Source organism: Heloderma suspectum, chromosome 1, assembly GCF_057233095.1.
Source record: "Heloderma suspectum isolate Gila_16-S chromosome 1, 16-S_ref, whole genome shotgun sequence".
Classification (NCBI taxonomy): Eukaryota; Metazoa; Chordata; class Lepidosauria; order Squamata; family Helodermatidae; genus Heloderma; species Heloderma suspectum.
The window spans coordinates 208,844,529-208,914,785 of NC_139458.1; the positions used below are offsets into that span (position 1 = coordinate 208,844,529).

Sequence of the window (70,257 nt, forward strand, 5' to 3'; positions counted from 1 at the left end):
GGACCTTGAAAATACGTAAAGAACTAAAGCATCTTGGCACAAATCTTTTTTCTGCCTCTTCCTTCTCCTTTCTTTTATTCAGTTTGTCTTTCCTAGCTTTATCTTTCACCCTTCTTTTCATGTTTCTGTGCTACCTTTCTTCTCTTTTCAATGTGCTCCCTCTGTTGATCCGGTGGGCCAACTAGAGGAGACGGACTATGACTTTGTCCAGCCCCCGTGGTGCTCTGCTCTCCATCCCTCCAAGAGATTTTTGGAGACGCCATAGCGAGATGGACACTTCTGTCAATGCTTCACTAGCGCTGCACTGGCACTGGGATCCTGCCGGGGGGCTCAGCCCTTCAGAGAGAACCCAGCCCACCCTGCCGATGTCCTTTCCTCCCTTTAGCCGTTTCAAGATTTTCAAGACTGAACAGATTGCCTAGCAGCTATATATCCATTGTGTTTGTTAACCCTCAGTCCTTGACAGCCTTTCTTATCCTTATTCAATTAATGTCTATTGATGATTATTATCTATCGTTGTTGGAGCATTCTTGTTACACAAAGAGGAACACTGTTTTTTAACATCTACTGTATCTTTGCATAGCAAAGCAGCAAGTCCCAGTTCCTTGTTCCGCCCACTAGGGATTTCTTCACACGGAGCTTTTATCCGGCGATTGAGATGGCTGCTTCGCGGAAGTTTGCGGGCTCTTTACATGACGCCGTGAACCTCCAAGGCGTCTCCTGCACTAAATGCCCTTTGTTCCGTTTTAAAATAGATCGCAGATAATGAACTATCAAATTACCCTATTGTGTTCCACTTGAGTTCTCTCTGTGAAAGGAGGAAAAGCTGCAAGAAGAGGAGCGAGATCAATGGAAAATAATGAAAGACTCCGATATGGGGGAAAGGAGGGGGGAGGGGGGGAACGAAACACGTGAAAAAGGGAGTCATCGTGATCCTGCATTTAAAACAGAAGCAGAAAGCCCCATTTTAAATGCAGAATTTTAGGCTGGTGTAGAGATGCCCGAGGCTTCCTCCCTGCTTATGCTCCTTCCTCCCTTTAGCCTTTGAGTGGAATGCCCTCCATGAGGCTCTGAGAACAGAAATTCCCAGGAAGACTGATTCCCGTTTTCTCCAGAGCTTCACCGAGGGCCTTCCTTCACTTTGGGGATATGCTTGGGCAATAACCAGGAGGGTAGGATCGAAGGAGCAGGACGTCGAGGCACCACCCCGTCTGCAAAGCGTTTTGCCCAAATGCTACATCAGCTGAGGCTACAGCGTCCATTTTTTAGCATTTTATTTATTTATTTATTTATTGCATTTATACCCCGCCTTTCTCCCTCTCGCAAGGAACTCAAGGCGGCTTACATTATCCTCCTCCTCACCATTGTATCCTCACAACAACAACCCTGTGAGGTAGGTTGGGCTGAGAGTCTGTGACTGGCCCAAAGTCACCCAGTGAGCTTCCATGGCCAAGTGGGGACTAGAACCCGGATCTCCCGGCTCCCAGTCCGTCACTCTCACCACTACACTACACTGGCTCTCACTCTCACTTTCCTAGAAGTGTGGACCGAGGCCCACGTGGCAGCCTTGCAAACGTCCAGAACTGGCAACTCCTCTTTAAAGGCTGCCTAAGTGGCCACTCCTCTGAAGGAGTGAGCCGTGATCCCAATGGGAGGCTCTTTCCCTGGAGCCTGACAGGCCAAAGTTATGACCTGTTTCAGCCACCGTGTAATGGAGGCTTTGGACACCCTGTTCCCCAGGTCTTCAGATGAAAGGAAACAGACAGAGCTGAGAAAGCCCTGTGAGCCAAGGTACTGGTTCTGTGGCTCTGATGTTTGGCAGGTGATCATAGAATCATAGAATAGTAGGGTTGGAAGGGGCCTACAAGACCATCAAGTCCAACCCCCTGCTCAACGCAGGAAGCCTACAGCACTTGGTATTCCCAAGCGGTCTCCCATCCAAGTACTAACCAGGTCTGACACTGCTTAGCTTCCGAGATCAAACGAGATCAGTCGCATCCGACCCTCTGCTGTTAAGCTTTGTTATAATAAGATGGACATTTTTCAAATGTACATGGCTCTTTAGAAATCACATGATTATAAATTTAATTGAAATCAGGCTTCATCTGGAGTGATGTGTCTGGTTTGGATGCCAGATTTTAACGAAGATACTGACAAACTGGTAAGTGTCCATTGGAGGAATTTAAGGAGAGGCTGGATGCCATCTGTCAAGAGATGTTGGAGTTGCATGCTGCGTTGCAGGTCCTACATTCAGGAGGGGGTTGGACCAGATGACCTCCAAGATTCCTTCCAATTCTCTGATTCCATTATTTTCTCAGCTTTCCCCCCTGTTTCCAAATTATTAGCTTTACCACTTCCATTAAGTGGTAATGGAAGAGGGGAGGCTCGGAAGGTGGCACCAAGAGAGAGGGTCTTCTCAGTACTGGCCCCCCGATTTTGGAATGATCTATGGCTTCCCAGAACTTTCTATGGTTTCCCTGTGTTTCTCCAAATTCCAGGATCTCGGAGAAGCTATACACTTGTCTCTGGGTGTGGAACCCAGTTACAGGGCACATCCCTTGGAAACTGCCTCGCTTACCCAGAAGTCTGACTGACAGCCGTCTCTCCGAGAAATGCATTAGCTGACCCCAATCTGATGTTTGGGGGGGGGTGGCCATGGATTCAGGAGGACTGATATCTCTTCCCATCATTCATTTCTGAGGTGGAAGAATAAGTAGAGGTGCGATTGGAGCATTTTCCTGGTGGCTTCGAAGACCGATGCCACCTAGGTTTGAACCCTCCTGAAGGCTGCTAAAAAAAGAAGGAACTCATGGCAGAGGCATGGGATGCAGCCGCAGGCGTGTCAACATCCTTGCAATGCTCTTCTTCCCGACGATTGTCACGGGGATCGTTTGGGCCCCTTCCCCGGCTGCTGGGATGGCAGTAGGCAAGGTGAGGGTGACCACCAGTGCGGCCACAGTGGGTGCTTTCAGGACATCCAGGGCCTCACTGGGAAGTGAACAGAGCCTATGGCCAGCTCGTGCACAGCTCCTGGCTTAGCCCATTCTGCTCTTCAAAATTCCTCCGGAGATTCTGGTGAGGAATCGCCAGGGGCTTGGCGGGCTTTGGAGGGGAGCTGCCTCCTCTCTTTTCTGGTGAATCTTGCGGATTGGGGCCTCCCCTGACAGCTGGAGTCTGTGGGGAGCTTTCGGCAGAGGCGCAGGGAAGCGGTCCGGTGAGAAGCGCCGGGCCTGGGGGGCTTCTGTTTCCACGTCCTCCTCAGGAAGCGCCCCTCCGCCTTCGCACTAGGCTCCGAGTGGGAATCCAGGCTGCAGGGAACCCCTTTGGCTCTCCTTCCCTTTGTCTTGACAAAAGCTCAGCCCCCCCTCCCCCCGCTGGACATGGAAGGCTAGGTTGAAGAGGAAAGGCCCAAGTTTCCAGGGAGGGGCCCTGTGGAGATGGAACCTTCTGGGCTCCTGGAGCGTGAGGAAGGTATGGCGGAAGATCTGGGCCTATGAGCTTATGTTTGCGAGTAGACCTGTCTCTTGATTTATGGGCTCTCTTCCGTTTCCCCTTCTTTGTCTTTGGAACTGGGGAAAAATGAGATTGGGACATCCCTTCCCTCCCCCTGTAGGATACTGCCATGGCCACCCTCTGGGTTGCCAGGTCCTGACCTTATGAGGGAAATTGCGAAATTGCTCTCTGACCTGATAAAACTGGTATAGGTGCACAGGGTGGGGGGCCGGGAGACCTACCTCAGAGCCCATGCACCAGTCTTTCTGAGGTGCTGTGGCTGCACCCCGATCTGTGGTTGCTTCTCTTGTTAAAGAGCCCGCCTCTGGGGCCTCTCAGCCCATCTGGGCCTCCTTATGTCTATCTGCCATTATGGGCCTTTCTTCCCCGGCAGTTTTGGCGGGAATTGGCTGGCAGCCAAGATCAGCGGTGTTGTGTCAGCCCTATGGCAAGGGGAGGGAGATCAGAGCAGAGGTGCAATGTGGCCAGCTCTTGCCAGTTGCCCAAGACTGCCTGGCACCTGTGGGGAAAGGGCCGGGTGTGGAAGAGCCGTTCTAGCCGCAGTAAGCGCAGTATGGTGGCTGTGGTCAAACTGTCTGACCACGGAGGGGGGCGACGATGACACCTCTGACACTAAATCCGCTTCTTGGGACTCCAAGTGGAAGAACTGCCAATCCCTGCCTAGATTCAGAGAAGCGGGGGGAAGTACAGAAGAAAAAGAGGCAGTGGGGATGCGGGGGAAAGAAAGGCAAGGAAGCTAAGTAGCAACAGACGCTGTCTTCTCAGGAGCACCAGGCTTTGTGGCGCACTAAGCAGAGCCGGTCTGGGAGCCCCTCCCTCGGAAGAAACCGCGGTTTGGCCCGGCCTACAGGGTGTTTCCACCAGCGATTCACTCATAGCTGTGCAGCCACCCCGGAGCTTGAAGGGGAAACCCGGATTTCCTGAGGCTGCTTGAAGTCGGATTCCTTCCCTCAAGTCGGGTCCTCCCCAGTATAATTGCTGTGTGCACCAACCCCTGCATTGACCTTGGGTGTGCTGGCCCTGTCCAGGGGTGTGCCATTCACCCTGACCCCGGTCAAGGGGTGTTCCCTGTGTGTTTCCCGTCCCTGCACAAAACAATTGGTGTCTCCTCAGGAGTAACTCCCATTGTGGTCAATGAGGCGTGCCCTTTGAATGCCCACATCAGAACTTAAGAGATCCCCCTTGATTGACATGGCAGTTCAAAGTCCAATTCCCTAAGTGCTATAAAGCATGATCTCGAGAATTCAATGCTCTGTTGTTTGCTTTATTGCCTTAGGAAGTAACTTCATTATAGAGATCCTGCAGGTTAAAATGGGGGCTAGTTTTTGTGTTCACTGCTCTCTTTCCCAGGACAAGCATATGTATGTGTATACAAAATTATTGCCTTAGGAATAACTACTTTGCACCTTCCTTATGGAGCCTGGAGGGAGGGGGATGCCTCTCTTACTGGTTGAGCAGCTCCTGCCACTCGGATGACATTCACTCCACCACCACCACCCCCGAAGTAAGTTATGTGAAGCCACTTAGAATGGTGCGATGCACACCCCCGTGGAGCCCTGCCCCGACCCAAAACGGCTCCTACAAAAATGCGGGTGAGCCCCTCCTGCCTTCTCCTTCTGTTGTCATGGAAACAGGGCCTATGTTTTGGAAGGGAACACATGAGAGAACTTTTGCACCCAAGGCGCCATCCCAAAGTGCAGTAAAGGAATGCCCTCCGTGAGCCTCTGGGGAAAGATGTTCTGAAATGATACAGAATTTATTCATAGTATAATGACTGAACAAGCCATACATCCAGTCAGATATTGGAAATGTTATTGTTTTCATGCTTTTAGATGCTTAAAATCAATTGAAATCACGTTTTTAAAAAGTCTGACTGAGAGCTTTTCTTCGAGAGGCATTTCTTGGGCGTTCCTCATTCCCTGCTCATGGTTGTTTACAGGTTCTTTAGACAATGACCTGACCCTCCAGTTTCGCTTCTGTTTGTAAACACCACTTTGGGCAGTCTTTTTTAGAGGATGGCGGAAAGAAAACGCTATTTCCACAACTGGAGTTGCATTATTCCTCTCTGCCACAGCACCACTTAGGGGGTATGTAGCGGAAAAGCAGGAAAGGAAACGCTCGTGTAGTGCTCTGATCTCAATTCCGTGATGAAACTGAAATTAGATGTAGTGGATTAACAGTCTCTTGTAGAAAAGCACTCAATATGTGGCCAAGAAGGAAAACTAGGAGTACTGAAAAGCAAGGCGGAAAAAGACGAGAGAACAAGATGACTTCAGCGGAAAGCAGGCCACTTTTAAAGTCAGATCTGAGTACAGTGAAGAATGAAATTCATGAGAGGTTAGAAAAGATTGAGCAAAGAAGCGAAATGAGATTGAAGAATCAGCCCAGAAAGTTACCCAATGGGAACTAGGGATGGCAGAGAATTCCGCCATGGATTTCAGTGAGGCTGAATGCACTGGCATTCGGCCCCCCAAAATCCATGGTGGAGTGGCCTGCCACCCCCCCGCCCCCCCACAGATCCCCCCCCCCCCCGGGACGAGACTTACCTGGGGCGGATGTTCCGGACGGCGGTGGCTCCAGCAGTGGCAGCTGGTCTTCCGACCGGCTGCTGCAGCCACCATTTGCAGTCTGGTTTTTGTTTGTTTTTACCCAGATGTGATAGGCTATGTAAGTCTTTATGAAGCCTATCACATCTGGGTAAAAACAAAAACAAAAAACGGCGTACACAAATGGCAGCGGCTATGGCGGCCTCCATTTGCATTCCTTATTTTTCACCTTTTTAGTCTACGTAAATATTTATGTAGACTATTACAGCGAAAATAAAGGGGAACGCAAATAGTGTAGTGGGCGCTATTTGCGTTCCTTTTCAATTCGACGTTTTAGCCTACGTAAATATTTACGTAGCCACATATTTACGTAGCAAATAGCCCACTATGCTGTATTTAACCGTAATAGGCTACGTAAATATTTACGTGCTCTGTGTGGGGCTGCCTATGAAGAGTGTTCAGAAACTGCCATTGGTCCAAAGCGCTGCTGCCAGACCGTTAACTGGGGCTGGCCACAGGTTGCATGCAACTCCCTTGTTCAAACAGCTTAACCGGCCTCTAGCCTGTTTCCGGGCACAATTCAAAGTGCTGGCCAGGCTATGCCCTATGAAGCCCTACATGGCTCCGGTCCAGGTTATCTGCAAGACCGTATCCTCCCTTATGAACACGCCCGTGTCCTGAGCACCTCTGGGGAGGCCCTTCTCTCAGTCCCACCACTGTCACAGGCACGTTTGGTGGGAGCCCGGGAGAGGGCCTTCTCAGGGGCTGCCCCACGGCTGTGGAACACCCTTCCCAGGGAGGCTAGGATGGCTGCCTCCTTGATGTGTTCCCGGAGGCAGGCTGAAACATTCTTATTCCAGCAGGCCCTTGGGACAGAGTTGGCGCCTGGGGGTGAGCTGCTAGAATGCTGTGTGAAAATGCGGTTTTAATGTCTTTAATATAATGTTAAATGTATTGTTGTTTAATTCTATTTTAACTTTTGTATATTTTCATATATTTTAATTGCACATGTTTTAATGTTTGTAAGCCACTTGTGTCTAGGGATGTACGAAAGTGACTTACCTGTTCGCGGATTATGTTTGGGGGGGGGAATCCTCCTGGAATCCTCGACGGTGGGGGAGGCGCTCCATTCCTCCCCCCCAGAATCCTCAAATGGCCGGCTGTGCTCCGCGGCAGCTCTGCGGAGCAGCCGGCTAGGCCCAGCCAGGCCAGAGTCGTCCGCAGCTTTTACCAAGACTGGAAATGGCAGCGGCGGCAGCCGGTCGGAAGACCGGCCGCCGCAGCCACCACCGGCAAAGCCGCCACTGGCAAAGCTGCCTCCCGGAAGATCCGCCCCAGGTAAGTTTCATCCCGGGGGGGAACTGTGGGGGGGCGGGGGGCATGGCAGGCCGTTCCGACACAGATTTCGGGGGGCCGAATGCACTGGCATTTGGCCTCACCGAGATCCGTGGCGGAATTCTCTGCCATCCCTACTTGTGTCCCAGTACTGGGAATAAGGCGGGTATAAAGAAATACAATAATAACAATAACAACAACAACAACAGTAACAATTCTCCCTTCTCTCTTTCAGGCTGAGAGGGCGGTGATCGCTGTGGCGCCGGAGGGGTGCCAGGGCTCACCCAGCCAGGGCCGCAGGGAACACCACCCCAGCAGGCTCTGCCCCTCCCGCATGCGCCTGGAGGCGCTGGAGGTGCTGGTGCCAGGAGTGCAAGGCCCACCCACTCGGCCTGGGGCCTTCGGAGCAGGGGAAGGGCCTCGGCCTTGGCTCCCTGCGCCGCAGGTCGGAAGCCCTGGGGCCGAGCGGGCAGACCGGATCGGAGGGGCTAGATGAGGAGATGCCAGGGCTCAGGGAGGTCTGGGGGCGCCCAGAGTGTCCTGCCGACGGGGGAGGAGGAGGCCTGTCTGGACCACCAGGGCGTCTGAGGCAAGAAGGCAAGAAGAAGCACAGCAGCAGTGTGTCTTTCCAGGATGGGAGGGTGCCCTCCTTCCTCCGGCCGGCCGCCAGGTCCGTTCCTCTTCGGCACCCACAGGCATACCGGATTCTGCGACGTGCATAGCTCCGGTCCAGCCTGAGGCAGGCCTGGCCGCACTGCGGGAAACGGTGGCAGATTTCGTGCAGCTAATCCAAGCTGGAGAACCGGTACAGCCACCCCATCCCCTCCACCCTTGACACTCCTGCCACCTTCCAGGACACCTTCCATGGTCTGGTTTGCTCCAGAGGAGATCCAGACTGGCCTGCTCGGAGTCCACATCCGTTGCTCCCTCCTCTTTGGACCTCAAGTCTGTGGATTAGAAAGCAGGGTGTGCTGCAGTCCCCACAGTGACAGTGGTGTCCGGAACTGACCAGGGCTGATGGGGCAGAAGGTGGGGTCGCCCTAGGCGAGTGGGACAGGGCCAGCCACGTCTCCTCTGTTGCCCCTCCTCCACGAAGGTGGGGAGACCCGCGGGGCGCATTGTGAGGGGTGGGGTAGGGCTGGCATCCCCCCACTAGCAATCGTGTCCTCAGAGAAACACAGCCCACCGCTGGACTCCACAGCAGGCAGCACCCCGTAGCATACCAAGGGGGCACCCTGACCTGGTGGCCCAGAAGTGCCCTTCCTTGCTAACCACCTGCTACTTCCAACGTCCAGGCGCTCGACGGCAAGGCCAAAGTCACCTTCCTCTGGGCCATCGTGACCTATTGCAGAGTTGCCTGGAAGGGCAGCTGTGGGGGCCCTGGGTCTGCCCTGCACCAAGGCCGAACTGACATTGGCTGTAACGGTGAGCAAGATGCAGCCCCTGAAACCCAGGGGAAGTTGGCAGTGACGGGGGGACGAGGAGCCCTGAGGAGCCCTGAGCGTTCCTCCCAGGGCAGGCTGGGGGCCGAGGGGCCCACAGCCCAGGGAATCTCTGCCCCCCGCCGTCGTCTCCTCCACCATGAAGGCTGTTTGCCAACTGAGAGATTGGGGACTTGTGGGACCTGCACCGGCTCACGAAAGGGTCTCCTCCAGCTCACAATGCGTTGCTTCGGGAGGGAGGGAGGGCAGGTTTTTCTTCAGTACTCTCTGCCAGCGTGGCCAGCCGGCCAATGCTGGGCAATGCTGTAGCACCTTCCTGTCTAAACAGGAATAGGATGGGGCCCAACCAGGATGTCCTTTCACTGTCTTTCATGTGAATTCTGAGCCCACTGAGCTTGCTGAGCTGGGCCAGGAATTGAGGGGCCGGAGGACCCTGCAGATCCTGGCCTCTCCACCTGCCCCCCCCGCCCTCCGGGATCCCCCCTTCCACCCTCCCCACTCTCTTCTGAGGCCTCTTGCTTGGGAATTGGAGGCACTGCAGAGACTTCCGTGGGGGCTGGGATGGAGGTGGGGGTGGGCGTATGGAAGGCCCATGGGCGGATCTCCTCCTCTGTGCTCGTCACTCTTTCTGTGGTGACAGAGGAGGACATTTGCCCTCACGGCGCCCACACCTGCCCTCGGGAGCACGGGATTGCTCTCCCTATCCTTCTTTTCCTCCAACTTCTTACGGAAGCTAAGCCAAGGAGCAAGCCCCTCCATCTTATACCCTCCCCGTCCAGCTTAATGGCGGGCTGGAAAGACTTGTGCCCCCAGTTCCAACTGAGGGAAAAGTGCCGAACGTCTCTCCGGCCCTAGGAACGCAGGCCGGCTGAAGAGGGAGAGAAGACAGCCCCTCCCTCTCTGGCTAGGACTGACTCCTTGTCCTCCCTCCTGCCAGCGAATTCAGCCATCGTGTAGCAGGGAGCTGGAGTCCCAGATCCTGCGGTTGGCTCTCCATGAGATTTTTACGGCTGGCAGTGACACAGCACACCCTCACCGTCAGGTGACTCCTGGCCTAAGGCACCCTACATACAAAGGCATGTAAGCCCCCTGCCCCCTGGGTCCAGTCCAGTGTGCCGGTGGAGGCCTGGAGGGTACTGGCATGCGGCACAAACCTTGTCGGCTACAGCCTGACGGTGCCTGGACTGGACGCGAGTGTCCCCAGCTGCTGGCCTGGCGAGGAGCCCTGGACCGGGGCTGTCACGGGCTTCGGGAGGGCCCCCAGCCCACTCTTGGGGCGAAAGGGAGCTGCGTTCTCCATAGAAGGAGCGGGTGTGGGATAGGAGGGAACCCAAAGCAGGGCTGCTATCGGGGAGCCAAGCACTCCAACCGCCGGCCCCCGTCGCCATGGCAGGGCTCACCAGGACAAAGAGGGTCACATCGCAGGGTATTTACAGCAGTGGTGTGGGAAGTTGGAAGATAACTTTGGCAAGTGAATGGTTGCACCTTCTCAGGCAGACATTCCCCTTGAGTCCCCTGGCTGATCCCCATCTAGAGACATGCACTCTTCCGAAGAGCACGAGGAAGATGCGCCTCCTCCCTTGATCCCGAGATGTCAGCCTCCAGCCCTTGGCCCGTGGACGAGGAAGCCAAGCAGAAGCGCGAGAAGAGCAGCGCTTGCAGCTGGGCGGCTGGGGAAGAGACTCCCCCCCCCCCCCCGGGCGCCGCTCAGCCCTTCCCTTTCCCTGCTGCCTCTGGAGGGGAGAGGAGGGAGGCTGCTGGGAAGGGCGGTGAGAGACCCGTCGCCTCTGGACGGGGTCCAAGCCAGGCTGCTGCGGCCAGGTGGAGTGTGGCAAGGTTAGGACGTGTGGGGTGGATTAACTGGTTACTTTTGTTTTCTCGCTTCTGAATGTGGCCTGGCGATTTAGCATTTCCTTTACAGTTGTTATGTACCAAATGCAGATAATTTCAGGGCAATATAAAGTGTATCACACATTCCTTGAATGGTTGATTCCTGTCTTATTTGAATGCACTGATACATTTTGAAGCCTATGACATTCAAGATGAAGAACTCGAAGCTGGACAGGAGAGATTCACCCGCTCCTGCGAATTCCTCTGTGAAAAGTGACAGGGATGAGGTCACGTTGATTCTGACAGTCCGCAGTCTGAGGAGGCCAAACTCTTGCTGCTACACGCGCCCCTCGGCACGGGCAAGCTCTTCAGTCCCGGGCTTCTCACTGCCGAACGAGCCTGCACACCCTTCCGGACCACTTCCGAGTGGAGTCTGACGGCAGAGTATCGATCCCACAGCTGCCCTGGGTCTGGGCCTCAGCACGGCCGTGCTTCTTGTAAGCTGCTAGGGGCACAGATGACTGTGGGAAAGCAACATACCCCTCAACCAAAAAGGGCAGAGCCAGGCAATGTGCAGGGCCAGGAAAAGGCGAGAGGAGTCAGAAAACCAAGTGGGAATCTGTGGGGAGGGGAACTGAAGAGCGTCCCGTGCAATATCTTCTGGTTTAGAAGGTGTGAGACGACTCTACGTGCATCCTTTTGAAGTCATCCCAGCAGGGCTGCCGGACTCCTCAATGCACAATCCAAATGGAGTCACGGCGGTGGTCCTGGTCACCAAAGTGGAGCCACCACGGGTTCACAGGTGGAGAGAGGGACATGCTCGTAACCTGGAGGGAGAGAAAGGAGGCAGCCCCAGTTACAAACCAAAAATCAGCATCAGGAGTGGAGGGATTTCTTCAAAGAAACCAGCTGCAAGGGCAGAGCTTTTCTCCAATGCAAAAAGCAAGTGCAGGAAAGGATTCGGACTTGGGGGGGGGAATAGTTCAAGCCCGCCTGCCGCCCATGCCTGTATCCTGACCTTGACCGGGCCCCTGCAGTTTGCATTCAAACCACCATCCGCACAATTGTACAGCGTCACACGTGCCTAAGGAGTGTGTTCAGCTCAGTGTCTAAGGAGGTGTTGGCTCTGCTGGCTGAAGATGCAGATCTCCCGCAGAAAGTGCAGATCTCCCCCGATGGGTTCACAGGCCCCCCGGAGCAGCCAGCGCGTGAGGTGGGTCCCCTCTGCAGGGCGGGATGCCTTCGCGTGCATGTGCGCCCGTCACCACGCCTGTGCACTGTGGCCAAGATGCTTCTGCAACCCAACAGGGAGATTCCCCTCTCCGAGGGCTCTCTTCCCGGGGTCCCAGTGTCATGGGTGGGGGCAGGGAGATCCCGGTACAAGCTGTTTGGAAGAGGGGCAGGATAGAAACCTCACTGAACATAAAACCCTTTTCATATTTGAACCAAGGGCCCCATGTTAGCGAGGACAGTATGTCAAGCTGCAAAGGAATGTTGCACACCAGCATCTCTCAGCAGGACACAGGATACAACCCCCGTTCCTGGAGTCCGGCGGAGATCAAATCCACATGTTCAGATCTGTCCCTGTCCCTCTCCGAAGTATGCATTCATTGACAGTGTTTTTATCCCGAATGTTAGGCGATTATTGTTTCCCAAAAGGGCTGCCCTCAAGAACAGGAAGGGAGTGAGGCGTGCCCCGCCCTCAGGCTGACACACGGAAATGACAAGACACACCAGGGTCCTCCTCACTCTGCCCAATGGTAGGGCCAGCTGCACACCCCAGCGGAGACGACTCAGACTGCGCTCTCCCACCCTAACTGGGAAAGGCGCCATCCTAGGCAGGTCGAGACAGAAAACAGGCTCCCAACTCCCAGCACACCTGGCTGACTGGGTCATGCTGGCAGTTGTAGGCCTGCTTTCTGCTTAAACATGCATAGGATTGTGCCCTGGGAGGAGGCGGAAAGAATTCCTGCAAGATGAACTCAAGTAGGAGTTGCCTTTGTAATACATCCCAGTGTTTTCCAGGGACGTCAGAGCGGCGCGCGTGAGCAACATGAATGGGGCTCACTGGACGCGCCTGAGGACCCCGTGCTGTAGCTTGGGCTGCGTCAGAGCAGCTTCCGAAGGCTGCCTGGTGTGTTTTCCCGGCTAAGGAGGATTTGGACCCTGCTCTCTCCAATGAAGGTGTGGTGAACAGAAGGGGCATCTGTGGGACCGCCGGCCCCTTGAAGACCTGGCCTGCTGAGGAGCAGAGGGCTTTGGAGGAGCCCTGCCTGACTCGTGAAGCCCTCGGTACTCCTGGCCTTGGGTGAGCCCCGTGTCTCGTAAGCGCCACCTTGGCACCCCAGCCAGTTCCAATCACCTGCTCTGGAAGGCCAATGATGACCCTGCAGCCTGCTGTGGCACACTGGCTGGGGGGCAAGCTCAGGCCTGCGGCCAAATCCAGCTCTCCCGGAGCCCCAGCACGCCCCCTGAGGCTCTCCCGGTGGCCAGGCCCCCTTTTCCTGGCCGCCAAGCGCTTCCCGTTCAACAAAGCTGGCATGCCTCTCCCGAGGCTTCGTTCCTAGGGCTGCGCACGGACACCCCCTCCATTGGGGCTGCTTGACATCTGGGTAACTGGCAGCCTCAATGCAGGGACTGAACCTGCCAAACTTCAGGCAGTTTGGCCCAGTCGTTTCTGTGCTAGGCACGAGTAAAATGGGCTGTTTTCAGAAACTCAAACCAAAGGGCACAAAGGGATAATCAGAGAAAGTCGGTGTGTAGGAGGTGATTAGGAGGATGTGGCGGTCCCTAATCTCTGGTGTAGTGCAAATGGGGTACACATTCCCTGGGACAACAGTGATGGCAGAGGAGGAGGAGAGGCAGCGACGGGCTTGGGTGCTATACGGGCGCTGGCACAAGGCTGGCACGCAGGCGGGCAGAGGCTGGCAAGGAGCACCTTGCGTGGCAGACCGTCCCCTCCGTTCAAGCCGAAGGCAAGCACCACTCTCCAAGGGCAGCTGCCGTCAGACAGCCATGTTCTGACTGAAAGCAGAAAGCCACCCATGCAAACCGGGCCGGAAGCAAACACAGCAGCCCTGCCGGGCGGGCACACTGAAAATGAGCACATTGACGACTGTTGTCTTGACTGAGCACCACCAGCACCTCGCCCACCTCTGCCCCTGCGAAGACCCCGTAGGTGCCTCATAGTGGGCTTGCTTTGCACCACAGGATACAAACAAACTGTGTAGTGCTTTGCCCTTTATATGCGATATATTGTATAGGAAACTTGTATAGGAATATAAAATGTATAGGAAACTTGCAGTGGGTTGCCGGCTATATTGTATGGACTCGTGTGTTGTGCTCTGCACACACACACAGCTCACACACACAAAGGAGCAAAAGAAAATGAGACACAGAAAGAAAAACTCCCTACAAGCTAAGTGGGGTAGTACACTACAAAGCCTAACAGAAGAGAAAAGGGGCTTTGGGAGGGGAGGCTAATATATATATAGAGACAGAGAGATGAGAGTTGAAATGGGAAGGGAAGGAATAAGGGAATTCAGAAGGTGGGGAGCCAAAGAACAAGGCAAGGACAGCACTTTTATGTTTTGGGGTTTTTTTAAATACATAATCTAGGGAAGACAGGAAAGGAAGACTAATGGGAATAGTTCAATTGGGAAGTGCTCTAGGTCTTAACTTTCATTCTTTTTGTTCATTTAAAAAAAACAGAAAACCGTACGTTAGTTGCTTGGCCTCATTCTTTAGCAGCCCCCCTTCTCGATTCTCTCTCAACCATTAGTTTGCCCTTCCTTTCATTCTGTCTGTCTGTCTGTCCGTCTGTCTGTCTTCCCTTTTCTTGTTTTTGGCTCCCAGGTAATGTGTATTCCCAGGAAATATGTATTCCATTCAGCCAAAGAGAGCCTGAGGTCATCTACTGTGAAGCTGAATAGGAAACAGGGCAGAGGGGTTATTTGCACTTCAAAGAAACCTACAGCAGAGACTAGAGATTGTGACCTCCTCCTAATCACTGCTTCAACACCTAACTTCTCTGACTATCCTTTTATTACCTTTGGTTTGAGTTTCTGAGGACAGCACATTTGATTTGTGCCTAGCACAAAACTGTCTGACATTTGGCAGTTACAATCCCCTGGGGGCTGAGAGCTCCCCAAATCTCATGCACTTCTGTGCAACCAGTGAAAAGTTATAGTTCTTTGCTTCGAGAGCCTTTGTGGAAAAAACCAAATTTGAACTCCACCTACCTCCAAAACTACGGTGCAAAATGGTAGGAGTGCACGAAAGCCACTTACCTGGTCTCGCAGCTTGTTCGCGGTGGGGGGGAGGCGCTTCGCTGCTCCCCCTGAAGTTCAGGCCGGGGGGGGAGGCTTCCCGCCTCGCCCGGCTGAAATTCAGGACGGGTGGGAGGCTTCCTGCGTCGCCCGGCTGAAATTCAGGCCGGGGAGGAGGCGCCTCGCCTCGCCCGGACGCGAAATAAAAAGTAAAAAAAACAACAACAACGCCCCCGTGATAGGCTACGTGACGATTAACGTAGCCTATCATGGCTAGATCTGCAAAGTCAGCCGTGATAGGCTACGTCAATCGTCACGTAGTCTATCACGGGTGACTTAAAAAAAAAAAAAGCGTACGGCTAATGGCGGTCCCCATAGGGAGCCGCCATTCGCGTTCCTTATTTGGTCGCTGTAGTCTACGTAAATCTTTAAGTAGACTACGGCGAAAATAAGGGCAACGCAAATAGCGTTGACGAACTGACGAACCGCCGCCGGGACCCGCCGCCGGGAGGGACATTCGGGAAAGGTAAGTCCCGTCCCGGGGGGGGGTGCGGGGGGTGGGGGGGGTGGAGAATTTCTCCCCGAAACTACTTTGGGGGGCCGAACACGTTGGCACTCGGCCCCCCGAAGTTTCGGGGAGAAATTCTCCCCCATCCCTACAAAATGGTCTGCAACGTGGCAGGTGGAATCCCATCCATGAGGGCTGCCAGGCCCCCCAATGTCATGAATTGATCATGAAAACTGAAAATGTTATGGTTGCCTGTGTTTTCCAATGCAATTCAAAGGGAAAAGGTCAAAAACAGGTGATTTCGATACCTGAAACTGGCTTCGGATTCAGATCAGACGCAAAGCAGATGGGGTCTGAATCAGTCTAATGTGAAGTGGGGCTGGTTCAGAAGGTCCAAATCGGCATCCGAAGCAAAGCGGGGGGTCCGTGCACAGCCCTACAGCAAAGAACAAACAAAATACATGAAGAACACGACACAAAAGGAGCTCAGTACATGGCAGCTGTTGGACCTCGACTGGGAGGCACGGAAGTGTGGCTATGAGACTAAGAACCAGGACGGCCATTTCTTTTAACCAGCCTAGGAGGGAAGAAGAACTTTGCCCTGGAGAGAGAGTCTGAGATGCCAAACAGCCATGGCTGTAGATGTTTCCACAGGATGGTCATGCTAGCAAATTCAGGTCAGTGGTGGACATTTTCAATAGCGAAATTTGCTTGAATTATATAGAGTGTGAAGAGACCACGTACCCCGTTTCTCACCTTTCCTCTGCTCTGCTGTAGGCTGAGGAAGCTGCAATCCCACTGGCCTAGGACAGACTCCAACCCCACATGGGTCACATCCCCCCCGAGGTGCTGAAAGGATTCTGAGTGCCGCTTCCTTCCACAGCACATTCATTTCTGGATATGGTCAGGGATGGCCTGAAAATGGAGAGCTATTACCCCTACCATTCAAAGGTGTGGGGCAGGGGGGAGCTCAAATTTGGGCCACCGTAGCAGGGCATTGGTTAAAGCCCCTTCATGCCCCCTCAGCAATGCCAGGGTCCTGTCATGCCGCTTCTCACCCCGCCGGGGAACGGCAGGCTCCAGACCCGGGGAAGCGACCAGCACAGAAGAAACCTGAGCCCCTCACCCCCTTGGGGGAGCCATGCCCAGCTGCAGCCTCTCCGGAGGACTCAGAGGGCAAAGTCCACTGAGCCCAGCACAGCAAAGGCAGCTTCATGTCAAAGAGCAACGGAGGTCCATTTCAGACAGAGAGGCTTCCAGAGCCCAGATTGCCACCAGCTGTTTCAGGATGCTGCCACTGAAAGCAGCAAGCAGGCAGGGACAAGGCTGCTGGGGAACAATGTCGTTTCCACATGCCGGATCTCGCCCGCCCCGCCTCGACCCCGAAGCTGAGCCTCGGCCTTGCTCGCGAACCCGCGTTTAGACCTTGGACTGGAAGAAGGACTTCTCTCTCCAGGCCGTCTTGGATTTGTCGAACGGGCAAAGTCCCCCGCTCTCGCCTCCTCCTTCCCTGGCCTTGGACAGCTTTACGACCCTGCTTGTCAGTCAGGGCGTTATTGCCGCGGTCTGCTGTCCAGCTGCGGTCACTGGCAAGGACTGACCGGTCCCACTCCAGAGCGTGCCCCCTCCACCGCCTGCGCGTGAAGCTTGCACTCAGGGAAAGCCATGTGGTGGGCGGCTTCAGGGTGTGCGTGTGTGCTCTATTCTGAGCCCAGCTCTGCCCTTGGGAAGACATGCGCCTCATCGCCCGAGGTGTGCTTTGAGCTTCCGCTGCAGACAGGCTGCTCCTTGCGCGTCTCTCTCCTGCTCCGACTGTCTCACCCCAACTGTAAAAAGGTCTTTGAATTTGGAACTCCTGGTTCCAAAAAGCTCCGCCTTTTAAAGCTATACCCCTCAAGACACATCAGGGTGGAGGGGTTCCTTTTCCTCCCAGCCGCCCCCCCGAAGTCTCCCCCCGAAGTCTCCCCCCACCTTCCTAAGCCCCACACAGCACCAGACAGCTCCCGTTTCCTGTACTTCTGATGTCCAGATTATTTCATTGCAATCTAGAATGTATTGAATGGTTGATCTTTGTCTTATTTGAATTGACACGTTCTGAAAGAGCTTCTTTTCTCCAAACGGTCATGCATTCGTGTGTATGGTGAGCTGCTTTGGGCATAATTCACTGTGGGAAAACAGCAGATCACTACACTCACCTCAGTCTAAAAGTGCAGAGCCCGGCAAGGGGAAGGGAGAGAAAACTGGGGGAGTGCGTAGAAAAAATAGTGGAAATCTGTGGGGAGGGAGAACTGAAGAGCATCTGACGCCATATTTTCTTCTTGCAAGAGAGGGCAATGTCTATCAACCATGTTAAAATACTACCATTCCTACTGCAAGATTCCTACATCAAGCATTAATATTGATTGATTGACTGATTGATTGGTTACCTTTATCTACTGCCCAGTATGGTTTCTGGAGTAATTTTACTGCGACTGGTTACTGAAGTGAGGCATCACTGTTCCAGAGATGAACACCCGGAATGCCTGTAGTATGGAGGGAAAGGAAAGAGACAGCACCGCTCATGACTCCCAGGCACACACTGAAGCTTAAACAGTCCTGAAAGGATCTTGGGATTTCTCCAAAGAAGCCAAGTGCAATGGCAGACATTTTCCCCATGCAAATACCATGGGCCGGTTCTCCCCACCCCACCCCACCCCATCGTTCTGGGAAAGCAGTACTTTGAGAACTAAATCTCACTTTGGGGTATCGGAGGCATCTGGGCAGTACAGCACATGCATGTCAATGGGCGCACATGCACGCTCAGGCACTGGGCAGCAAATCAGGACCACGTTCCAGATGCCGGCTCCTTGGGAATTCTTGACAACACATCTCGGACATTTGTACTGTGTGAAGTGAATCTATATCTTCAGTCAACAGAGCCAGCAGCCTCTCAGACCTGAAACTAGATGTGACGTGCTTCATAAACACCACCAAAATATCACTTATCATCATGCTCCTTTCATATTTGAGCCCAGTGTTACATGTTGCAGAAGCTTGTGAGTCAGATGAGAAATACTGAAGCTCACGGACATCTCTCGCTAGGACATGGTATGCAAAAGCCCTTTCCTCATTCCCAGCTGGGATTAGATCTGCATGCTAAATTCTGTCACTGTTTAACTTGACATTATTGATTTCCTGCATGCTCATCCCATTGTTCAGGCGATTGCTGATGCCCGCAGTGGCTCATATCATATCATATCAGTGGCTCACAGAAAGTGAGGCTGGCCCTGCCCTCGGGATCACCAGCAAAACGGTCCTGGCACACAAGGGAAGGGGCGTGGAGGGAAAAGGGAGAGGAGGGGGAGCAGTCTTTTCCAGGCCATTCTTTCCTCTCCCTTCTTCTGTCCCGGAGCAACTGTCAGCTGCAGCTGGAGTCCTTTCTGGTAGACAGGGGCAGCGAGCTCCCTGCCATGCTCCTTCTCTGGTGGGTAGGTGGGCCACGTTTGTCTCCCCTTGGCGCTGCTGCCTGTGAAACGCCTGAAAGCTGAGTGAGGAGGTGTTGTTCCCCTTCTGGTTGTTTCAAAGGACCTTTAAGAGCAACAAAACCTGCCCCAGAATGCCTCTGGGACCAGTCTTTACACATTCCGACCAGAAGGGGTCAGGAAAGGAGGAGAGAAAATGCCATTCTATGCTCTGTGCTCTTGGGCTGTGGCCTCTGGATGCTATCTGTGGACAACAGACTATAACGGAAATCCCAACCCAGTAGGGCTGTGCACCACTTTAGTCCAAAGCCTGAATAATGGGTCGAAGCGGGCTGCTTCGGAGGTGCCTCTGTGTGAGACGAGGGAGAGCAGACTAGCAACGAGGCACCCCGAAGCGAAGCCACTTGTATACGAAGCACCTCGTCCGACTTGGCGATTCGTTCTGAGCAACCCAGCCAGCCTGGATCCAAAAGTATCAACTTGAGAAAGTTCAGCGAGGGTTTGAGGAGGAGGAGGAGGGAGGGGGAAGGGAGGGAGGGAGGGCTGGCGAATGGAAACTCTAGTTGCTAAATCAGGGCTGAAAGTAATCCAGCAATCTCCAATCACTGACATTGGTGGAGGAGGGGGGAAGACGGAATAAGTGGAGAAAAACAGCTCTGTTTCAGACAGAGATCATTCTGGTGGTGTTACTTAGGGATTTGACCCAGATTCTCTGGATGCCCCCCCCCCCCCCGCCAGAGTCCCTGCTCTGCTCACTGGTCCCTCCGTCTCCGCTGCGATCGCCATGTTTTTCAAAAATATGGCGATTGGAAGTCTATGTGCACAGAGACTTATATGTAAAAAGCACCGTGAATGTTGAGTATATGCGTGATTGACAGCACTTTTTGCCTATAAGTCTACGTGTGCACATAGACTATACACAAACAGCGCTGCGAATCGCCCAGGCAGGAGGAGGAGGAAGGGCAGCGCGGCCTCCCCCCCGCCGCTCGCTAGCTGTCTCCTCCACATGAGCGGGTGGAGCGAAGTAACCATTCCAGCTGCTGCTAGATGGACCAGCTATAACTGTTGTATGTCACAGCTCCTCCAGGCTCAATCCGATGGCGATGCCCTTCAGTCTCTGAACCCGGGGGCCTCCAGGCATCCGATGCAGAGCGGGAGGAGTGGTGGAGGCGATCTTTGCCTCTGTGCTTCTTCCGCTCTGCATTCTGGCCAGATGGGCTTTTTCGCCCATCTGGCTGGGGGGCATTGGAGCAGCAGGGAAGGAGTCTGGGAAGGCCATGGGATGCGTTATGTCCTGGCTTCCCCAGGCCCCTCCCCCTGGCACTCCCCGTTTACTCCCCTCCGAGGTCGTGCTTCCCTCCATGCCGGAGGGGAAGGGGAGGAGAGTGCAGATTCCTGGATCTGCAGATGGAGCACTGTTGCTGAACTCGGATCCGGGACACCAAATTGTCCTTTGACCCACTGATCTACCCCTGGCTCCATCTAGGGGTCGGAAGATTGCTCCCTAACATAGCTGGCTGAGGGTGACTATCAGTTCCACATTTTCTGCTTCCTTCGAATGTGGATCAGACACTGGTCATATGCCTGTCACCCATATGCCACTGACAGCCTCACCAGAGGCCCTTCTCTGGCTTCTTCTGCCCCCCAGAAACATAGCAGAGGGCTCTTAGTAAAATGGCCTCTTCAGTGGTGGCACCCAAGACTTTGGAAAGTTCTCCCCAGAAGGTCTGCCTGGCACCTTGTTTGATATCGTTCTAGCACCAGACCTCCCAAAGTTGCCCACCCCAGATATAATGAAATGGGGTGATGATGCCACGATGGCATCATCAAGGATCCAGAGGTGGGCACTGAATTTGAGGGCCTATAAATACATCCTTGTTCCTAGAACTGGAAAGGGAACAGGTAATGCAGACACCGCGAGAAGACTACCAATACCGGAGACACAGGTGACAGCGGAACAGGAGGGCCATCTCCCCCTCCTGGATTGAATTGCTCATCCCCTGTCCTGCTCTCCCCCTCCGCCCCCCACGACAGCCATGCAGATAAAATTATGGATTGATGCAGATCCAGTCTTAGCCAATTTTGCTTTGAGAAGATGGGCTGATTTCATAAGAGTCAAGGCGCTTGCCCCCAAAGACTAACATAAATGAGAGCTGGGAGTACAGGATTGGTAAGTACTGCACGAAGACTGTGCGCTTCGTCCGAAACAAGGACGGGAGAGTATCTTGAAGGAACTGCACCAGGCCCACCCCGGAAGTGCCGGAATGAAAGGACTGGCTCAGAGCGACCTGTGGTGGCCTGGACGGGCCCTGGAGAAGGCAGGCGTGGTACAGTCCTGTCTGTGCGTCAAAGAGGCGGAGGCTCCTACCGTCGCTCTGCTCCATTGGTGGGAGAGGCCAGATCAACGCTGGTGGAAATTGCACGTCGGTTGTGCAGGTCCAGTTCTAGGCCAGATGGTCTGTGGGGCCCTCTTATGATCAGAGAATGCAGCTCGGTCGCATTCTGCACTCCCAGCTGGCTGGAGAAAGGTTTTCAGCGCTGTAACCAATTGTTGGCCATCCTGTCTTCGATCTCTCCTGAGCCCAAGGCCCACTCTCCGAGCTCTCCCCACCAGCCACCACCATAGGGGCAGTGACGTGATACAGTCCCCCCGCCCGGGTCACCCAGCTGCTGCTTCAGATCGCTCTGACCAGTCGTCCCGGACTGAGATTTCTCCCCTGGATGACGCAGGATTAAACACCGGCCGAAACACCCTGACTGCACATCATCTCCTGCTCCTGACAGTGCTGTCCCTTCCTTCATATCCCCGTTTCTTTCCCTGTGTCACAGTTACCCACAAGTATGCTGCAGGGAAGATGTACCTTTTGCCTTGGAAATGCACCCCACAAAACGTTGTCAGCTAATCACAGTTACCCAGGATTCCCCCTGGATCCCAACGTTGCCACCAAAGTGAGAGGACCCCAGGTTCTTAGAAATGTAAGCAGATCTGGCAAGATTGACCACACCCGTTTATAAATAACAATAGTAGTAGTAGTAGTAGTAGTAATAATAATAATAATAATAATAATAATAATAATAATAATAATAATAATGATGACAGAAAGGGTAAGTACAGAATGCAGATAATAAAAGCAGGGTGGAGGCATACAAGAATGATGCCAGAATTAGGGATGTGCAATGCTCGGAACTGCATTCAGTTTAAGCCCGACAGGATTTCACAGCATTTCCGTTCTGATAAGTGGCGATGGACTGTAGCAGGTTTTTCTTGTTCCAGTTCCTGAAATATTCATATTATTGGCGCAATATTTCGCAGGTCCCGGGATTTGCACATATTGGATTTGTTCTTTCCATTTTTCCAGTCCTTAAATTTGTGCGAAAGGGGTGTGGGCTTTTTCAGTCAGCAATCCTGGGGAAGCCCGGAAGTGGGGGAGATCCCGCTTTGCAGGTGAGGGCACGCCAGGCCTTTGGGGGGCGGGGGAGGGCTAGGAATCATCTTCGTCATCATGATCGTCATTTAATGCTGATCTGGAGGGGAGGGGGAGAGTGCCAGTGGTTACTTGGTCAAAATGGCAGCACACGTGCAGGAGAGGGAATTCCATGGCTTGCAGAAGTTAGAAAAGCAGGAAGTGCCCGAGGAAGTGCCCATGAGACTTCAACCGCGTTAGCCTCATGTTCGCTTGGGAATCACGGCTTCAAAGCCCGAGGACCGAGCGGCGTTCTCCTTCCAGCCTCTGTGGGCATTCCGCACTGCTGGTCTATGCTGGTCCTGGCGTTGGGGCCTGAAAGCTGGTTCTTCCCCGGGCCCAAGAGGGTCCCCCCGGCATGGAGAGTTTCCAACAGCTCACTGGCGGGCGCACCCGGTCCTTTGTTCTGGGCGGAGGACGTCGGACTGAGAACAGTCGAGGCGCAGAGGGTTTGGATGTCAGCTGGAGACAACATCCCCCTCCCCTCAAGGAGAGGAATGTGGCGGACGGCGGGGGGAGGACTGCTCTGCTCAGACCCCTGTTACGGGGGTTGATCGGGTTGGGGGGATGCAGGCGACGAGGTTGGAAACAATCCTGTCCTCTCTGCACAGTGCAGGGATGCCTGAGAAAGAGAAGACAAAACAGGAACACCACACAAACCCAGAGAGAGCCACGAGCCACTTTGGGGGCTGGCAGCTGTCTAGGGCTATAAGGCATAGCAGGGAAACCTGGAAGGGGAGATAGAATGGGGGTCCTCCAGTGCCCCTCCCTCCCTCCCTCCCTCCTGAAGCTCCCTCCCAGGGCCCCGAGCAGAGTTCGAGGCTCCTGCCACAGCCCGTCTCAAGCCCTGAACAGGGGCGCTCAGCGGAGGGGCTGGCGACGTAGGCCCCACCCATGTGTCCAGTTGGTACAGATGGGGGCACAGCGGTGGAAGGCCTCCTTGAGAAGAACCTGGTGCTGTCCTGGAAGAAGGAAGGGGATATCCCTCTGTCGCCATGGTCTGGGTGTGCCCCGCCCTGATCCAAGATCGAGCAACACGGAGGGTGTCTCCTTGTCATCCCGTGGAGACGCCTCAGCCGCGGATAGCGTCGCACCCTCTTCATCTGACGTCACGCCCTCTTCTACCAGTCAGGCACCTCCGGTGTGGATGGCTTTGTCCCGTCCGCAGTCCGTGCGGATGTCCGTGGCGTGGGTGGCCTCGCACCAGAGCAAGCCTGGGGAGCCCCTTTCAGCCCGCGAGCCGCTTTCCATTCCGAAGACGCTCGCTGTCCTGTCCGGCTCGGCTCAAGGCACCAAAGGTGCCGAAGCCCATGAGGCAGGGTGAGCGCGAGGAAGCAGAGGCGAGGCACGGCAGTCACGTCTTGGCAGCTCAGGTCAAGCTGAGTCGATCAGGCCTGGCCAAGTCTGGCTCGGCTCGGCTGGCCGGGGCCAAGGCAGGGCGCACTCAGGCAGGGCCTTTCAGAGCTTGGCTGACTCCGAGCTAGCGGAGGCTCTGGCAGGAGAAGCGCTGCACTCAGCAACCGCCAAGGGCCTTCTGAAGCCTTCCACAGGCCAGCACATCCTGGCCTGCAGTCAGCTCCGCCCCCTCAGGGGAGCCGCTGGCTTCTGAAAGGGCCGTTGCCCAATTCTGTCCCCGCTGCCTCCTGCTGTATAGCATCACGGATCTGCCACGGAAGGTTGGTGGCACAGTTCTCAATGTGCTGAAGATGGTTGCTGAGAGAGGGACTAGTCACCCCACACGCACACGCACACGCAAAAGCTGCCGTGTCTCAGAGCTGCAAGCCCCAGGCAGTGAGGCTTGTTGCACAGAAGGTCAGTAGGATGACAAAGAATTAAATACATAATAAGCTACCTGGTACCAACAGGGACGATCCGAACGGAGTTCCACTATGGACCTTAGGTACTTCTTTTCATGAAGTAATTGGCAAAGCGGTTTGGATAATGTCCAATGAGAGAAGGCTGAATTATGACTCCTCACCAGAGATGAAAAGGATGCTGTGAGAGAGGAATGTAAAGATCTCGCTTATCAATTAAGGAGAAAAACATATTCTGAGGTATAAACATTAAATCTGGTACATAGACGTCTAGAAAAAATAACTACTTAGGTTCAGTTAAAAATTTTTGAGTAGGAAATCTCGTTGCAGGAGACATCCCAGAACTGATTGACTCTAACGTGAGAAGTGTACATTTAAGTTTTTGTATGTGTGTTTTGCCCCTTCAGGGATCACTGCCCTGTTGTGGCGAAGGGGCTTGCGTAACTCAGTGAAGCCATAAGCTATGCCGTGCAGGGCCACCCAAGACGGACAGGTCATGGCAGAGAGTTCTGACAAAATGTGGTCCACTGGAGAAGGAAATGGCAACCCACTCCAGGATTCTTGCCAAGAAAACCCCATGGAACGTATCACAAGGCTAAAAGATATGAGGCCGGAAGATGAACCCCTCAGGTCGGAAGGTGTCCAATATACTACTGGGGAAGAGCAGAGGGAATTTCCAAGTAGCGCCAGAAAGAGTGAAGCAGCTGGGCCAAAGCCGAAAGGACACTCAGCTGTGGATGTGTCTGGTGGTGAAAAGAAAATCCGATGCTGTAAAGAACAATATTGTTTAGGAACCTGGAATGTCAGATCAATGAATCAAGGTAAGCTGGAGGTGGTCAAACATGAGATGGCAAGACTGAACATCGACATCTTGGGAATCAGCAAACTAAAATGGACAAGCATGGGCGAATTTAATTCAGGTGACCATCGTATCTACTACTGTGGGCAAGAATCCCTTAGAAGAAATGGAGTAGCACTCATAGTCAACAAAAGGGTGGGAAAAGTAGTACTGGGGTACAATCTCAAAAACGATAGAATGATCTCAGTACGAATCCAAGGCAAACCATTCAACATCACAGTAATTCAAGTCTATGCCACAACCACTGAGGCCGAAGAAGCTGAGGTTGATCGGTTCTACGAAGACCTACAACACCTTCTAGAACTAACACCCAAAAAAGATGTCCTCTTCATCATAGGGGATTGGAATGCTAAAGGAGGAAGTGAAGAAATCACCGGGATAACAGGCAAGCATGGCCTTGCTGTACAAAATGAAGCAGGACAAAGGCTAATAGAGTTTTGCCAAGAGAACACGCTGATCATAGCAAACACTCTTTTCCAACAGCACAAGAGGCGACTCTACACATGGACATCACCAGATGGTCAATATCGAAATCAGATAGATTATGTATTTTGCAGCCAAAGATGGAGAAGCGCTATACAGTCAGTAAAAACAAAACTTGGAGCTGACTGTGGCTCACATCATGAGCTCCTTAATGCAAAATTTCGGCTAAAATTGAAGAACGTAGGGAAAACCACTAAACCGTTCAGGTATGACCTAAATCATATCCCTTATGAATATACAGTGGAAGTGAGGAATAGATTTAAGGGATTAGACCTGATAGACAGAGTGCCTGAGGAACTATGGACGGAGATCCGTAACATTGTTCAGGAGGCAGCAACTCAATCCATCCCAAAGAAAAAGAAATGCAAGAAAGCCAAGTGGCGGTCTGATGAGGCCTTACAAGTAGCTGAGGAAAGAAGGGAAGCAAAAAGCAAGGGAGAAAGGGGAAGATATACCCAACTGAATGCAGAGTTCCAGAGAAGAGCAAGGAGAGACAAGAAGGCCTTCTTAAATGAACAATGCCAAGAAATCAAAGAAAACAACAGAATGGGAAAGACTAGAGATCTCTTCAAGAAAATCGGAGATCTCAAGGGAACGTTTTGTGCAAAGACGGGCATGATAAAGGACAAAGAAGGCAGGGACCTAACAGAAGCAGATGAGATTAAGAAGAGGTGGAAAGAATACACAGAAGAACTATACAGGAAAGATCTGAATGTCCCTGATAGCCATGATAGTGCGGTCACTGAACTTGAGCCAGACATTCATTCATTCATTCATTCATTCATTTACTTATTTATTATTAAATTTATTAATCGCCCATCTGGCTGGTCACCCAGCCACCCTGGGCGATGTACAACACACAATAAAAACAGTTTAAAACAATAAAATTCTACAATAAAAACATTTTCTAAAATACCCTAACCCACCCCAAATGCCTGCCTGAACAACGTTTTTAATGCACGACAGAAGCTCATTAAAGAAGGGGCATGACAGAGTTCCCTAGGGAGGGAGTTCCACAGAGTGGGGGCCACCACATAAAAGGCCCTCTCCCTCGTCCCCACCAGTCTAGCTGTCCTGGCTGATGGGACAGAGAGAAGGCCATCCGAGGCTGATCTTGTTAAGCAGCCTGTCTGGTGCTGCTGGAGGCGCTCCTTAAGATAGGCTGGGCCGGGACCATATAGGGTTTTAAAGGTCAAAACCAACACCTTGAATTTGGCCCGGAAACAACTGGTAACCAGTGCAACTCCTTCAGCACTGGAGTGATGTGATCTCGCCGGCGGCTGCCTTTAATCAGGCGAGCCGCCGCGTTCTGTACCAGCTGCAGTTTCCGAACCGTCTTCAAGGGTAACCCCACGGAGAGCGCATTACAGTAGTCTAAACGAGAGGAGACCAGGGCCTGCAGGAGAGGCCACCACCGGGGAAGAGGCGGGCCTGCTGCTGCTGGGCCGGCTGCTACTGCTGCTGACGCCGCCGCTGCCACCACCACCAGGCCTTCCCTGGAGACTTCTGCCTGGCAGACCGCCAGTGCCTGCAGGGCCAGACCCCTAGGTACCGAGCCAGCTGTGCTGCTCCACCTGCCCTCCCTGGAGGGGCTACATAAGCTGGCTGGCTGAGGTGGCCTGGAAGAGCCAGGGCCTGCAGGAGAGGCCACCACCATCACCGGGGAAGAGGCGCGCCTGCTGCTGCTGGGCCTGCGGCGGTGGCTGCTGGTGCTGGTGCTGCCACCGCCACCACCACCTGGCCTTCCCTGTGGACTCCGGCCTGGCATTATTTTTAAAGGGATTTTTAATTGTTTTGTGTGTGTGTGTGTGTTTTCTTTTTTCTGGGGGATTTTGTTGTGGTTTTAGGGGTGGGTAGCCTGCCTGATAGGCGGGAGCGAGGGGGCATGTGTCCACCTGATGGAGGCAGTGGGGGGAGTGTTGGGGGCCAGAAGATACCGAGGCTGGGCGGCAGGCGCTGGTGGAGCTCTAGGGGCAGGCCATGCCAGGTAAGGGGAACAAGGGAGAGATGTGTAGTATCTGTCCCCTGCTCCGGGCCTGTCCAGAGCCAAAGGATGGCTGGGGGAGGCGTGACCTCATCTTCTGGCTTTCGTTTGCTGCTCTGCAATGCCAGGTCTGTTACCCAGAAAACCTCCTTCATCCATGACATGATCCTGGATGAGGGTGCAGACCTGGCATGTACTACGGAGACCTGGCTGGCCGAGGCTGCTGCTCCAACCCTTGCAGCCATGTGTCCATCTGGATTTTCGTATGCACAGCAGCCGAGGGCTGGGGATCGGGGAGGGGGAGTGGCTGTTATCTACCGAGAGTCCTTGGTCTTCACCAGACCCCCTCTCCGGGAGACCAAGGTTGCTGAGTGCATGTACTGGAGGTTGGGCCCGAAGGGCAGTCTGGGGATTCTGCTCGTGTACCGTCCACCCCGCTGCACGACTGACTCCCTCGCCGAGGTGCTTGAGGTGGTCTCTGATGTGCGTGTACAGTCCTCTAACTTACTGGTGTTGGGAGACTTCAATGTACATTCGGAGGCCATCCTCACAGGAGCACCTCGGGACTTCATGGAGACCATGGCCTCCTGGGAGCTGCACCATATTCTAACTGGGCCCACCCATGTAGCCGGTCATGCACTAGACCTTGTGTTTGTTTCTGGAGAAGCGGGGAGTGATCTGGAAGTCAGGGGTATATCCACCACCCCCTTGTCATGGTCAGATCACTATCTGGTGACGTTGGACTTCTCGGTTCCACAACCCCTCCGCAGGGGTGGAAGACCCATTAAAATGGTCCGCCCCAGGCGTCTTATGGATCCAAATGGATTCCTGAACGCGCTTGGGGATTCTCTGGGGCATGCCAACGGCCACTCGGTCGAGACCCTGGTGGGTGGCTGGAATGCCGCAATCACTGGGGCATTAGATCAGGTGGCTCCGAAACGCCCTCTCCCCCTGAACAGGGCTCGGACTGCACCATGGTTCAATCCGCGGTTACGAGCTCTGAAACAGGAGGTGAGACGGCTAGAGCGCCGGTGGCAGAAGTCTCACTCCAAAGACGATCAGACACGGGCTAGAGCTGTATCTTCAGCCTATCACGTGGCGGTGAAGGCAGCAAAAAAGGAATATTATGCTGCCTCCATCGCATCTGCAGAGTGCTGTCCCAGGAGGCTGTTCCAAGTGGTCCGCAGCCTGGTCGGTCCTGTGGCTCTGGAACCACTGGAGCATTCTAAGGCCTCCTGTGAGGCCTTGGCAAGGCACTTTGCAGATAAAATTGATCAGATTAGGTGTGTTACTCTGCACGCTGTGGATACAGTTAGTGAGCAAGAGGCAGCCTGTGGCAAACCGGTTTTGTGGGATCGGTTCCAGCTTCTTCCTCCTGATGAAGTAGACAAGGTGCTTTCATCGGTACGGCCGACCACCTGCTTACTTGATCCTTGCCCATCTTGGCTCATTATGAGCTGCAGAGAGAGACTGGGTGAGGGGATCAAGGCGGTGGTGAACGCCTCCCTTGAGGAGGGAGTGATGCCATCAGCCCTCAAGGAGGCAGTGATAAGACCGCTCTTAAAGAAGCCCTCCTTGGATCCTCAAGTTTTGAACAACTTTTGCCCAGTCTCAAATCTGCCATTTTTGGGCAAGGTGATAGAGCGGGTGGTGGCGGTGCAGTTGAAGGCACACTTGGAAGAAACTGATTATCTAGACCCATTTCAGTTGGGCTTCAGGCCTGGGCATGGGACAGAAACGGCCTTGGTCGCCTTGGTAGATGATATGAGGAGGGCTCTGGATAGGGGTGAATGCTCCTTCCTTGTTCTCCTCGACCTCTCAGCGGCTTTCGATACCGTTGACCACGGTATCCTCCTGGACCGCCTGGAGGGGTTGGGCATTGGGGACACCGTATTGCGGTGGTTCCGGACCTTCCTCTCCGGCAGGTACCAGAGGGTAGCACTGGGAGAGGAGGTTTCGGACCCGTGGCCACTCACTTGTGGGGTGCCACAGGGTTCCATCCTCTCCCCGATGCTATTTAACATCTATGTGAAGCCGCTGGGGGCTATCATCAGGAGGTTTGGGGTGCAGTGTCATCAATATGCAGATGACACGCAGCTCTACCTCTCGTTTAAATCTTCACCAAGGTTGGCCGTAGAATCCCTGTCCAAATGTCTGGAGACGGTGAGTGGCTGGATGGGGAGGAATAGGCTGAAGCTGAACCCTGACAAGACCGAGGTACTTTTGGTGGGAGACAAGAGGAGGCTGGGGGATGTTAACCTGGTGTTGAATGGGGTACGGCTACCCTTGAAAGACCAGGTCCGCAGCCTGGGGGTCATTTTGGACTCCCAGCTGTCCATGGAGGCTCAGGTGTCAGCTGTGAGCCGGACAGCGCTGTATCAACTCCATCTGATACGGTGGCTGCGCCCCTTCCTTCCCGACCGTCTGCTCCCATCGGTAGTACATGCCCTGGTCTCCTAGGCATCCTTGACATCCTAGAGAGTGAAGTCAAATGGGCCTTAGGAAGCATTACTAACAACAAAGCTAGCGGAGATGACAGTATTCCAGCTGAACTATTTAAGATCCTAAAAGACGATGCTGTTAAAGTGCTGCACTCAATATGCCAAAAATTTGGAACACTCAACAGTGGCCACAAGACTGGAAAAGGTCAGTTTACATTCCAGTTCCAAAGAAGGGCAATGCCAAAGAGTGTTCAAACTACCGTACAATTGCTCTCATTTCACATGCCAGCTACAAGCTAGGCTTCTGCAGTATGTGAACCGAGAACTACTGGAAGTACAAGCTGGGTTTCGAAGAGGCAGAGGAACTAGAGATCAAATCGCCAACTTTCGCTGCATCATGGAGAAAGCGAGAGAATTCCAGAAAAACATCTATTTCTGCTTCATTGACTATGCTAAAGCCTTTGATTGTGTGGATCACAACAAACTCTGGCAAATTCTGAAAGAGATGGGGGTACCAGACCACCTTACCTGTCTCCTGAGAAACCTGTACGAGGATCAAGAAGCAACAGTAAGAACCACACATGGAACGACCAATTGGTTCAAAATTGGGAAAGGAGTACAACAAGGCTGCATATTGTCGCCCTGCTTATTTAACTTATATGCAGAGCACATAAAGAGAAATGCCGGGTTGGATGAATCACAGGTCGGAATTAAGATTGCCGGGAGAATTATCAACAACCTCAGATATGCAGATGATACCACCCTAATGGCAGAAAGTGAAGAGGATCTCGAGCCTCTTGTTGAGGGTGAAAGAGGAGAGTGCAAAAGCTGGTTTGAAACTCAACATTAAAAAAACAAAGATCACGGCATCTGGCCCCATCACTTCCTGGCATATGGAAGGGGAAGAAATGGAAGCAGTGACAGATTTTATTTTCTTGGGCTCCAAGATCACCGCAGACGGTGACTGTAGCCATGAAATTAAAAGATGCTTGCTCCTTGGGAGGAAAGCTATGGCAAACCCAGACAGCATAGTAAGAAGCAGAGACATCACCTTGCCGACAAAGGTCCGTCTAATCAAAGCTATGGTTTTCCCAGTAGTAACGTATGGCTGTGAGAGCTGGACTATAAGGAAGGCTGAGCGCCGAAGAATTGATGCTTTCGAACTGTGGTGCTGGAGAAGACTCTTACGAGTCTCCTGGACTGCAAGGAGGTCAAATCAGTCCATCCTAAAGGAAATCAACCCTGAGTGCTCCTTGGAAGGACAGATACTGAAGCTGAAGCTCAAATATTTTGGCCACCTAATGTGAAGAGAAAACTCCCTGGAAAAGACCTTGATGCTGGGAAAGACTGAAGGCAAAAGGAGAAGGGGACGGCAGAGGATGAGATGGCTAGATAGCATCACTGATGCAATGAATACGGACTTGAGCACGCTCCGGGAGAGAGCGCAGGACAGGAAGGCCTGGCGTGCTATGGTCCATAGGGTCACGAAGAGTCGGACACGACTGAACGACTGAACAACAACAATGTGTGTTTTGACCATCAAAGATTCTTTTAGAAGTCAAAATGGTGAACTTAAATTTGTGAAACAGCAGTTTATATTGACATCTTGGCAGTGAAGTAGTATTTTAGAAGCTGTATAAATATGGCCTGATTTGAGGGTCAGGCGGCTTCTTGCCTGCGATACTGCCAGACAACTCCGTAGAGACGTCTCGATAAGCAAAAGGGACTCGGCAATGCTCTCTTCTGCCAACACAAGGAACGCCTAGGAACTGGAGTGTCATTGCTTTTCAATACATTGCTACTTGTATTTCAACTGGGAATGTCTATTTCTTTCCTTAGAAGAAAGAATGGATTCAGATTACTGTGCTGTCATATCAGTATTACTGCTGATTCTAGACCTGGACTGCAACTCGCCAAACAATCTTCAGTGAACATAGAATCATAGAATCATAGAGTAGTAGGGTTGGAAGGGGCCTACAAGGCCATCGAGTCCAACCCCCTGCTCAATGCAGGAATCCAAGTCAGAGCATCCCCGACAGATGGCTGTCCAGCCTCGTCTTGAATGCCTCCAGTGTGGGAGAGCCCACCACCTCCCTAGGTAATTGGTTCCATTGTCGTATTGCTCCAACAGTCAGGACGTTTTTCCTGACGTTCAGCCGGAATCTGGCTTCCTGTAACTTGAGCCCATTATTCCGTGTCCTGCACTCTGGGCTGATCAAGAAGAGATCCTGGCCTTCTTCTCTGTGACAACCTTTCAAGTACTTGAAGAGTGCTATCATATCTCCCCTCAGTCTTCACTTCTCAAGGCTAAACATGCCCAGTTCTTTCAGTTTAGCTTGGCTTGGCTTAGAGGGTGTTTTCCCTGCTTTACGGAGTGAACGGGTTCTCAGGGTGAACCCTGAACAGCTGAACAGCTGAACAGGTGAACAGCTCAAGCGAAGGAAAGCGCAGCGGTGGGGGGGTGAAAAGGGCAATGGGGGGTGTCCTTTGCATCCGAGGAGCCTGCGAGAGCGGCGTCTCCTGGCCTGGGATGCCCCGGAGGCAGAGCGGGGCGGTGAGCGGGGCGAAGCTCCTCTCCCCCCCAGGCCTCATACCTGACCAGCCGGCGAAGCTCCTCTCCCTCCCAGGCCTCATTGGGAGGGCGATCGAGGTTGGGGAGCAGGACGCCCTTGGGGGCGGTATTTAGGGGTGGACGAAAGTCACTTACCTGTCCTCGAAGGACGTTCGCGGTGGGGGGGAGGCGCTTCGCTGGTCCCCCCGCGAAGTTCAGGCCGGGGGGGGAGGCTTCCCGCCTCGGCCCGGCCGAAATTCAGGCCGGGGAGGAGGCGCCTCGCCTCGCCCAGCCGCGAACTGCAATTCTTTCGACCGGCTGCCGCCGCCGCCATTGCAATGAAAGAAAGAAACAAAAATGCCCCCTGATAGGCTACGTGACGATTCACGTAGCCTATCACGGTTAGATCTGCAAAGTCAGCCGTGATAGGCTACGTCAATCGTCACGTAGCCTTAAAAAAAAAACAAAACTGCTGATTCTAGACCTGGAATCGGGGAGAAATTCTCCGCCATCCCTAGCGGTATTCCAGGAGGCGGCGAGGCCGCAGGTAAAAGGGTTGGGGCCAAAAATACGAACAACGCCAGCATGTTCTCGATTCGCGCACCTCCTGCCAGTAACGCAGCTTTAGGAGAGGCATCTCAGCCTGACAGAAAGGAAACTGAGGTCCAGGTGAGGCCTGCTGCACCCAGACCTGACAAGGCGGCGACAAAACATGAAGCAGCAACCTAATCGGCATGCTAAAGGATGACTTTTCACTGAAGGAGACACAGGCTACGGGATCCACCTTTACTGATGGTGACACAGGCTTACGGTAGCGGGTGGATCCCTGCTACTGTAGGAACAGTTACAGCTCCAGTACCCTATTCCATCATTTTGGGGGTGGAAGAAATGCTCGCTGAGGGGCTGAATGTCCTTGCGCCCCCAGTGTTTTGGGAGATACACACAGGGCGCTGCCTACAGGTGCAAGCCTCAGGACCCACTTCCAGCTCTGGAAAGCCCAGCAGAACACCCAGCGGGAAAGAGGGTGGCCAGCCACGAGGACACAGAAGCGGGTACGAAACGATGGGCTGTAACGGACCAGGGCTCCGCCCCATAACAGCCCACAGGAGCCCTCGCCAACGGCGGGAAGCCCACCCAGGTCTTCTACGCCTCAGAGACATCCACCTCGACGCTTGAAAGACTGTGCAACGTAAACGTTTCTGTGCGGTGTGAGTGCAACTGTCAGCTCGTAGGATCCCAGTGCTTTAGTGAACATTCACGTGGGGGGCGGGGGGCGGGAGGGGCGTTGCCATGGGTAGAAGCATTCGCCGGGGGAGTTTCTGCTTTGCAGCTCTCTGGTTTGTCCCTCCTAGGGCTCTGTAGAGTCCTAGGAGGGCGCTGGGCAGTGGGCGCTGGGCCCTCCAGAGCCCCACCGGGGATGTCTTCCTGCCCCGCCTCCGCTGCTGCTCCCAGAGGCCCGGAGATCCGACGATGGGGGTAGCGTGCGCCTTCCGCCAGGGAGGGGCCCTTCGAGGGCAGCCCGCCGGGCAGCAGGGGAGACGAGGGGCCGGACTGAGTTCGGCACTGAGGGAGGCGAAGCCGTGAGGGCCTGTTGGACTGGTCGGCGCGTCGGAATCGTGAGAAGGGGCACGTGTCGTCTTCGTGATTCACACTTCACTGCTCAGCAGGAGGAGGATTCGGAGAGACTGTCTCTTGGCATGTTAGGACTGTGAAAAATAACGTCTGCCAAGGTGGACTATATGAAGTTCCTACTGAGATGAGATGTCAGATGTTTTGAACCTAATAGATACACGTGTGTGCGTGTTTCTGTGTTATGAGGGAGAACATTAGGGAGAGCAGTGAGAGGTCTATTGGGGCTGCGCTGAGATGCACTGATTCTCGGAGCGGTGGGCAAAGTGACAGGAAATGTGCCATCCTGTGGAGCGTGACGAGGACAGCAATTGTATTTCAAAACGGACGTGACATGAGCAGATCCAGCACATGAGCAAATCCGGCCTGAATCGAAAGCACACGCAGATGTGAAGGAAAAGGCTTGGCGTGGGTTCAAGGCCACACCAAGGACCGCGCCATTGAAGAGCAGCAGTGCCCAGGGCTGCTCCGTTGCTAAGGTCATGGTGACAGGCCCTCCTCTGTGATGCGCGACACAGCTGGTTCAGGGGGCAGATGGGCAGAAGTGCTCAGCGAGAGAAGGAGCTGAACGCTTCTCTCTCGCGTTTTCTTAGCAGTTTCTGCATTCCGTTGTTATTGAGGGAGAGGAGAGGGAGGGAAAGGATGTGAGTAGAACGTCTCAACCTGTTCTGCGTTGGGGCCTGAGGGGGTCCCTTCCTCCCCAGCCCAGGCAGGGTTCCCTTTAAAAGGTGACACTCTGGGCTGCTTGAAAATTCCCAGGAAGGAACACATCCAGAGCCTCAAAAGAGAAATGGCTTCTGCACAGTCCAGGCACTGAGGTTAGGCTGAGGAGAACCCTGCAAGACACTCTTCTCATCTTCTCCTAGGCTGTCAAAGCTGCGGAGCATCTTTCCGAAAAGGAAAGCCACCGTAAAAGCGGAAGGCGCTTCAGGGGGCCACCAAAGGTGCTGCTGCCTGCGCAAGTTCTTTTCCCGAAACAAGATCTTCCCTCTTCCGGGAGAGGTGAAATGGTACCACCTCTGCAGGGGAAAAACCTCTGCCCCCGTGGAGGAGAAGGCAGTTGTGGGGAAAGTTCAGCGTCAGCAGTGTCCCAGGGGAGATGCCCTTCCGGCATCTGCGCACCAGGAAGAGGCGAGGAGCAGGACCACCTCTCCTCAGAGAGTCTCCACATGGGAACTCATTGGGGACCTGGGAAATCGGAATGGGGAGACATCCAGATACCGCTGTGCAGGTGAGGAGATGCCCAGGTTGGAGGAGGAGGTCCGGGAATCGTCCTCATCTCACGCCGATCTCCGAGGGGAGGGGGAGAGTGCCAGGGGTTCGGTGGCCAAAATGGCATCGCGCATGCGCGGAAGGGAGTTCCCAGGCTGGGGGGAATTCTGTGGCTTGCAGAAGTCCAAAAGCAAGTCTGTAGGGAGAAAACCCTGAGGGACTCCAGTCAGTGTTGGGGAGAAGTGGAAAACCCAGGGTAGAGGACATGGAATTGTGTGGGTGGAATCCTGAATGCACTCCATGATTTGGGGGCTTCTTTGGTGAGCAAACAAGTGAAACAGGGCCATGCGCCAAGAAGGGACCCATTTCTACTCGTTTGGGGACTCCCTGGATGCCAGTCAGCTTGTAAACTAAGAGAGACTCGCCCTATCCCGTGGTCCCACCCACCTAGCCTCTCTTGATGGTGGGACACACACAAGGCCATCGAAAAGGAAGGAGGAGGTGGCCCCAAGCTCTTCAGGGCTTTGTACGTTCGCCCCACACCATGCGCTGCATGCAGAGAGAGACGGGCAGCCAGCGCAGTGCAACACAGCCAAGAGAGCCACTGAGAAGACCCCGGGTTTGTCTCTGAGAAGGAAGGGGATATTCCTCTCCCAACATGGTCTGTGTGCCTCCCCGCCTCCAGACTCAAGATCCAGCTCGGAGGCCTCCACCTGTTCACGGCACTCAGATGCATCGGGCGTGGACCAATCTGAGGACCCCACCAGCATCATACGACGCTACATGGACGGAGAGAAGGTAAAAGAACAACAGCCACCCTCAGCACAGACGCTTCCCTCACATCTTGCTTCTACATTAGGGGCCTTCAGAGTTGCTGAGCCATTGCTTTTCACCATCAGAGGCAAATTAGTGAAATTAAGACAGGGCCAATGATCACACCATGGTACTCCCCATAAAAATCCAGCAAGGCCTGTCCCCACGGATAAAAGCCTACTCGCTGTTTACTCAGTAGGAACTCCCATTCAGCAACGGCCTCTTGACTTCTTTCTGTTTTTAAAAGTGGCCTCTGCTGGGTGGCTTCTGACGCTTCAATTACGTGCTTCCCGGTCACTCGTGTGTCCCAGAAGTGAAGTAATTGTTTAATTAATGCTTGTCTATTTGCAGCCAATGGAATCCCTCCTTCACTGTTTTTTCTGTATAATCACAATTGTGAATTCTGAGAATAAAAACAGAAAAATAATACTGAACATCTGCTTTGACTGCAAAGAGAAAACTGGTAATAAAAGCCGCATGTTGCAGGGAACATAAGCTGAGAAGGGAACATAAACAAGAGAGCTTCGGCTATTGGGCGGTACAGAAATGAAATAAATAAATAAATAAATAAATGACCATTTTAGAGGTATAAGAGTGAACAGGAGAGAAGTGAACTGAAGGGGCACCTGCTGAGAAACTTTAAAAGGAAGGGGCAAATAAGAAAACGGACGACATGCCTTCTTTCACTGGTTGGCTGTGACGTCTGGATTCCCCGTCAAAACCAGAGCGGACGAACGATGCCCAATCCAGGCTAAATGGCTAGTGGGAAAGCCAACCAGAGCGAGCAGGAAATGGATCCACATCCAAACAAGCAAGAAGCAACGAAACAAGAGGGATAAGTAAAGGGGGACAGCTGAATCCTGTCCAAACAGCCTGGCACTGTAACTCCACCTGCACAGGCTGCAGTGAGTGACGTCCTCAGCCATACTGGATATGATTCCTCCTCACTAGTTCGCTTCTCCCTGTTACTTATGGCCCCTTCTGGGGGAGGCAGCCAGAGATCCCAGGGCGCTTCCCCCCCGACCGACAGCCCGACTCCCTTGCAATTTCCAGGGGAAGCAGGATGCGAGGTTCCTCGCCGCCATCTGCAGGGCCTGCGAGGACGACCTCCTGCACCGGATCCGCCCGCTCACCAAGGCGGAGCTGGCGGAGGTGATAGTGGTGAGTGGATGCAACCCCAGGAGGCCCGTGGAGCGGCCCCTTCCCCTCGCGTTTGCCCGCGTGCCGCGTGCTTTTAAGGCGGCTGGCGCTTCACGGCTTCTCAGCGGCTGAGCGGAGGGTGGGAAACCCGGGGTAGGGTCCGGGGGTGGTTCTGTGCTGTGGGTGTGCAAGAAAGGAGGACTCTGCAGCCCTGGGGACGGGATCGCCAAATGCACCTGCACACGCCCACGATGGGATGGAGTTGCCATCCCCGTTCCCAGGGAGAGGAGAAGGGCTCAGAAGTGAGCGGGAGCTCAGGCCGCGCCCGTTCGATGGTGAGCTTGGGAGGGAAGCGTCGGACGGGGGCTGCGGCGGCCCTCCGGGGTCCACGGGCATCGGCCCTCACCTGCCTTGCCCCTTGGGCTCCCCTAGGAGGTGATGGAGAGGCTTCCAACGACACCAGCGCCCACGTCGGTCCTGACTGGCGCCATGGACGCCGTCCACAAATTGAGGTGCGTTTGGGGGGCAGGGCACGATATTTCTTCCCGGCGATCTGGGATCGGGAGGTGCAATGATACATAAGCAGCAGGAAAGCTCAGATTTTCAGGAAAGCCAACGAAACACGACAGGAAACAAAATGGGGAAAACAGAAAGGAGAAAGGCACTGGGGGGGGTCAGAACAGCGGATCCCTGACGATAAAGAAGAGGTTGTCCCCACAGCCTTCAGCGCTATGAAAGAAGGGAAAAGGATGTGAGCAATGACCTGGGAGGACTCAGGAGGAACTTTGACTCCCCTCCCGAGTGCCCACACGTCTGGGGGGCATTTGCCTGATGTTCCCTTGGGAAAGACGGCCTCTGAGCCTGAGGGTCCAGCCCTCTCCCCCGCCAGCCTGCGTGGGGCATTCCCTCGCTCCTGGCATACGCTCTTCTCGGTGCCCGGGGCGTGAGGGCTGGTTCTTCTCCAGGCCAAGGGGGGCCTCCCTGCGGGGGGGTTGCATGGTCAAGGCAGCCGATCGGGGGTACATCAATTAACTTGTGATGGGGACCCCCTGGATGACGCCCCTCCCTGGGGGCAGCGTCCCAGACTTCCCTCTCCACCCTGGCAGCAAAATCAAGCCTCCCCTTGAAGAAGAGCTGGAGTCCTGCGTCCTGCGCCTCAGCCTGCACGAGGTGCTCAGCATGGACATCGGGAGCCACAGCGTCGCCCAGCAGGTAGATCCCTTCCAGCTCGGTGCAGAGGCGCCTCCAGAGCCCGCGGGACTTGCGGCCTGGCCTGAGCGGGCACTTCCTGGCCTGGGGGCGGTGGGCAGGCCCGCGCAAGCGGGGAGAGGGAAGGGGAGGCCCCTGGCAGAGTGTAGCAGCTCGGCCTCCGTGTCTGGCATCCACACAGCCACCTCCGCAGGGAGTCTGGCTGGCCTGTCCCAGGAGCGTCCGGCACGCCTGACGCGGCTTCCCTTTTGCCCAGGCGCTGTGCAGGGCCTCCTCAGCAGCCCTCGACGCCATGCTGAGGGCGCTGCTGGCGGGGGACCCGACGCCTCGGCATCTGTCCAGGATCCTCCACGTGAGTGCGCGGAAGCAGGGCCCCGCCCTGCCGGCCTCCGGGCGTGGGGGGCCAGGAGCAGCCTGCCCGGCTGGATGGCAGCACCCCTGGGGGCAGGAGCCGTCGCCCACCAAGAGCAGAGCTGCGGGGGGCTCCTTGGAGGGCAGACGGGTCCGTCCCCTCAGCCGAGGAGCAGGATCGCCGGGGGCCATGCTCAGGGGGGCGGTGTGCAGTGCCACGTTTCCAAGGTGCCGCTTCCCCTTACAGCACGTCCACTTCTGGCTCCCCTCCAAGGCCTCCGTGGAGAGAGTCCGGGCCGCCAGGTGCAGCGCCGCCCTGCTGCGCTCTGCTGTGGGCATGCCGGAGCTGGATGTGAGTCGGCCACAAGCTGGTGGGGTTGGCTCTGGAGGGCTGCAGGGCTCTGGCCGGGGGGCGGGCCCAGGCTGCCACTGCTCGTTCCCAGCCTCTGGGGCTCCAGTGCGGCACCAACCTGCCCGCAGACACGTTTTGCTGCGCTATCCCTTGCCGGACGGCTGGCACGCTGCCACACAGAGTGCTGCCCTTCAGCGCCACGTTTGGGTCCCACAGAGGACCGTTCTGTTTCGGAGCTCGGACCCCGCCTCTGCCTCGTGGTCAGGTTCATGCTGCTTTTCTTTTAGTCAACCCAGTTTGCTGCTGGGGAACATGTGCTTTGGGATCAGCCGTGCCACCGTGGTAGCTGTGTTCAGAGCGGGAAGCCAGATGTTCCCCCTGACCACAACAGGCGGAGAACCCGGCTTTCAGCATACGGTGGGCTGTTTACGCATCACCTGTTTTGGTCATGGTCTCTACGGATTTTTTGGAAGGCTCTGATATGTTTTGGAAGTTTCCACGGACATGGTGTGGAACTATTTTGTATTTGGAGTGGGAATGGATCAGAGTACAGGGGGCCCCTGAGGCGCTCCGTGGAGGTGACAGTCCCCTTGTTCTCTTTCCCTGCAGAACACCAGTGAAATCCCGCACGTGGGGCGCCATGTTGCGGAGCTCTCCATATGCATCACGGACCCCAAGGCGCTGACTAGTTGGCATGCCAGGGAGGGCCTTTTCCGGCTCTACCAGTTACTCCTGCACCAGCAAGGTACGTCAGTGGGAGCAGACGCAAGAGGAGCTCTTTGCCGCAGCCAGGGCCGGCCAATCCGCTGCCCTATTTTTCATATCCTGCAGCTTCCAAACTGTCTTGGAGGGGAGCCCCACATACAGCATGTTGCAGTAATCTAACTCACTGTTGCATAGACGACTGAAGCCAGGTTATCCCTGTCCAGATAGGGGCATGTCTGGACCACGAGCCAAAGCTGGTAGAAGGCGCTCCGTACCACTGAGGCCACCTGAGCCTCAACTGCAGTGGTGGCTGCGGGAGAACCCCAAGCTATGAACTCCCCCGCTACATGGCAATTGGCAACCAACCTGCGCCCTCGGGGGGAGAACAAATCATCTGCCGGCCTTCCATCACACTCAGAAAGAGCTGCATGAGGCGGCCGCCTTGCTCTGCCTAATGGGAGGGCCGGCCCTGCCCTTCCTCCAGTAGCCCCACCTTTTGAAATGGCCCCTGTTGCACGGAGTTGCATGCCTGGCTGATGACCGTGGAACTCATGAGTTTGCTTCAGGTGTAGGAACTGACGTGGTCTGCAAAGGGCTGTCGCAGCAGCTACCGATAGAATAGCGATGTTTGCACTCAGCAGAGAAAATCAGAGCAAACTTTGCGGGTAGCGTGGAGGGTCCTGAGGCCTAGGGCCCACACTGCAGGGCACTTATGTTTTGCGTCTTCCTTTGTTGCTTTCCGGTTAGTTGTATGTTCTGATGTGATATTGCTTTTGTCATGGCCTCTGCCTCGTGCAATACTTGTGCGGTACGTAGGCCTGCCCCAGGACCACTCACAGGGCTAGGAAAGAAGCCTGCAAGCGCATTTGAGGTTCCCTGCTGAGAGGCTAACGTGAGCCTTGCTTTCTTTAGTCTTGCCTACGATTAGACCGCAGAGGCCTCCGGGAAATGCTCTTAGAGGGAAATCTGGAGGGGGCCCTGGCAGCCCCCTGAAAGAGGAGCAGTGGGCCGCTTGGGGTCCTCTGGGACTGGAAGCTGCAACATCTGGTGTCTCCCTCTCAGGAGTACGCGGGAGCGTTGCCAGAGACCTGTGGTGCAGGGAATACCAACTGGAGCAGAAGGTGCTCTCTTATCGCAACACCCTGAGAGTTGGAGAGGTAAGCATGTCCCTCGGTGGCACCCTGGGGTGCCAGACGCCCCACTGCCCACCAAATTTCTCCAGTAGATTTCCTGCTCCAGGAGAGAAGTGAGGGATGGGACGGAGAGGCATTTCTTTCCATTTGGGAAGCATTCACTTCAGAAGTGTTTGCACAGTCTTGTGATCAGGTCTGTGGGGAGAGGTAACTGCAGTGCAAGGCAGGTTGTGCAAGCGCCACTTCCCGCTACTTAAGCAGCGTGGCAGCTTGTGGTGGTGATGATGATGGTCTCACTTGCCACGCTTGACGTCGTATTATCAGTGTGCATGCCCTTCACAGAGTAATAGGGGCAGAAGGGACAAGTCCCTGCCCCAAGGGACTTACACTCTGAACTGTGCCAGCACAAGATGGAAGGGAGAGATGGAAGGGAGAGGAGGAATGGGAGAAGCGGGAATGATGGGAGGAACGTCTGCCGGCCCGCTTACGCAGCCTGGGGCATTATTTTGTTGGGGAAGAGGACTCCGAGAGGATTCTTGTCGGTTCATTCTTAGGTGTTTGGGGAGCTCTTCAACGAGCACCAAAGGAGGTCCTTCCTGCAAACAGCTTTGCTGGCCATTTACGACCCCCTCCTAAGAGTGAGCGAAGCTGGCATCCTCCTCACTTATTCCCTTCTCGGGAATGGCCCAGAACTAATGGCGAAGGAGGTGAGCTACCGGGTCACCCTTGCCAGGGCGGGGACGCTTCTACTTTGAAGCGTCCTCCTTTTCTGGGATTTTAAAAAAAGGCTTCTGATGTTTGCGGGATTTTTTCACCCATCCAGGCAAATGAAGTGCAAGAAAAAGTCTGGCACCAGCTGCACAAATTTCGGATCTGCGGAGAATTGCCTATCACGGTCCAAAGCCTCTCCGCTCGCAAAGGTGATCCCTGTTGCCAAGTGATTGTGTTGCAATTGTTCTGAAAACCTTTTGCAAGTTCATGCGTCTGATCAGTGCCTTCCTGACCCCACCCTCATCTGCAGCACATCTGGGAAACCTGGGAACCATGGGAGATACGTTCTCAGGGTTGGCAGCCTTGTTGGGCACCCCGTGGACGTGTGGCAGCATCCGGGGGGCACAGACCCTGCTGCAGCCCTCCCAGCCCCCTTCTCATCCTTCTTCGAGGGCCTAGGCATCCAGCCTGGACAATCCAATACTGAGCTCGAAGGAATTTTCTGAATGCCTCTCTGGGAAATCAGTCCACCGGCTGTGCAGAACTGTTTCCAGAGATGCTTTGGGGTGGATGACCCATCCCTGATGGGTTTCTGGGCCAGTTGCCTGCTTCCTAGCTGCACTGTTTGCATTCTGTAGCTGTTTTCTGTCCCTGGGTTATACTGGACGAAATGAAAGCCATGCCGTATTGCAGACACAGCTCTTCCCAAGACAGCCCCTTTGGCCAAGCCACAGGGCTGAAAGCGGGAGCCACCTCCCACCTTCGGAGCTCTACTGTGAGCATCGACCCAAAAGCAACTTTCCCACTCTTTCGCCCATCCAGTGTTCAGTACTGGCTAGCTGTTGGACTACGACCCTGCTTCAAATCCACACTTGGCCACAAAGCTCACTGGATGGTCTTCTTTTCTCAGCCTAACCTACCTCACAAGGTTATTGGGAAGACAAAAGGGGTGTAGAGAGAACCACTCTGAGCTCCTTGGAGGAACAGTGGGAAATGAGGATAACAAACATGACTACTGCGTCTGCTCCAGTGAGCTCTCCATGCCTTTTCTCATTCGTTAATTAATTAATTAATTAATTAATGCCATTTCTGTACTGCCCAATAGCCCAAGCTCTCTGGGCAGGTCACAAAAATTAAAGCCACAAGTAGAGCATAAAAACAATATAAAATAAGGCCTAAAGGACTAGAATGCTAAAATGCTGGGACAATAAAAAGATCTTCACCTGGCACTGGAAAGAGTACAACGTAGGTGCCAGGCGAACCTCTCTAGGGAGCTCATTCCACAGCCGGGGTGCCACAGCAGAAAAGGCCCTCTTCCTGGTAACCACCCTCCTCACTTCTTTTCTTAACTCAAATGAAGCTGGTAGAATTATGCCTCCTCTTCTCTTCTCTTCCACCCAGGTGATGTGCTGATGGAGGACCTTGACAATATATGAAGAACTAAAGCATCTCGGCACAAATCTTCTTTTTTCTGCCTCTTCCTTCTCCTTTCTTTTATTCAGTTTGTCTTTCCTAGCTTTGTCTTTCGCCCCTTCTTTTCACGTTTCTACGCTACCTTTCTTCTCCTTTCAATATGCTCCCTCTGTTGATCCGGTGGGCCAACTAGAGGAGACGGACCATGACTTTGTCCGCCCTCCCCCCCCGTGGTGCTCTGCTCTCCATCCCTCCGAGAGATTTTTGGAGACGCCATAGGGAGGAGGACACGTCTGTCAAGGCGTCACTAGCGTTGTACTGCCACTGGGATCCTGCCGGGGGCTCAGCCCTTCAGAGAGAACCCAGCACACCATGCCGATGTCCTTTCCTCCCCTTAGTTGTTTCAAGATTTTCAAGATAGAAGAGATTCCTTACCAGCTATATATCCATTGTGTTTGTTAACCCTCAGTCCTTGACAGCCTTTCTTATCCTTATTCAATTAACGTCTATTGATGATTATTGTCGTTGTTGGAGCATTCTTGTTACACAAAGAGGAACACTGTTTTTTAACGTCTAAAAAGCATAGCAAAGCAGCAAGTCCCAGTTCCTCGTTCCACCCACTAGGGCTTTCTTCACACGGTGCTTTTATCCAGCGATTGTGATGGCTCTTTCGCGGAAGTTTGCGGGCTCTTTACATGACGCTGTGAACCTCCAAGGCGCCTCCTGCACTAAATGCCCTTTGTTCCGTTTTAAAATAGATCGCAGATAACGAGCTCTCAAATTACCCCGTTGTGTCCAGCTCGAGTTCATTCCGTGAAAAAAGGAAAAGCGGCCAGAAGAGGAGCGAGATCAATGGAAAATAATGGAAGACTCCAATATGGGGAAAGGAGGGGGGAAGGGAAGGGAAGGGAAGGGAAGGGAAGGGAAGGGAAGGGAAGGGGAAGGGAAGGGAAGGGAAGGGGGGAAGGAAACACGTGAAAAAGGGAGTCGTCATGATCCTGCATTTAAAACGGAAGCAGAAAGCCCCATTTTAAATGCAGGATTTTAGGCTGGTGTAGAGATGCCCAAGGCTTCCTCCCTGCTTATGCTCCTTCCTCCCTTTAGTCTTTTGAGTGGAACGCCTTCCATGAGTCTCTGAGAACAGAAATTCCCAGGAAGACCGATTCCGGTTTTCTCCAGAGCCTCACTGAGGGCATTCCTTGACTTCAGGGATATGCTCGGGCAGTAACCAGGAGGGTGGGATCGAAGGAGCAGGATGTCGAGGCACCACCCTGTCTGCAAAGCGATTTGCCCAAATGCCGCATCAGCTGATGCTACACCGTCTATTTTGTAGTGTTTGTAGGTGATCTATGGCTTCCCAGAACTGTCTATGGCTTCCCAGTGTTTCTCTGGATCACCTGCTATGTGTAGCAAGTGATCTATGGCTTCCAAGCCTTTCTCCAAATGCCTGGATCTCTGGGTGTAGAACCCAGTTACAGGGCACATCCCTTGGAAACTGTCTCTCTTACCCAGAGGTCTGACTGACAGCCATCTTTCCGAGAAACGCATTAGCTGACCCCAATCTGATGTTGGGGGGGGGGGCATGGCGTCAGGAAGATCGATATCTCTTCCCATCCGTCGTTTCTGAGGTGGAAGAATAAGTAGAGGTGCAATTGAAACTTTCTCCTGGCGGCTTGGAAGACCGATGCCACCTAGGTTTGAACCTCCTGAAGGGCGGTTTCTGTTCTTGCTGGGGCCAAAGGAGCCCCTTCCCCAGCTGCTGGGATGACGGCAAGCGAGGTGAAGGTGGCCGCCAGTGCAGCCATGATGGGCGCTTTCAGGACATCCAGGGCCTCACTGGGAAGTGAACAGAGCCTATGGCCAGCTCGTGAGCAGCTCCTGGCTTAGCCCATTCTGCTCTCCAAAATTCCTCCAGAGATTCTGGTGAGGAATCGCCAGGGGCTTGGCGGGCTTTGGGGGGAAGCTGCCTCCTCTCCTTTCTGGTGAATCTTGTGGATTGGGGCCTCCCCTGACAGCTGGAGTCTGTGGGAAGCTTTCGGCAGAGGCGCAGGGAAGCGGTCCGGTGAGAAGCGCTGGCCCTGGGGGGCTTCTCAGAGGACACTCCCCTGCCCACACGCTCCAGAGGGAGGCGCCATCCCAAAGTGCGGCGAAGGAATGCCCTCCGTGAGCCCCTGGGAAAGACGTTCTGAAATGATGCAGAATAATTTACTCACAGTAATACAGACTGAACAAGCCATCCAATACTGGAACTGTTCTTGTTTTCATGCTTTTAGATGCATAAAATCAATTGAAATCATGTTTTTAAAAAGTCTGACTCAGAGCTTTTCTTCGAGAGGCATTTCTTGGGCGCTCCTCATTCCCTGCTCACGGTTGTTTGCAGGTTCTTTAGACAATGACCCGACCCTCCAGTTTCGCTTCTGTTTGTAAACACCACTTTGGGCAGTCTTTTTTAGAGGATGGCGGAAAGAAAACGCTATTTCCTCATCTGGAGTTGCATTATTCCGCTCTGCCACAGCACCACTTAGGGGGTATGTAGCGGAAAAGCAGGAAAGGAAACGCTCCTCGTGCAGCGCTCTGATCTCAGTTCTGTGGTGAAACGGAAATTAGATGTAGCGGGTTAACAGCCTCTTGTAGAAAAGGCCTCAACATGGGCCAAGAAGGGAAAGGGGGAGTACTAAAAAGCAAGGCGGAAAAGGGCTAGAGAACAAGATGACTTTAGCGGAAAGCAAGCCAGTCAGATCTGAGGACACTGAAGAATGAAATTCATGAGGGGTTAGAAAAGATTGAGCAAAGAAGTGAAACGAGATTGGAGAATCAGCCCAGAAAGGTACCCAATGGGAACACAAAGTGGGCGTAATTTCGGGCGTGATCCTATCGATGGCGCGCTCGATGACTGGAAGCCCCTGAGCTTGGAGGCCCCCGATTGTCCGATGCAGAGCGGGGGGGGGGGAGCAGCGAGAGCAACGGACTTATTTTTAGAGGGATTCCTTGGAATATAGAGGAAGGGAATTTCCTTCTTACCTTCAGGACGTGGTAGCTGGTGCTGCTTTCTCCCCGCTCTCATCCTCCCTTTGGTTTTTAACAACAACAGGAGCCGCCTCGCTGCTTCACATGGTGGCGTGGTGGCTCTGGCCGCATTCCAGGATCAAAACGCTCTCTGGGTCATTGTTCCCCCGGACGGCCCGTCCCAGGAGCATCACTCCAGCCACCGAGCTCCCCTTCTCCTTCTGTTGACCCGTAGAAGACAACAAGCCGAAGGCAAGCACCACTCTCCAAGGGCAGCTGCCGTCAGACAGCCATGTTCTGATTGAAAGCAGAAAGCCACCCATGCAAACTGGGCCGGAAGCAAACACAGCAGCCCTGCCGGGCGGGCACACTGAAAATGAGCACATTGACGACTGTTGTCTTGACCGAGCACCACCAGCACCTCGCCCACCTCTGCCCCTGCCAAGACCCCGTAGGTGCCTCATAGTGGGCTTGCTTTGCACCACAGGATACAAACAAACTGTGTAGTGCTTTGCCCTTTATATACGATATATTGTATAAAATGTATAGGAAACTTGCAGTGGGTTGCCGGCTATATTGTATAGACTCATGTGTTGTGCTTTGCACACACACATAGCTCACACACACACACAGGAGCAAAAGAAAATGAGACACAGAAAGAAAAACTCCCTACAAGCTAAGCGGGGTAGTACACTACAAAGCCTAACAGAAGAGAAAAGGGGCTTGTGGAGGGGGGGCTTATATATATATATAGAGAGAGAGAGAGAGAGAGGGAGGGAGGGAGGGAGAGAGAGACAGAGACAGAGACAGACAGAAAGTGACAGAGAGACAGAGAGAGAGAGACAGAGAGAGAGAGAGACAGAGAGAGAGAGAGAGATGAGAGTTGACATGGGAAGGGAAGAAATACGGGAATTCAGAAGGGGGGAGCCAAAGAACAAGGCAAGGACAGCACTTTTTATGTTTTGGGTTTTTTTTAAATACATAATCTAGAAAAGACAGGAAAGGAAGACTAATGGGAATAGTTCAATTGGGAAGTGCTCTAATAGGTCTTAACTTTCATTTGTTTTGTTCATTTAAAAAAATAGAAAAATGTACGTTAGTTGCTTGGCCTCATTCTTTAGCGGCCCCCCTTCTCGATTCTCTCTCAACCATTAGCTTGCCCTTCCTTCCTTTCATTCTGTCTGTCTGTCTGTCTGTCTTCCCTTTTCTTGTTTTTGGCTCCCAGGTAATGTGTATTCCCAGGTAATATGTATTCCATTCAGCCAAAGAGAGCCTGAGGTCATCTACTGTGAAGCTGAATAGGAAACAGGGCAGAGGGGTTATTTGCACTTCAAAGGAGCCTACAGCAGAGACTAGAGATTGTGACCTCCTCCTAATCACTGCTTCAACACCTAACTTCTCTGACTATCCTTTTATTACCTTTGGTTTGAGTTTCTGAGGACAGCACATTTGATCTGTGCCTAGCACAAAACTGTCTGACATTTGGCAGTTAGAATCTGCTGGGGGCTGAGAGCTCCCCAAATCTCATGCACTTCTGTGCAACCAGTGAAAAGTTATAGTTCTTTGCTTCGAGAGCCTTTGTGGAAGAAACCAAATTTGAGCTCCACGTACCTCCAAATCTACGTTCAAAATGGTCTGAAATGTGACAGGGGCCAGGCCCCCCAGTGTCATGAATTGATCATGAAAACTGAAAATGTTATGGCTGCCTGTGTTTTCCAATGCAATTCAAAGGGAAAAGGTCAAAAACAGGTGATTTCGATACCCGAATCTGGCTTCGGATTCAGATCAGACACAAAGCGGATGGGATCTGAATCAGTCTGACGTGAAGTGGGGCTGGATCGGAAGGTCCAAATCGGCATCTGAAGCAAAGCGGGGGGTCCGTGCACAGCCCTACAGCAAAGAACAAACAAAATACATGAAGAACACGACACAAAAGGAGCTCAGTACATGGCAGCTGTTGGACCTCGACTGGGAGGCACGGAAGTGTGGCTATGAGACTAAGAACCAGGACGGCCATTTCTTTTAATCAGCCTAGGAGGGAAGAAGAACTTTGCCCTGGAGAGAGAGTCTGAGATGCCAAACAGCCATGGCTGTAGATGTTTCCACAGGATGGTCATGCTAGCAAATTCAGGTCAGTGGTGGACATTTCCAATAGCAAAGTTTGCTTGAATTATATAGAGCGTGAAGAGACCGCGTACCCCGTTTCTCACCTTTCCTCTGCTCTGCTGTAGGCTGAGGAAGCTGCAATCCCACTGGCCTAGGACAGACTCCAACCCCACATGGGTCACATCCCCCCCGAGGTGCTGAAAGGATTCTGAGTGCCGCTTCCTTCCACAGCACATTCATTTCTGGATATGGTCAGGGATGGCCTGAAAATGGAGAGCTATTATCCCTACCATTCAAAGGTGTGGGGCAGGGGGGGGGGGCTCAAATTTGGGCCACCGTAGCAGGGCATTGGTTAAAGCCCCTTCATGCCCCCTCAGCAATGCAGGGTCCTGTCATGCCGCTTCTCACCCCGCCGGGGAACGGCAGGCTCCAGACCCGGGGAAGCGACCAGCACAGAAGAAGCCTGAGCCCCTCACCCCCTGGGGGGAGCCATGCCCAGCTGCAGCCTCTCCGGAGGACTCAGAGAGCAAAGTCCACTGAGCCCAGCACAGCAAAGGCAGCTTCGTGTCAAAGAGCAACGGAGGTCCATTTCAGACAGAGAGGCTCCCAGAGCCCAGATTGCCACCAGCTGTTTCAGGATGCTGCCACTGAAAGCAGCAAGCAGGCAGGGACAAGGCTGCTGGGGAACAATGTCGTTTCCACATGCCGGATCTCGCCCGCCCCGCCTCGACCCCGAAGCTGAGCCTCGGCCTTGCTCGCGAACCCGCGTTTAGACCTTGGACTGGAAGAAGGACTTCTCTCTCCAGGCCGTCTTGGATTTGTCGAACAGGCAAAGTCCCCCGCTCTCGCCTCCTCCTTCCCTGGCCTTGGACAGCTTTACGACCCTGCTTGTCAGTCAGGGCGTTATTGCCGCGGTCTGCTGTCCAGCTGCGGTCACTGGCAAGGACTGACCGGTCCCACTCCAGAGCGTGCCCCCTCCACCGCCTGCGCGTGAAGCTTGCACTCAGGGAAAGCCATGTGGTGGGCGGCTTCAGGGTGTGCGTGTGTGCTCTATTCTGAGCCCAGCTCTGCCCTTGGGAAGACATGCGCCTCATCGCCCGAGGTGTGCTTTGAGCTTCCGCTGCAGACAGGCTGCTCCTTGCGCGTCTCTCTCCTGCTCCGACTGTCTCACCCCAACTGTAAAAAGGTCTTTGAATTTGGAACTCCTGGTTCCAAAAAGCTCCGCCTTTTAAAGCTATACCCCTCAAGACACATCAGGGTGGAGGGGTTCCTTTTCCTCCCAGCCGCCCCCCCGAAGTCTCCCCCCGAAGTCTCCCCCCACCTTCCTAAGCCCCACACAGCACCAGACAGCTCCCGTTTCCTGTACTTCTGATGTCCAGATTATTTCATTGCAATCTAGAATGTATTGAATGGTTGATCTTTGTCTTATTTGAATTGACACGTTCTGAAAGAGCTTCTTTTCTCCAAACGATCATGCATTCGTGTGTATGGTGAGCTGCTTTGGGCATAATTCACTGTGGGAAAACAGCAGATCACTACACTCACCTCAGTCTAAAAGTGCAGAGCCCGGCAAGGGGAAGGGAGAGAAAACTGGGGGAGTGCGTAGAAAAAATAGTGGAAATCTGTGGGGAGGGAGAACTGAAGAGCATCTGACGCCATATTTTCTTCTTGCAAGAGAGGGCAATGTCTATCAACCATGTTAAAATACTACCATTCCTACTGCAAGATTCCTACATCCAGCATTAATATTGATTGATTGACTGATTGATTGATTGATTCATTACCTTTACCTACTGCCCAATATGGTTTCTGGAGTAATTTTACTGCGACTGGTTACTGAAGTGAGGCGCCACCATTCCAGAGATGAACACCCGGCATGCTTGTAGTATGGAGGGAAAGGAAAGAGACAGCACTGCAGTTGACTCCCAGCACACACTGAAGCTTAAACAGTCCTGAAAGGATCTTGGGATTTCTCCAAAGAAGCCAAGTGCAATGGCAGAGCATTTTCCCCATGCAAATACCATGGGCCGGTTCTCCCCACCCCACCCCACCCCACCCCATCGTTCTGGGAAAGCAGTACTTTGAGAACTAAATCTCACTTTGGGGTATCGGAGGCATCTGGGCAGTACAGCACATGCATGTCAATGGGCACACATGCACGCTCAGGCACTGGGCAGCAAATCAGGGACCACGTTCCAGATGCTGGCTCCTTGGGAATTCTTGACAACACATCTCGGACATTTGTACTGTGTGAAGTGAATCTATATCTTCAGTCAACAGAGCCAGCAGCCTCTCAGACCTGAAACTAGATGTGACGTGCTTCATAAACACCACCAAAATATCACTTATCATCATGCTCCTTTCGTATTTGAGCCCAGTGTTACATGTTGCAGAAGCTTGTGAGTCAGACGGGAAATACTGAAGCTCACGGACATCTCTCGCTAGGACATGGTATGCAAAAGCCCTTTCCTCGTTCCCAGCTGGGATCAGATCTGCATGCTAAATTCTGTCACTGTTTAACTTGACATTATTGATTTCCTGCATGCTCATCCCATTGTTCAGGCGATTGCTGATGCCCGCAGTGGCTCATATCACGAACAGAAAGTGAGGCTGGCCCTGCCCTCGGGATCACCAGCAAAACGGTCCTGGCACACAAGGGAAGGGGCGTGGAGGGAAAAGGGAGAGGAGGGGGAGCAGTCTTTTCCAGGCCATTCTTTCCTCTCCCTTCTTCTGTCCCGGAGCAACTGTCAGCTGCAGCTGGAGTCCTTTCTGGTAGACAGGGGCAGCGAGCTCCCTGCCATGCTCCTTCTCTGGTGGGTAGGTGGGCCACGTTTGTCTCCCCTTGGCGCTGCTGCCTGTGAAACGCCTGAAAGCTGAGTGAGGAGGTGTTGTTCCCCTTCTGGTTGTTTCAAAGGACCTTTAAGAGCAACAAAACCTGCCGCAGAATGCCTCTGGGACCAGTCTTTACACATTCCGACCAGAAGGGGTCAGGAAAGGAAGAGAGAAAATGCCATTCTATGCTCTGTGCTCTTGGGCTGTGGCCTCTGGATGCTATCTGTGGACAACGGACTATAACGGAAATCCCAACCCAGTAGGGCTGTGCACCACTTTAGTCCAAAGCCTGAATAATGGGTCGAAGCGGGCTGCTTCGGAGGTGCCTCTGTGTGAGACGAGGGAGAGCAGACTAGCAACGAGGCGCCCCGAAGCGAAGCCGCTTGTATACGAAGCACCTCATCCGACTTGGCGATTCGTTCTGAGCAACCCATTCAGCCTGGATCCAAAAGTATCAACTTGAGAAAGTTCAGCGAGGGTTTGAGGAGGAGGAGGGAGGGGGAAGGGAGGGAGGGGGGTCGGAAGATTGCTCCCTAACATAGCTGGCTGAGGGTGACTTTGAGAAGATGGGCTGATTTCATAAGAGTCAAGGCGCTTGTCCCCAAAGACTAACATAAATGAGAGCTGGGAGTACAGGATTGGTAAGTACTGCGCGAAGACTGTGCGCTTCGTCCGAAACAAGGACGGGAGAGTATCTTGAAGGAACTGCACCAGGCCCACCCCGGAAGTGCCGGAATGAAAGGACTGGCTCAGAGCGACCTGTGGTGGCCTGGACGGGCCCTGGAGAAGGCAGGCGTGGTACAGTCCTGTCTGTGCGTCAAAGAGGCGGAGGCTCCTACCGTCGCTCTGCTCCATTGGTGGGAGAGGCCAGATCAACGCTGGCGGAAATTGCATGTCGGTTGTGCAGGTCCAGTTCTAGGCCAGATGTTCTGTGGGGCCCTCTTATGATCAGAGAATGCAGCTCGGTCGCATTCTGTACTCCCAGCTGGCTGGAGAAAGGTTTTCAGCGCTGTAACCAATTGTTGGCCATCCTGTCTTCGATCTCTCCTGAGCCCAAGGCCCACTCTCCGAGCTCTCCCCACCAGCCACCACCATAGGGGCAGTGACGTGATACAGTCCCCCCACCTGGGTCAACCAGCTGCTGCTTCAGATCGCTCTGACCAGTCGTCCCGGACTGAGATTTCTCCCCTGGATGACGCAGGATTAAACACCGTCCGAAACACCCTGACTGCACATCATCTCCTGCTCCTGACAGTGCTGTCCCTTCCTTCATATCCCCGTTTCTTTCCCTGTGTCACAGTTACCCACAAGTACGCTGCAGGGAAGATGTACCTTTTGCCTTGGAAATGCACCCCACAAAACGTTGTCAGCTAATCACAGTTACCCAGGATTCCCCCTGGATCCCAACGTTGCCACCAAAGTGAGTGGACCCCAGGTTCTTAGAAATGTAAGCAGATCTGGCAAGATTGACCACACCCGTTTATAAATAACAATAGTAGTAGTAATAATAATAATAATGATGATGACAGAAAGGGTAAGTACAGATTACAGATAATAAAAGCAGGGTGGAGGCATACAAGAATGATGCCAGAATTAGGGATGTGCAATGCTCGGAACTGCATTCAGTTTAAGCCCGACAGGATTTCACAGCATTTCCGTTCTGATAAGTGGCGATGGACTGTAGCAGGTTTTTCTTGTTCCAGTTCCTGAAATATTCATATTATTGGCGCAATATTTCGCAGGTCCCAGGATTTGCACATATTGGATTTGTTCTTTCCATTTTTCCAGTCCTTAAATTTGTGCGAAAGGGGTGTGGGCTTTTTCAGTCAGCAATCCTGGGGAAGCCCGGAAGTGGGGGAGATCCCGCTTTGCAGGTGAGGGCACGCCAGGCCTTTGGGGGGCGGGGGAGGGCCAGGAATCATCTTCGTCATCATGATCATCATTTAATGCTGATCTGGAGGGGAGGGGGAGAGTGCCAGTGGTTACTTGGTCAAAATGGCAGCACACGTGCAGGAGAGGGAATTCCATGGCTTGCAGAAGTTAGAAAAGCAGGAAGTGCCCGAGGAAGTGCCCACGAGACTTCAACCGCGTTAGCCTCATGTTCGCTTGGGAATCACGGCTTCAAAGCCCGAGGACCGAGCGGCGTTCTCCTTCCAGCCTCTGTGGGCATTCCGCACTGCTGGTCTATGCTGGTCCTGGCGTTGGGGCCTGAAAGCTGGTTCTTCCCCGGGCCCAAGAGGGTCCCCCCGGCATGGAGAGTTTCCAACAGCTCACTGGCGGGCGCACCCGGTCCTTTGTTCTGGGCGGAGGACGTCGGACTGAGAACAGTCGAGGCGCAGAGGGTTTGGATGTCAGCTGGAGACAACATCCCCCTCCCCTCAAGGAGAGGAATGTGGCGGACGGCGGGGGGAGGACTGCTCTGCTCAGACCCCTGTTACGGGGGTTGATCGGGTTGGGGGGATGCAGGCGACGAGGTTGGAAACAATCCTGTCCTCTCTGCACAGTGCAGGGATGCCTGAGAAAGAGAAGACAAAACAGGAACACCACACAAACCCAGAGAGAGCCACGAAATGCTCACTTTGGGGGCTGGCAGCTGTCTAGGGCTATAAGGCATAGCAGGGAAACCCGGAAGGGGAGATAGAATGGGGGTCCTCCAGTGCCCCTCCCTCCCTCCCTCCTGAAGCTCCCTCCCTCCCTCCTGAAGCTCCCTCCCAGGGCCCCGAGCAGAGTTCGAGGCTCCTGCCACAGCCCGTCTCAAGCCCTGAACAGGGGCGCTCAGCGGAGGGGCTGGCGACGTAGGCCCCACCCATGTGTCCAGTTGGTACAGATGGGGGCACAGCAGTGGAAGGCCTCCTTGAGAAGAACCTGGTGCTGTCCTGGAAGAAGGAAGGGGATATCCCTCTGTCGCCATGGTCTGGGTGTGCCCCACCCTGATCCAAGATCGAGCAACACGGAGGGTGTCTCCTTGTCATCCCGTGGAGACGCCTCAGCTGCGGATAGCGTCGCACCCTCTTCATCTGACGTCACGCCCTCTTCTACCAGTCAGGCACCTCCGGTGTGGATGGCTTTGTCCCGTCCGCAGTCCGTGCGGATGTCCGTGGCGTGGGCGGCCTCGCACCAGAGCAAGCCTGGGGAGCCCCTTTCAGCCCGCGAGCCGCTTTCCATTCCGAAGACGCTCGCTGTCCTGTCCGGCTCGGCTCAAGGCACCAAAGGTGCCGAAGCCCATGAGGCAGGGTGAGCGCGAGGAAGCAGAGGCGAGGCACGGCAGTCACGTCTTGGCAGCTCAGGTCAAGCTGAGTCGATCAGGCCTGGCCAAGTCTGGCTCGGCCCGGCTGGCCGGGGCCAAGGCAGGGCGCACTCAGGCAGGGCCTTTCAGAGCTTGGCTGACTCCGAGCTAGCGGAGGCTCTGGCAGGAGAAGCGCTGCACTCAGCAACCGCCAAGGGCCTTCTGAAGCCTTCCACAGGCCAGCACATCCTGGCCTGCAGTCAGCCCCGCCCCCTCAGGGGAGCCGCTGGCTTCTGAAAGGGCCGTTGCCCAATTCTGTCCCCGCTGCCTCCTGCTGTATAGCATCACGGATCTGCCACGGAAGGTTGGTGGCACAGTTCTCAATGTGCTGAAGATGGTTGCTGAGAGAGGGACTAGTCACCCCACACGCACACGCACACGCAAAAGCTGCCGTGTCTCAGAGCTGCAAGCCCCAGGCAGTGAGGCTTGTTGCACAGAAGGTCAGTAGGATGACAAAGAATTAAATACATAATAAGCTACCTGGTACCAACAGGGACGATCCGAACGTAGTTCCACTATGGACCTTAGGTACTTCTTTTCATGAAGTAATTGGCAAAGCGGTTTGGATAATGTCCAATGAGAGAAGGCTGAATTATGACTCCTCACCAGAGATGAAAAGGATGCTGTGAGAGAGGAATGTAAAGATCTCGCTTATCAATTAAGGAGAAAAACATATTCTGAGGTATAAACATTAAATCTGGTACATAGACGTCTAGAAAAAATAACTACTTAGGTTCAGTTAGAAATTTTTGAGTAGGAAATCTCGTTGCAGGAGACATCCCAGAACTGATTGACTCTAACGTGAGAAGTGTACATTTAAGTTTTTGTATGTGTGTTTTGCCCCTTCAGGGATCACTGCCCTGTTGTGGCGAAGGGGCTTGCGTAACTCAGTGAAGCCATAAGCTATGCCGTGCAGGGCCACCCAAGACGGACAGGTCATGGCAGAGAGTTCTGACAAAATGTGGTCCACTGGAGAAGGAAATGGCAACCCACTCCAGGATTCTTGCCAAGAAAACCCCATGGAACGTATCACAAGGCTAAAAGATATGAGGCTGGAAGATGAACCCCTCAGGTCGGAAGGTGTCCAATATACTACTGGGGAAGAGCAGAGGGAATTTCCAAGTAGCGCCAGAAAGAGTGAAGCAGCTGGGCCAAAGCCGAAAGGACACTCAGCTGTGGATGTGTCTGGTGGTGAAAAGAAAATCCGATGCTGTAAAGAACAATATTGTTTAGGAACCTGGAATGTCAGATCAATGAATCAAGGTAAGCTGGAGGTGGTCAAACATGAGATGGCAAGACTGAACATCGACATCTTGGGAATCAGCAAACTAAAATGGACAAGCATGGGCGAATTTAATTCAGGTGACCATCGTATCTACTACTGTGGGCAAGAATCCCTTAGAAGAAATGGAGTAGCACTCATAGTCAACAAAAGGGTGGGAAAAGTAGTACTGGGGTACAATCTCAAAAACGATAGAATGATCTCAGTACGAATCCAAGGCAAACCATTCAACATCACAGTAATTCAAGTCTATGCCACAACCACTGAGGCCGAAGAAGCTGAGGTTGATCGGTTCTACGAAGACCTACAACACCTTCTAGAACTAACACCCAAAAAAGATGTCCTCTTCATCATAGGGGATTGGAATGCTAAAGGAGGAAGTGAAGAAATCACCGGGATAACAGGCAAGCATGGCCTTGCTGTACAAAATGAAGCAGGACAAAGGCTAATAGAGTTTTGCCAAGAGAACACGCTGATCATAGCAAACACTCTTTTCCAACAGCACAAGAGGCGACTCTACACATGGACATCACCAGATGGTCAATATCGAAATCAGATAGATTATGTATTTTGCAGCCAAAGATGGAGAAGCGCTATACAGTCAGTAAAAACAAAACTTGGAGCTGACTGTGGCTCACATCATGAGCTCCTTAATGCAAAATTTCGGCTAAAATTGAAGAACGTAGGGAAAACCACTAAACCGTTCAGGTATGACCTAAATCATATCCCTTATGAATATACAGTGGAAGTGAGGAATAGATTTAAGGGATTAGACCTGATAGACAGAGTGCCTGAGGAACTATGGACGGAGATCCGTAACATTGTTCAGGAGGCAGCAACTCAATCCATCCCAAAGAAAAAGAAATGCAAGAAAGCCAAGTGGCGGTCTGATGAGGCCTTACAAGTAGCTGAGGAAAGAAGGGAAGCAAAAAGCAAGGGAGAAAGGGGAAGATATACCCAACTGAATGCAGAGTTCCAGAGAAGAGCAAGGAGAGACAAGAAGGCCTTCTTAAATGAACAATGCCAAGAAATCAAAGAAAACAACAGAATGGGAAAGACTAGAGATCTCTTCAAGAAAATCGGAGATCTCAAGGGAACGTTTTGTGCAAAGACGGGCATGATAAAGGACAAAGAAGGCAGGGACCTAACAGAAGCAGATGAGATTAAGAAGAGGTGGAAAGAATACACAGAAGAACTATACAGGAAAGATCTGAATGTCCCTGATAGCCATGATAGTGCGGTCACTGAACTTGAGCCAGACATTCATTCATTCATTCATTCATTCATTTACTTATTTATTATTAAATTTATTAATCGCCCATCTGGCTGGTCACCCAGCCACCCTGGGCGATGTACAACACACAATAAAAACAGTTTAAAACAATAAAATTCTACAATAAAAACATTTTCTAAAATACCCTAACCCACCCCAAATGCCTGCCTGAACAACGTTTTTAATGCACGACAGAAGCTCATTAAAGAAGGGGCATGACAGAGTTCCCTAGGGAGGGAGTTCCACAGAGTGGGGGCCACCACATAAAAGGCCCTCTCCCTCGTCCCCACCAGTCTAGCTGTCCTGGCTGATGGGACAGAGAGAAGGCCATCCGAGGCTGATCTTGTTAAGCAGCCTGTCTGGTGCTGCTGGAGGCGCTCCTTAAGATAGGCTGGGCCGGGACCATATAGGGTTTTAAAGGTCAAAACCAACACCTTGAATTTGGCCCGGAAACAACTGGTAACCAGTGCAACTCCTTCAGCACTGGAGTGATGTGATCTCGCCGGCGGCTGCCTTTAATCAGGCGAGCCGCCGCGTTCTGTACCAGCTGCAGTTTCCGAACCGTCTTCAAGGGTAACCCCACGGAGAGCGCATTACAGTAGTCTAAACGAGAGGAGACCAGGGCCTGCAGGAGAGGCCACCACCACCACCGGGGAAGAGGCGGGCCTGCTGCTGCTGGGCCGGCTGCTACTGCTGCTGACGCCGCCGCTGCCACCACCACCAGGCCTTCCCTGGAGACTTCTGCCTGGCAGACCGCCAGTGCCTGCAGGGCCAGACCCCTAGGTACCGAGCCAGCTGTGCTGCTCCACCTGCCCTCCCTGGAGGGGCTACATAAGCTGGCTGGCTGAGGTGGCCTGGAAGAGCCAGGGCCTGCAGGAGAGGCCACCACCATCACCGGGGAAGAGGCGCGCCTGCTGCTGCTGGGCCTGCGGCGGTGGCTGCTGGTGCTGGTGCTGCCACCGCCACCACCACCTGGCCTTCCCTGTGGACTCCGGCCTGGCATTATTTTTAAAGGGATTTTTAATTGTTTTGTGTGTGTGTGTGTGTTTTCTTTTTTCTGGGGGATTTTGTTGTGGTTTTAGGGGTGGGTAGCCTGCCTGATAGGCGGGAGCGAGGGGGCATGTGTCCACCTGATGGAGGCAGTGGGGGGAGTGTTGGGGGCCAGAAGATACCGAGGCTGGGCGGCAGGCGCTGGTGGAGCTCTAGGGGCAGGCCATGCCAGGTAAGGGGAACAAGGGAGAGATGTGTAGTATCTGTCCCCTGCTCCGGGCCTGTCCAGAGCCAAAGGATGGCTGGGGGAGGCGTGACCTCATCTTCTGGCTTTCGTTTGCTGCTCTGCAATGCCAGGTCTGTTACCCAGAAAACCTCCTTCATCCATGACATGATCCTGGATGAGGGTGCAGACCTGGCATGTACTACGGAGACCTGGCTGGCCGAGGCTGCTGCTCCAACCCTTGCAGCCATGTGTCCATCTGGATTTTCGTATGCACAGCAGCCGAGGGCTGGGGATCGGGGAGGGGGAGTGGCTGTTATCTACCGAGAGTCCTTGGTCTTCACCAGACCCCCTCTCCGGGAGACCAAGGTTGCTGAGTGCATGTACTGGAGGTTGGGCCCGAAGGGCAGTCTGGGGATTCTGCTCGTGTACCGTCCACCCCGCTGCACGACTGACTCCCTCGCCGAGGTGCTTGAGGTGGTCTCTGATGTGCGTGTACAGTCCTCTAACTTACTGGTGTTGGGAGACTTCAATGTACATTCGGAGGCCATCCTCACAGGAGCACCTCGGGACTTCATGGAGACCATGGCCTCCTGGGAGCTGCACCATATTCTAACTGGGCCCACCCATGTAGCCGGTCATGCACTAGACCTTGTGTTTGTTTCTGGAGAAGCGGGGAGTGATCTGGAAGTCAGGGGTATATCCACCACCCCCTTGTCATGGTCAGATCACTATCTGGTGACGTTGGACTTCTCGGTTCCACAACCCCTCCGCAGGGGTGGAAGACCCATTAAAATGGTCCGCCCCAGGCGTCTTATGGATCCAAATGGATTCCTGAACGCGCTTGGGGATTCTCTGGGGCATGCCAACGGCCACTCGGTCGAGACCCTGGTGGGTGGCTGGAATGCCGCAATCACTGGGGCATTAGATCAGGTGGCTCCGAAACGCCCTCTCCCCCTGAACAGGGCTCGGACTGCACCATGGTTCAATCCGCGGTTACGAGCTCTGAAACAGGAGGTGAGACGGCTAGAGCGCCGGTGGCAGAAGTCTCACTCCAAAGACGATCAGACACGGGCTAGAGCTGTATCTTCAGCCTATCACGTGGCGGTGAAGGCAGCAAAAAAGGAATATTATGCTGCCTCCATCGCATCTGCAGAGTGCTGTCCCAGGAGGCTGTTCCAAGTGGTCCGCAGCCTGGTCGGTCCTGTGGCTCTGGAACCACTGGAGCATTCTAAGGCCTCCTGTGAGGCCTTGGCAAGGCACTTTGCAGATAAAATTGATCAGATTAGGTGTGTTACTCTGCACGCTGTGGATACAGTTAGTGAGCAAGAGGCAGCCTGTGGCAAACCGGTTTTGTGGGATCGGTTCCAGCTTCTTCCTCCTGATGAAGTAGACAAGGTGCTTTCATCGGTACGGCCGACCACCTGCTTACTTGATCCTTGCCCATCTTGGCTCATTACGAGCTGCAGAGAGAGACTGGGTGAGGGGATCAAGGCGGTGGTGAACGCCTCCCTTGAGGAGGGAGTGATGCCATCAGCCCTCAAGGAGGCAGTGATAAGACCGCTCTTAAAGAAGCCCTCCTTGGATCCTCAAGTTTTGAACAACTTTTGCCCAGTCTCAAATCTGCCATTTTTGGGCAAGGTGATAGAGCGGGTGGTGGCGGTGCAGTTGAAGGCACACTTGGAAGAAACTGATTATCTAGACCCATTTCAGTTGGGCTTCAGGCCTGGGCATGGGACAGAAACGGCCTTGGTCGCCTTGGTAGATGATATGAGGAGGGCTCTGGATAGGGGTGAATGCTCCTTCCTTGTTCTCCTCGACCTCTCAGCGGCTTTCGATACCGTTGACCACGGTATCCTCCTGGACCGCCTGGAGGGGTTGGGCATTGGGGACACCGTATTGCGGTGGTTCCGGACCTTCCTCTCCGGCAGGTACCAGAGGGTAGCACTGGGAGAGGAGGTTTCGGACCCGTGGCCACTCACTTGTGGGGTGCCACAGGGTTCCATCCTCTCCCCGATGCTATTTAACATCTATGTGAAGCCGCTGGGGGCTATCATCAGGAGGTTTGGGGTGCAGTGTCATCAATATGCAGATGACACGCAGCTCTACCTCTCGTTTAAATCTTCACCAAGGTTGGCCGTAGAATCCCTGTCCAAATGTCTGGAGACGGTGAGTGGCTGGATGGGGAGGAATAGGCTGAAGCTGAACCCTGACAAGACCGAGGTACTTTTGGTGGGAGACAAGAGGAGGCTGGGGGATGTTAACCTGGTGTTGAATGGGGTACGGCTACCCTTGAAAGACCAGGTCCGCAGCCTGGGGGTCATTTTGGACTCCCAGCTGTCCATGGAGGCTCAGGTGTCAGCTGTGAGCCGGACAGCGCTGTATCAACTCCATCTGATACGGTGGCTGCGCCCCTTCCTTCCCGACCGTCTGCTCCCATCGGTAGTACATGCCCTGGTCTCCTAGGCATCCTTGACATCCTAGAGAGTGAAGTCAAATGGGCCTTAGGAAGCATTACTAACAACAAAGCTAGCGGAGATGACAGTATTCCAGCTGAACTATTTAAGATCCTAAAAGACGATGCTGTTAAAGTGCTGCACTCAATATGCCAAAAATTTGGAACACTCAACAGTGGCCACAAGACTGGAAAAGGTCAGTTTACATTCCAGTTCCAAAGAAGGGCAATGCCAAAGAGTGTTCAAACTACCGTACAATTACTCTCATTTCACATGCCAGCTACAAGCTAGGCTTCAGCAGTATGTGAACCGAGAACTACTGGAAGTACAAGCTGGGTTTCGAAGAGGCAGAGGAACTAGAGATCAAATCGCCAACTTTCGCTGCATCATGGAGAAAGCGAGAGAATTCCAGAAAAACATCTATTTCTGCTTCATTGACTATGCTAAAGCCTTTGATTGTGTGGATCACAACAAACTCTGGCAAATTCTGAAAGAGATGGGGGTACCAGACCACCTTACCTGTCTCCTGAGAAACCTGTACGAGGATCAAGAAGCAACAGTAAGAACCACACATGGAACGACCAATTGGTTCAAAATTGGGAAAGGAGTACAACAAGGCTGCATATTGTCGCCCTGCTTATTTAACTTATATGCAGAGCACATAAAGAGAAATGCCGGGTTGGATGAATCACAGGTCGGAATTAAGATTGCCGGGAGAATTATCAACAACCTCAGATATGCAGATGATACCACCCTAATGGCAGAAAGTGAAGAGGATCTCGAGCCTCTTGTTGAGGGTGAAAGAGGAGAGTGCAAAAGCTGGTTTGAAACTCAACATTAAAAAAACAAAGATCACGGCATCTGGCCCCATCACTTCCTGGCATATGGAAGGGGAAGAAATGGAAGCAGTGACAGATTTTATTTTCTTGGGCTCCAAGATCACCGCAGACGGTGACTGTAGCCATGAAATTAAAAGATGCTTGCTCCTTGGGAGGAAAGCTATGGCAAACCCAGACAGCATAGTAAGAAGCAGAGACATCACCTTGCCGACAAAGGTCCGTCTAATCAAAGCTATGGTTTTCCCAGTAGTAACGTATGGCTGTGAGAGCTGGACTATAAGGAAGGCTGAGCGCCGAAGAATTGATGCTTTCGAACTGTGGTGCTGGAGAAGACTCTTACGAGTCTCCTGGACTGCAAGGAGGTCAAATCAGTCCATCCTAAAGGAAATCAACCCTGAGTGCTCCTTGGAAGGACAGATACTGAAGCTGAAGCTCAAATATTTTGGCCACCTAATGTGAAGAGAAAACTCCCTGGAAAAGACCTTGATGCTGGGAAAGACTGAAGGCAAAAGGAGAAGGGGACGGCAGAGGATGAGATGGCTAGATAGCATCACTGATGCAATGAATACGGACTTGAGCACGCTCCGGGAGAGAGCGCAGGACAGGAAGGCCTGGCGTGCTATGGTCCATAGGGTCACGAAGAGTCGGACACGACTGAACGACTGAACAACAACAATGTGTGTTTTGACCATCAAAGATTCTTTTAGAAGTCAAAATGGTGAACTTAAATTTGTGAAACAGCAGTTTATATTGACATCTTGGCAGTGAAGTAGTATTTTAGAAGCTGTATAAATATGGCCTGATTTGAGGGTCAGGCGGCTTCTTGCCTGCGATACTGCCAGACAACTCCGTAGAGACGTCTCGATAAGCAAAAGGGACTCGGCAATGCTCTCTTCTGCCAACACAAGGAACGCCTAGGAACTGGAGTGTCATTGCTTTTCAATACATTGCTACTTGTATTTCAACTGGGAATGTCTATTTCTTTCCTTAGAAGAAAGAATGGATTCAGATTACTGTGCTGTCATATCAGTATTACTGCTGATTCTAGACCTGGACTGCAACTCGCCAAACAATCTTCAGTGAACATAGAATCATAGAATCATAGAGTAGTAGGGTTGGAAGGGGCCTACAAGGCCATCGAGTCCAACCCCCTGCTCAATGCAGGAATCCAAGTCAGAGCATCCCCGACAGATGGCTGTCCAGCCTCGTCTTGAATGCCTCCAGTGTGGGAGAGCCCACCACCTCCCTAGGTAATTGGTTCCATTGTCGTATTGCTCCAACAGTCAGGACGTTTTTCCTGACGTTCAGCCGGAATCTGGCTTCCTGTAACTTGAGCCCATTATTCCGTGTCCTGCACTCTGGGCTGATCAAGAAGAGATCCTGGCCTTCTTCTCTGTGACAACCTTTCAAGTACTTGAAGAGTGCTATCATATCTCCCCTCAGTCTTCACTTCTCAAGGCTAAACATGCCCAGTTCTTTCAGTTTAGCTTGGCTTGGCTTAGAGGGTGTTTTCCCTGCTTTACGGAGTGAACGGGTTCTCAGGGTGAACCCTGAACAGCTGAACAGCTGAACAGGTGAACAGCTCAAGCGAAGGAAAGCGCAGCGGTGGGGGGGTGAAAAGGGCAATGGGGGGTGTCCTTTGCATCCGAGGAGCCTGCGAGAGCGGCGTCTCCTGGCCTGGGATGCCCCGGAGGCAGAGCGGGGCGGTGAGCGGGGCGAAGCTCCTCTCCCCCCCAGGCCTCATACCTGACCAGCCGGCGAAGCTCCTCTCCCTCCCAGGCCTCATTGGGAGGGCGATCGAGGTTGGGGAGCAGGACGCCCTTGGGGGCGGTATTTAGGGGTGGACGAAAGTCACTTACCTGTCCTCGAAGGACGTTCGCGGTGGGGGGGAGGCGCTTCGCTGGTCCCCCCGCGAAGTTCAGGCCGGGGGGGGAGGCTTCCCGCCTCGGCCCGGCCGAAATTCAGGCCGGGGAGGAGGCGCCTCGCCTCGCCCAGCCGCGAACTGCAATTCTTTCGACCGGCTGCCGCCGCCGCCATTGCAATGAAAGAAAGAAACAAAAATGCCCCCTGATAGGCTACGTGACGATTCACGTAGCCTATCACGGTTAGATCTGCAAAGTCAGCCGTGATAGGCTACGTCAATCGTCACGTAGCCTTAAAAAAAAAACAAAACTGCTGATTCTAGACCTGGAATCGGGGAGAAATTCTCCGCCATCCCTAGCGGTATTCCAGGAGGCGGCGAGGCCGCAGGTAAAAGGGTTGGGGCCAAAAATACGAACAACGCCAGCATGTTCTCGATTCGCGCACCTCCTGCCAGTAACGCAGCTTTAGTAGAGGCATCTCAGCCTGACAGAAAGGAAACTGAGGTCCAGGTGAGGCCTGCTGCACCCAGACCTGACAAGGCGGCGACAAAACATGAAGCAGCAACCTAATCGGCATGCTAAAGGATGACTTTTCACTGAAGGAGACACAGGCTACGGGATCCACCTTTACTGATGGTGACACAGGCTTACGGTAGCGGGTGGATCCCTGCTACTGTAGGAACAGTTACAGCTCCAGTACCCTATTCCATCATTTTGGGGGTGGAAGAAATGCTCGCTGAGGGGCTGAATGTCCTTGCGCCCCCAGTGTTTTGGGAGATACACACAGGGCGCTGCCTACAGGTGCAAGCCTCAGGACCCACTTCCAGCTCTGGAAAGCCCAGCAGAACACCCAGCGGGAAAGAGGGTGGCCAGCCACGAGGACACAGAAGCGGGTACGAAACGATGGGCTGTAACGGACCAGGGCTCCGCCCCATAACAGCCCACAGGAGCCCTCGCCAACGGCGGGAAGCCCACCCAGGCCTTCTACGCCTCAGAGACATCCACCTCGACGCTTGAAAGACTGTGCAACGTAAACGTTTCTGTGCGGTGTGAGTGCAACTGTCAGCTCGTAGGATCCCAGTGCTTTAGTGAACATTCACGTGGGGGGCGGGGGGCGGGAGGGGCGTTGCCATGGGTAGAAGCATTCGCCGGGGGAGTTTCTGCTTTGCAGCTCTCTGGTTTGTCCCTCCTAGGGCTCTGTAGAGTCCTAGGAGGGCGCTGGGCAGTGGGCGCTGGGCCCTCCAGAGCCCCACCGGGGATGTCTTCCTGCCCCGCCTCCGCTGCTGCTCCCAGAGGCCCGGAGATCCGACGATGGGGGTAGCGTGCGCCTTCCGCCAGGGAGGGGCCCTTCGAGGGCAGCCCGCCGGGCAGCAGGGGAGACGAGGGGCCGGACTGAGTTCGGCACTGAGGGAGGCGAAGCCGTGAGGGCCTGTTGGACTGGTCGGCGCGTCGGAATCGTGAGAAGGGGCACGTGTCGTCTTCGTGATTCACACTTCACTGCTCAGCAGGAGGAGGATTCGGAGAGACTGTCTCTTGGCATGTTAGGACTGTGAAAAATAACGTCTGCCAAGGTGGACTATATGAAGTTCCTACTGAGATGAGATGTCAGATGTTTTGAACCTAATAGATACACGTGTGTGCGTGTTTCTGTGTTATGAGGGAGAACATTAGGGAGAGCAGTGAGAGGTCTATTGGGGCTGCGCTGAGATGCACTGATTCTCGGAGCGGTGGGCAAAGTGACAGGAAATGTGCCATCCTGTGGAGCGTGACGAGGACAGCAATTGTATTTCAAAACGGACGTGACATGAGCAGATCCAGCACATGAGCAAATCCGGCCTGAATCGAAAGCACACGCAGATGTGAAGGAAAAGGCTTGGCGTGGGTTCAAGGCCACACCAAGGACCGCGCCATTGAAGAGCAGCAGTGCCCAGGGCTGCTCCGTTGCTAAGGTCATGGTGACAGGCCCTCCTCTGTGATGCGCGACACAGCTGGTTCAGGGGGCAGATGGGCAGAAGTGCTCAGCGAGAGAAGGAGCTGAACGCTTCTCTCTCGCGTTTTCTTAGCAGTTTCTGCATTCCGTTGTTATTGAGGGAGAGGAGAGGGAGGGAAAGGATGTGAGTAGAACGTCTCAACCTGTTCTGCGTTGGGGCCTGAGGGGGTCCCTTCCTCCCCAGCCCAGGCAGGGTTCCCTTTAAAAGGTGACACTCTGGGCTGCTTGAAAATTCCCAGGAAGGAACACATCCAGAGCCTCAAAAGAGAAATGGCTTCTGCACAGTCCAGGCACTGAGGTTAGGCTGAGGAGAACCCTGCAAGACACTCTTCTCATCTTCTCCTAGGCTGTCAAAGCTGCGGAGCATCTTTCCGAAAAGGAAAGCCACCGTAAAAGCGGAAGGCGCTTCAGGGGGCCACCAAAGGTGCTGCTGCCTGCGCAAGTTCTTTTCCCGAAACAAGATCTTCCCTCTTCCGGGAGAGGTGAAATGGTACCACCTCTGCAGGGGAAAAACCTCTGCCCCCGTGGAGGAGAAGGCAGTTGTGGGGAAAGTTCAGCGTCAGCAGTGTCCCAGGGGAGATGCCCTTCCGGCATCTGCGCACCAGGAAGAGGCGAGGAGCAGGACCACCTCTCCTCAGAGAGTCTCCACATGGGAACTCATTGGGGACCTGGGAAATCGGAATGGGGAGACATCCAGATACCGCTGTGCAGGTGAGGAGATGCCCAGGTTGGAGGAGGAGGTCCGGGAATCGTCCTCATCTCACGCCGATCTCCGAGGGGAGGGGGAGAGTGCCAGGGGTTCGGTGGCCAAAATGGCATCGCGCATGCGCGGAAGGGAGTTCCCAGGCTGGGGGGAATTCTGTGGCTTGCAGAAGTCCAAAAGCAAGTCTGTAGGGAGAAAACCCTGAGGGACTCCAGTCAGTGTTGGGGAGAAGTGGAAAACCCAGGGTAGAGGACATGGAATTGTGTGGGTGGAATCCTGAATGCACTCCATGATTTGGGGGCTTCTTTGGTGAGCAAACAAGTGAAACAGGGCCATGCGCCAAGAAGGGACCCATTTCTACTCGTTTGGGGACTCCCTGGATGCCAGTCAGCTTGTAAACTAAGAGAGACTCGCCCTATCCCGTGGTCCCACCCACCTAGCCTCTCTTGATGGTGGGACACACACAAGGCCATCGAAAAGGAAGGAGGAGGTGGCCCCAAGCTCTTCAGGGCTTTGTACGTTCGCCCCACACCATGCGCTGCATGCAGAGAGAGACGGGCAGCCAGCGCAGTGCAACACAGCCAAGAGAGCCACTGAGAAGACCCCGGGTTTGTCTCTGAGAAGGAAGGGGATATTCCTCTCCCAACATGGTCTGTGTGCCTCCCCGCCTCCAGACTCAAGATCCAGCTCGGAGGCCTCCACCTGTTCACGGCACTCAGATGCATCGGGCGTGGACCAATCTGAGGACCCCACCAGCATCATACGACGCTACATGGACGGAGAGAAGGTAAAAGAACAACAGCCACCCTCAGCACAGACGCTTCCCTCACATCTTGCTTCTACATTAGGGGCCTTCAGAGTTGCTGAGCCATTGCTTTTCACCATCAGAGGCAAATTAGTGAAATTAAGACAGGGCCAATGATCACACCATGGTACTCCCCATAAAAATCCAGCAAGGCCTGTCCCCACGGATAAAAGCCTACTCGCTGTTTACTCAGTAGGAACTCCCATTCAGCAACGGCCTCTTGACTTCTTTCTGTTTTTAAAAGTGGCCTCTGCTGGGTGGCTTCTGACGCTTCAATTACGTGCTTCCCGGTCACTCGTGTGTCCCAGAAGTGAAGTAATTGTTTAATTAATGCTTGTCTATTTGCAGCCAATGGAATCCCTCCTTCACTGTTTTTTCTGTATAATCACAATTGTGAATTCTGAGAATAAAAACAGAAAAATAATACTGAACATCTGCTTTGACTGCAAAGAGAAAACTGGTAATAAAAGCCGCATGTTGCAGGGAACATAAGCTGAGAAGGGAACATAAACAAGAGAGCTTCGGCTATTGGGCGGTACAGAAATGAAATAAATAAATGAATAAATAAATAAATGACCATTTTAGAGGTATAAGAGTGAACAGGAGAGAAGTGAACTGAAGGGGCACCTGCTGAGAAACTTTAAAAGGAAGGGGCAAATAAGAAAACGGACGACATGCCTTCTTTCACTGGTTGGCTGTGACGTCTGGATTCCCCGTCAAAACCAGAGCGGACGAACGATGCCCAATCCAGGCTAAATGGCTAGTGGGAAAGCCAACCAGAGCGAGCAGGAAATGGATCCACATCCAAACAAGCAAGAAGCAACGAAACAAGAGGGATAAGTAAAGGGGGGCAGCTGAATCCTGTCCAAACAGCCTGGCACTGTAACTCCACCTGCACAGGCTGCAGTGAGTGACGTCCTCAGCCATACTGGATATGATTCCTCCTCACTAGTTCGCTTCTCCCTGTTACTTATGGCCCCTTCTGGGGGAGGCAGCCAGAGATCCCAGGGCGCTTCCCCCCCGACCGACAGCCCGACTCCCTTGCAATTTCCAGGGGAAGCAGGATGCGAGGTTCCTCGCCGCCATCTGCAGGGCCTGCGAGGACGACCTCCTGCACCGGATCCGCCCGCTCACCAAGGCGGAGCTGGCGGAGGCGATAGTGGTGAGTGGATGCAACCCCAGGAGGCCCGTGGAGCGGCCCCTTCCCCTCGCGTTTGCCCGCGTGCCGCGTGCTTTTAAGGCGGCTGGCGCTTCACGGCTTCTCAGCGGCTGAGCGGAGGGTGGGAAACCCGGGGTAGGGTCCGGGGGTGGTTCTGTGCTGTGGGTGTGCAAGAAAGGAGGACTCTGCAGCCCTGGGGACGGGATCGCCAAATGCACCTGCACACGCCCACGATGGGATGGAGTTGCCATCCCCGTTCCCAGGGAGAGGAGAAGGGCTCAGAAGTGAGCGGGAGCTCAGGCCGCGCCCGTTCGATGGTGAGCTTGGGAGGGAAGCGTCGGACGGGGGCTGCGGCGGCCCTCCGGGGTCCACGGGCATCGGCCCTCACCTGCCTTGCCCCTTGGGCTCCCCTAGGAGGTGATGGAGAGGCTTCCAACGACACCAGCGCCCACGTCGGTCCTGACTGGCGCCATGGACGCCGTCCACAAATTGAGGTGCGTTTGGGGGGCAGGGCACGATATTTCTTCCCGGCGATCTGGGATCGGGAGGTGCAATGATACATAAGCAGCAGGAAAGCTCAGATTTTCAGGAAAGCCAACGAAACACGACAGGAAACAAAATGGGGAAAACAGAAAGGAGAAAGGCACTGGGCGGGGGGTCAGAACAGCGGATCCCTGACGATAAAGAAGAGGTTGTCCCCACAGCCTTCAGCGCTATGAAAGAAGGGAAAAGGATGTGAGCAATGACCTGGGAGGACTCAGGAGGAACTTTGACTCCCCTCCCGAGTGCCCACACGTCTGGGGGGCATTTGCCTGATGTTCCCTTGGGAAAGACGGCCTCTGAGCCTGAGGGTCCAGCCCTCTCCCCCGCCAGCCTGCGTGGGGCATTCCCTCGCTCCTGGCATACGCTCTTCTCGGTGCCCGGGGCGTGAGGGCTGGTTCTTCTCCAGGCCAAGGGGGGCCTCCCTGTGGGGGGGTTGCATGGTCAAGGCAGCCGATCGGGGGTACATCAATTAACTTGTGATGGGGACCCCCTGGATGACGCCCCTCCCTGGGGGCAGCGTCCCAGACTTCCCTCTCCACCCTGGCAGCAAAATCAAGCCTCCCCTTGAAGAAGAGCTGGAGTCCTGCGTCCTGCGCCTCAGCCTGCACGAGGTGCTCAGCATGGATGTCGGGAGCCACAGCGTCGCCCAGCAGGTAGATCCCTTTCAGCTCAGGGCAGAGGCGCCTCCAGAGCCCGCGGGACTTGCGGCCTGGCCTGAGTGGGCACTTCCTGGCCTGGGGGCGGTGGGCAGGCCCGCGCAAGCGGGGAGAGGGAAGGGGAGGCTCCTGGCAGAGTGCAGCAGCTCGGCCTCCGTGTCCGGCATCCACACAGCCACCTCCGCAGGGAGTCTGGCTGGCCTGTCCCAGGAGCGTCCGGCACACCTGACGCGGCTTCCCTTTTGCCCAGGCGCTGTGCAGGGCCTCCTCAGCAGCCCTCGACGCCATGCTGAGGGCGCTGCTGGCGGGGGACCCGACGCCTCGGCATCTGTCCAGGATCCTCCACGTGAGTGCGCGGAAGCAGGGCCCCGCCCTGCCGGCCTCCGGGCGTGGGGGGCCAGGAGCAGCCTGCCCGGCTGGATGGCAGCACCCCTGGGGGCAGCAGCCGTCGCCCACCAAGAGCAGAGCTGCGGGGGGCTCCTTGGAGGGCAGACGGGTCCGTCCCCTCAGCCGAGGAGCAGGATCGCCGGGGGCCACGCTCAGGGGGGCGGTGTGCAGTGCCACGTTTCCAAGGTGCCGCTTCCCCTTACAGCACGTCCACTTCTGGCTCCCCTCCAAGGCCTCCGTGGAGAGAGTCCGGGCCGCCAGGTGCAGCGCCGCCCTGCTGCGCTCTGCTGTGGGCATGCCGGAGCTGGATGTGAGTCGGCCACAAGCTGGTGGGGTTGGCTCCGGAGGGCTGCAGGGCTCCGGCCAGGGGGCGGGCCCAGGCTGCCACTGCTCGTTCCCAGCCTCTGGGGCTCTAGTGCGGCACCAACCTGCCCGCAGACACGTTTTGCTGCGCTATCCCTTGCCGGACGGCTGGCACGCTGCCACACAGAGTGCTGCCCTTCAGCGCCACGTTTGGGTCCCACAGAGGACCGTTCTGTTTCGGAGCTCGGACCCCGCCTCTGCCTCGTGGTCAGGTTCATGCTGCTTTTCTTTTAGTCAACCCAGTTTGCTGCTGGGGAACATGTGCTTTGGGATCAGCCGTGCCACCGTGGTAGCTGTGTTCAGAGCGGGAAGCCAGATGTTCCCCCTGA

The 70,257-nt window shown here is 54.0% G+C and overlaps 1 protein-coding gene and 1 long non-coding RNA gene across 2 annotated transcripts; one reads left to right on the top strand and one right to left on the bottom strand.

The window, feature by feature from the left end:
- Positions 1-10,753: 10,753 nt before the first annotated feature.
- Positions 10,754-32,844, bottom strand: LOC146358679 (uncharacterized). Its single transcript, XR_014785376.1, has 5 exons — positions 32,656-32,844; positions 18,179-18,383; positions 17,869-17,964; positions 15,751-15,878; positions 10,754-11,493 (listed from the first exon to the last, which is right to left on the bottom strand). It is a non-coding gene; the product is annotated as an uncharacterized LOC146358679 (long non-coding RNA).
- A 5,950-nt stretch (positions 32,845-38,794) lies between these two features.
- On the top strand, positions 38,795-42,260 carry LOC146358680 (uncharacterized). The gene is made up of 5 exons (XM_084806950.1): positions 38,795-39,205; positions 39,815-39,950; positions 40,973-41,067; positions 41,598-41,750; positions 42,036-42,260. The coding sequence occupies exons 1-5, from the start codon at positions 38,795-38,797 to the stop codon at positions 42,258-42,260; spliced, it is 1,020 nt and encodes a 339-aa protein (XP_084663076.1).
- Positions 42,261-70,257: the final 27,997 nt, after the last annotated feature.

Excerpts from the sequence above, each read along its gene's own strand:
- LOC146358680 (XM_084806950.1), top strand. The coding sequence starts at position 38,795 with ATGCTGAGGGCGCTGCTGGCGGGGGACCCGACGCCTCGGCATCTGTCC. Across the intron at positions 39,206-39,814 it reads TGGGCATGCCGGAGCTGGAT|AACACCAGTGAAATCCCGCA; the intron begins GTGAGTCGGCCA and ends CTTTCCCTGCAG. Across the intron at positions 41,068-41,597 it reads ACACCCTGAGAGTTGGAGAG|GTGTTTGGGGAGCTCTTCAA; the intron begins GTAAGCATGTCC and ends GTTCATTCTTAG.